At 39.6% G+C, this 72,089-nt stretch overlaps 1 protein-coding gene across 1 annotated transcript; it reads left to right on the forward strand.

Annotated features, from left to right (window-relative positions):
- Positions 1-3,581: 3,581 nt before the first annotated feature.
- Positions 3,582-27,070, forward strand: ICOS (inducible T cell costimulator). The gene is made up of 5 exons (XM_015074128.3): positions 3,582-3,755; positions 19,518-19,856; positions 20,922-21,028; positions 21,994-22,078; positions 24,292-27,070. Exons 1-5 carry the CDS (start codon positions 3,698-3,700, stop codon positions 24,330-24,332), a joined length of 630 nt encoding a protein of 209 aa, XP_014929614.2. The 5' UTR covers positions 3,582-3,697; the 3' UTR covers positions 24,333-27,070.
- Positions 27,071-72,089: the final 45,019 nt, after the last annotated feature.

Here is a 72,089-nt window from a genome sequence, read left to right on the forward strand (position 1 = left end):
CCCTATTGCAACGGGTCTTGTAAGGAGTTTGGGCCGGATCTCAGACTAACAGGAAGCCAGTGGAGAGTGCCAAGCAGAGGAGCAAGATGAATTAGATTTACATTTTACAAAGATTATTTAGCGCTTGTAATGTGGAGACAGATTGATGTGGGGCCAGTGTGGGGACAGGAAGGTGCAGAGAGAGATGCTGGAGGCCTGACCTAAGGCAGTGACCCTGGCAAGAAAAGAAGAAAAACAACACGGCAGACAGCCAGGAAGTAGAACGTGGGGCTCATTGGTGAATTCACAAGGAGCAGAGGGGGCTGACACACAGGCTTCTGGCTAATTAAGTGCCAGGATGGTGGTGCCACTCGGAGGAGAAACCATCTTGATTAGGGACAACACTTCTCTTTCACTGCTTTTCTACTTTAGATTGGCACACCCAGTTTAGGTGTAGCACAGATAACCTTGCAGGTGCTTTTTAACCCCGTTGTTTGAACTCAAAGGTTCTGGTGTGTGGGCTCCTGTGCACATGCAAATTTTGCCTTCAGTAAGTTTCAAGCAAAGTAAAAGAAAGACATTCACCTGTGGAACTTCAAAAAAGTAAGCACACAGACAGCATTACCAACCCTGGTGCCCACAAGTCGAGTAATAATAAACATTCCACTTTTAATGCAACAGAGTTTCCACTCCCCACCCTCACTGCTGGCATCTGCACACACAAATCAAAACCGTCTTAAGTCATGGAATAAAAAATGAAAAAAAAAAAAAGCAAACAAAAAGTGCTTCCTGTGGGGTGAAGGGAAATTTTTGCCCAGTTTATTTCCAGGCACATGAAAAGTAGTTCTGTATATTTAAAACCACAAGTAATTGTATTCTTAACTGAGATTTTTGAGAAGAGGCAGCACGGACAGGATCTCTCACAGCGGGTCTCTGACATAAGGCACATTTACATCGAGGCAAGGCCTGCTCACCTTTGACATCAGTTACCTCCAAGTGTCTTACAAACAGAGATTGTGTTGGTTGGGAAAAAGCAGATTTAGAATAAAAGTGTGCATATCCAGTTGAAATGAGCTGAGCCACACCATGACGTGTGTTAACTTTTCTCCCCTTGAGCTATAGAAACATTGCACCTGATTTTTTTTTTTTAGGAAATCTCTTTTGTGTTAAAATATTTTCAAACTTCATCTAGGACCTAAGCACCCTACTCCTGCCAAATATGAGGCCCCCAAATCATGTTATCAGTGATTTATGGGCAGATAAATGAAGACTGGCATGTGATTAGGGTGTGGTAATTAAGAGTGTGGGATTCAGTTTCGTTGGCTGGGTTTGATTGGACTCCATTACTTACTGGCTGTGTGAGCCTGCACTAATTACTTACTGTCTAACCCTCAGTTTCCTCATCTGAGAAATGGGAATAATAATGAGATCTACGTCACAAAGAGGCTGTGAGCACTGAATGAGATCACTCATGTGAAGTGCAATGTCTGGCACGTGGGTAGGTACTCAGTTAAGGTTCATTATTAGATTTCTGCCCTGCTTCCCTCTGCGTAACTGCAGCTGAGTGCTAGAATTTGTGATAGCTTTCATCAGATGAAGCAAGAGCTTTCCAAACTCAGTTCCAGAGCTAGGCCACAACAAGGTTAGAAAGAGTCAATTATTCTCCACTGCCTCCTCTTTGCTGGAAAAGGACTCCAGTACAATGACGGCGGGTCTGGAGGCATTTCCACTTGATGCGTCAGGGAGCACGTGGAAGGGAAAGGAAGGAAATCAGGGTAACAGGTTCCCAGTTGCCCAGTGTTTCCTGCTCAGGCTGGCTCAACACCTCAGATAGCTTCTTTCACACCCACTACTGAAGCTGAGGAGCCCTAGAAAAAAGTCTCTTGGGAAATCAGAGATTTAGGTGTGTCACTGTAGGATCAGCCTCGTACCTTACCCTTGGAATCCCTTGGGTCTGGCCGGGTATCCCTAGTTGCTCCTCTGTAGCACCAAACCTTGGTTCTGCTTCAAAGCCTGGACATTGGACTGAAATCTTGGTTGCCCTGACCTACTGATTTCAGCCTCTCACCTGGCTGTCACCTCTGCAGGCTGAGAGTGGATCCTGCCCTGTTACTCCCCAGAAACCCAGCCTGGATCCAGCATCTTGGAAGCTGGTTCAGACTTCTGGATGGTTCAGCAGGCTGTGGCCTGGATGGCTCTACTTGCACTGGTCAAGAGTGAGGACTCTGGAGCCAGACTCTCCGAATCCTAGCACTGCCACTTCCTATCTGACTTGTGCTGGTACTTTATAACTCTGTGCCTCAGTTTTTCTCATCTGTAAAATGGCAGATTAGTAGTCCCCATCTCACAGAAGGATTAGGAGGATTAAATGAACTAATACACGTATAAAACATAATATAGGGGCGCCTGGGTGGCTCAGTTAGTTAAGCACCTAACTCTTGATTTCAGCTCAGGTCTTGATCTCATGGTTCGTGAAATCAAGCCCTGCATCAGGCTCTGCGCTGTTGGGATACTCTCTTTCTCCCTCTGCCCCTTCCCCCTGCTTGTGCTTTCTCTCTCTCTCAAAATAAACAAACATTAAGAACACATAATATAAACACACATACATAAATAATCCAGATTAATGTAATGTTAGCTATATTCTATGTTTTATACATATTACATCTGTATTATTTTACATTTAGTTTTGTACATGTTTTGTGTTAAGAGGAGTATTCCATATAAACACTTACATACATAAAAATCTCCTTATTTATATAATAATTATTATTGTTGTTGTTATTATCTGTTCTATCTCCCCACAGGGATGGAGAGACTACAGGTAGGCTTTTCAACTTTCTTGCTTTCATTTGGGGCTATCGATACAGAATTTCTGGTTTCTACAGACTGCTGTAATATGCAGAGCAGGGTTTAAGTTGGATTAACATGTGATCCATCATTTGGGGAATTACAATCTACAGTGAATGTGATATAAGCATTTGTCAGACCCTTCTGTCGCTCCTCTTCCAGATATATCTTTTATTTCAATTTCTGTAATAATTTCCTTTATTGTTTGTCGTGTTTCAAAGGCTTTCTATCTCTGGAGCAAGTAACACAAGACAGAAAGGTGTCAAAAAATAGGCTATTTATCATGTGGCTATTTTCACATCCTGTTATCCCTAATAACTATTTAAAAAACATTTTTTTAAACGTTTATTTATTTTTGAGACAGAGAGAGACAGAGCATGAACAGGGGAGGGGCAGAGAGAGAGGGAGACACAGAATCCGAAACAGGCTCCAGGCTCTGAGCAGTCAGCACAGAGCCTGACGCGGGGCTCGAACTCACGGACCGCGAGATCACGACCTGAGCTGAAGTCGACGCTTAACCGACCGAGCCACCCAGGCGCCCCGCCTAATAACTATTGATCAGTGGAGTAGGGTGGTTCTGAGAATAAGCATGGTCTCTGTCTCTGGTTTTATTGGAGCCAGGATGAGGGGAAAGTCTGTTCTCAAAATTATCAGCAATCCATGGATTAAGCTGAACCCCATAAGCAGTAATGCCTCTCAAATAGCCATTGACATCAATCGAGAGAGACACCTTCTTGCCTCGATGGTAAGTGTGACACTACATAAACCCTCACAAAACCCACTTCCTTTCCAGCAAATAGAAAACAGTTGAGAACATGAATTCACTGTCAGCTTTGAACACCGGGGAGGATTGTATCTGTTTCTGGCAAACATGAAGTTAGACCTCTGCTATTTCCTTCTCTTCTGCTTTCAAGTTGAAGTCCTAACAGGTAAGTGGCCCATTTAATATTTCTAAGTTATGATTCAAATGAACATGAAGAGAAACCAAAGGTAGGAAAAGTCAGGCGCCAAATAGAAGGGGTTTCTGTTTGTTTTTTGTGTTTTTGTGTTGTGTTGTGTTGTTTTTGTTTTGAAAGCAGCAACAATTACAGAAGAGCCCCCAAGCACTTGGGCTCAGGGTGTCTGTGGCGGTGCAGCTGCTGAGAGCGTGGAGTTTGTACCGCTTCCTTTGATATTGTGTTTTAAGATGAGGAAAAAGGTTTCATCCGACCATTAAAATTTTAAATTACCTGCTTGGAGTTACCTGTGAGTGGATCAAGTCGAAGAGTGGCTTACTGTTCTCAGAGAAAGATGAAAGGCAAAATGACTTGTGTCAACTGAATGAAAATAAAATAGTCTTGGCATTTGGACTGGGAATTCTTTTTGAAGGAGAAAATAAAATGGAAGGGCTTTGAAAAAAAAAAAAAAGGATTTTGATTTTCATCTTATCTGGGTGATCTTGTGTCAGATATGCCACAGGCTGCCACAGAGGTTTTATTTGACGCTAAGCGTCAGGGTCCCTCGAAAAGGCCAAGGAGTAGTGGATGATGTAAAAAGACTCCCTAGCCTCTGGAGACATTAAGGAAAAACAAGCGACCATTCTAAAGTCCTCAATTCTCTCTCTTAGATGGCATATGTCAGACTGTTTGAACGATTTAAATAATGCTACCCACAACTAAATTAATAAACGGGTTTCTGCTGCTTTTAACTTGGTACATTTTTGTAATACTTTTATCCTTCACTCTGATCCATGTTCTTGAGGTTGGCAAAAGCAAAGTGAAATTACATTAGGTTGGAAAGTTCTATTAACACTGAAAGTGAAGGCAGAAATTTAGTAGGTATAATCTTATCTAGCTGGACATAAATTTTGCAGTTGTACAAAGAAATAGATTTTACTTTTCTCTCCAAAAAACTAAAAAGCAAAAGCGGATTGGTCAAATGTTTCATCCTGTGGTAGTTCAAGGTGGCCCAAATGCTCTTAAGTAACGAGGACTGAGGAGTGAACAATCAGAGTCTACTTACAAGTTCCGAAGCCAGCTTGGGACTACTTGCTTGTTCTTAAGGCCTTTTCCACAACCCAGTGAAATCTTTTATTGAACAACAAATGAATAGCTTTGGAATGGATATTTATCCATTCATTCATTTACTCATCTATTCATTCATGCAGCATCAAGCACTTGCCAGGCAGGAGGTACTGTGCAAGCTGCTGTGTGAACAATGATGAGCAAACCCTTATCAGCCCCTGCTCTCGTGACGCTAACTGAATGACTGAGACGTTAATCCAGTAATCCCATGAATTCACTATAGCCAGAATTCAGAGGATGTCACAAAGAATCCTCTCTAGACTGAGTAGATACGGAGGTGGGGTTTGGAAGCAATATTCAAGTCTTTTCTGTGGACGTGGCACTTGAATTAAGATTGGAAGGATAAGAATAAATGGGGAGGATCGTATGAGAGTGAGGAAGAAGATTCCATACCAGGAAAAGAAGAAGTGCAAAGGAGCTGTAGCAAGAGGAAATGAATTAAGGTCAGGAAACTGGAATAAGGTAGATGTGCCTGAAGGAGAGGGGTTTGGGAAGGTAGAAGATGATGCTGGAAAGGAGAGCAGAGAGCAGACCATTGAGACTATATGGGCCATTTAAAGAATTTTGGATTTTTTCCAAGAACATTGGCTCAGGTCGTTGAAAGGTTTGTACTGCCCAAATGAACCCCAGTATGTTAAACCCACTTGGGCCCTTAGAGTTGTTGATAATGTGCTTATTATCAGTCTGATACTTGAATTAATAATCATGTTATTTCTATGGAAGGATGAATCCAACCTAGGTAGAGTTATTTCGAGTTGTTAGACTAAGCTGGTAAAGAAATTGTGCTTCTAGAATGATGTTCATCTTAAGCTCTAGTGGAATAATACCAGAATTCACTCTTACCACACAGAACACTATGCCATGTGACAAGCCATTTTTTGGTTTGACAGGCAGCAAAACAGGCGTGAAAGACTAAATGGAGATTCTAAGTTGCTAACAGTCTCCATGTTCAAAATACCATCACGCTGCATATATCTAGCACCAAACGGTTCTTAAGAGCCTAAAAGAAGTATGCCAAGCACTCGCAGGTCTTTTCTTTTGGCATATTTTTAATCCTCCCAACTAAGTAGGCTCTCTCATCCCACAAAAAGGGGGAGTATTCTTATCTTCAGGTGATGTTTGAAGAATCTCAGACCAGGAAAGGCTGAGTGATTTGTTACATAGTAATTAGTGGCAGAACCAAGATTACAACACAAAATATACCTGACTCCAGATTTCACATTCTTTCCTCATTGTGTTGAAGTAGCAAGAGCTATAACAAATTTTAAAAGGAGAGAAATTCTCAGGTTTACATTTGGTTGATGAGTTAATAGGTTGGAAACCTTGGTGATTTCTAGTCTCTAAAAAAATATTTTTTTAATATTTATTTTTGAGAGAGAGAGAAAGAGACAGAGAGAGAGAGACAGAGTACGAGCCAGGGAGGGGCAGAAAGAGAAGACAACACAGAATTCCAAACAGACTCCAGGCTCCAAGTTGTCAGCACAGAGCCTGACGTGGGGCTCGAACCCATGAACTGCAAGATCATGACCTGGACCAGAGTTGGACGCTCCACCAACGGAACCACCCAGGTGCCCCAGTGATTTCTAGTCTTAACCATTGATCTCAGTGTAAAATTTAACAAAGTCATCATCTTGTGACTCTGGAGTAATAGGAAGCTCCTTGTTGTAAAAGGGTCTGGAAAAAACGTGAACCTCTACCTGGGTTTGGAAGACCCTCTTTCTACACCTTATGAGCAGTGAGAACCATGTGGGTGAGCTTATGAATTCTGATTTCAGAAAGACCACTGTGAAAGCAGCATGGATGCTGCACCTGAGTGGGAATGATGGATGTGAGATGGTGCCTAATAAATGTGCATGTCTCATGATGTGTTCTGGGAAGTGGCTGGGAGGATAACCCTCAGGTGCAAGTTGAGCCTTGCTGTTGATTCCAAGGCATCCAATCTGTGACCCCTGAATTCCATCACCTCAGGAAAAACAGCCCTTTGCTGCCTGCAGACGGGCTCCCCCCTGAGATTAGAGAGAAGCCTGCTGATCCGAGCTGACCTTCAGCCCCTCCCCCACAACCCCCTCAAGTAGTCATGTTGGAGTGTTAAAAACCCAGATTGTTGACTTTTTTCCCCATTGATGAATTCAGGCCATTCCCAGTCAGTGTGATGAGCCTGAAAATCTGATACACTTGATTTTATCCCTTCATTGTCGTGTTTATTTCTATTTCTTTTCCTTTGCTGTTGTATCCTTTTAACTAAGTTTCTTTTAACTTCCTTCTTTGCTTCTGTAATTTGGAAGGTTCACTACACTTCTTAACTGAGTAGTCATTATGTTTAGAGCATCTTGAGTGCCTATTATTGGATTAAAATAATGACAATGGCCTTGCCTGATGTGCTGACTCCACATTCCCCATTGATCTGAGAACTCCTGAAGGTTCTTCCCGTCCCACTCTCACGCTGTCCAGTTAGCACAACCCCACCCCAATCTTGGGCTTTGAAATAATAATTGCAGATCATTGCCAGGTTTCCTCTTACCGTTTTTCTTGTCTGTTTTAAGGATCTCTTCTTCACACTTCCTTCACCTATTTTCAGTGCCAGCACCCCTCTTGCCATCTGCTCCTGTCTTGTGATCTCTGTTTTGATGCAGTGATTAGAAGACTTCTATCATTTTCTGCAGATACCTCGAACTCTGTGAATTCCAGCACGGGTAAAGAAGTCTTTCTTTAACTCTGATGGGTGACCAATATCTTTCCTGGGAATAGGATTCCTGGACTGAAGTCTTTTCTCTGAATTCTCTGTGGATCCCCATCCACTGTCCGCTGGCTTCTAGGGTTACAGGTGAACAGTTCCATGCTACTCTGATTCTTGCTCATTTGTAAGTAACTTTAAAAAAATCTCTAGGATCTTGTATGCTATTTATTTTAATATTGGAATTCAGGAATTCTGCCAGGGCATGCCTAGCTCTGAGTATTTTCATTAATATCGCTTGGGACTGAGTGAGCCTTTTCAATCTGTAGACTTGAGGGTTTTGTTTTGGTTTCTTGTTTTTTGTTTTTTTTTTTAATTTTCAGGGCTATTTTTCTCCCCATAGTTTAATCATATCTTTTTCTTTGTCTTTTTCTCTTCTTTCTAGGAATATCTATTATTCTCATGTACGATCTTGAGTGCCGTGTTTTTTCAGCCATAGTGAACACAGTGGCTTTCGTAATTTCTCATTGTTATTGGCAACCCCCTCAGATGAAGTGGAATAGCATAGTTTTTAAATTGCTAACAGCATATTCCCATTTCTTGGTAGAAACAGAATGTAGGTGTGTAGACAGGGCCTGATTCTCATTTTGGTTTTGCTCACTGTAAGGTGTATAAACTTGTTTGACTTAAAAAAAAATGGCCTCAATATTCGCAGTTGTAAACTGAGCAAAACCCACAACTTATGCTACCTTCCTAGCTTAAGGATAGGAAATTTCTATGCAAACGGATTTATTAAACTTTGTAAATAAAAATCATCTGTAGTCTTTTAATACCCAAGGAAAGGGCCACATTTACTCATGAAAGGCTCATCTGTGCTATTGCTATTCTAATAAATTAAGTCCTTCAAATGGCACTTTTTGGTCATCCTAAGTAAAATAGGACCTTTGGCATTTGAAGACTTCTTATGAAAATTCAAAACTAGGGGCACCTGGGTGGCTCAGGCGGTTAAGCATCTGACTTTGGCTCAGGTCATGATCTTGCAGTTCGTGAGTTCAAGCCCCACATTGGGCTCTGTGTTGCCAGTTCAGAGCCCTCTCAGCCTGGAGCCTGCTTCTTTGTCTCCCTCTCTCTTTGCCCCTCCCCTGTTCTCTCTCTCAAAATCTGAACATTAAAAAATTAAAAAAAATTCAAAACTATATTTTGGAAAGTAGAACTTAAGTATTTAGAAAGTATACAACACAAATGAAAACTGTTAGTCAAAACATGATTTTTTTCATTGCTTTAGCCTGTAAGGTTGATCAAAACAGACCAAGATTTCCAAGTTTAAAGAGAGTCAGATGTTGGGGATATGTCCTCCTCTGGGTCACATATAACATATTGATGCCTGTTTCTACTTTGCATGAGGCAACACTAAGAAAAATCAAGTTGACTCTAGGGACAGTGACAGACTCACGAATTTTGGTTCTGTCAACCACTAGTTCTGATAGTAGCTTTTGTTTGTCGGAGCTGTGTTGACATAGGCATGGCACTTTCAACAAGCAATTAGAGATCATTTTACTATAGCTGTTTTGAATTTGAGAAATCAAACTTTTTACAGCCAACGTTTATATTTTCCTAGGACTCATCACCAAAATGTCCATTCATGGAAAACAACAACAAACAAACAAATCCTCTAGTTCACTCACAAGAAAAGTTGTGTTTATGTTGTACTATGTCTAAAACAAAAATATCACATTATTTCCTGTTTGTACCTGTTGAATGATAACGAAAGTTTGTATGTGTGAATCCATGTTTTTACATGTCTACAGGCAGAGAAGTTACAGAATAAAAGAAGTTTGTCAGAGCAAAGAGCCAGACTTTGTTGCAGATTCAAATACACAGGGTAGCTCATAGCTTAACACATGGTTGTTGAATGAGCATATCTAAAGAAATGCGTTCAGCACAAAGTAATTTTATATCTAAGAAATTATTTTAGGTATTTTTGGTATATGATAACTTTTTAAATCATAGAATACATATGTGGCATCAATGTAAATAGTACTTAAAGTACTTGGGATGATAATATACCCGATACATCTGGAAGGAAAAGAAATATCCAAACATAACTTCCCAATCAAGTTTAATGTTAAAAGCTTCTTTTTTTGTTTCTTTTTTTTTTCAGCAAGTCTCTTTAGCTTCTGGGCTTCAGGTTCTGTAACATTAGGGGGTTGGACTAGATTACTGGACAAAGAGGCTCCTTAAGAATGCAGGCTCTGGTTTAGATTGTCTAGGTTCATATTATGGTTCCACCACATATTGGCTCAATAACTTAGGGCCAGTGATTCAAGCCTCTGTTTCCTCAGAATACGAAAGTTTCCTTAAAATAGAAAATCCAACATAAAAGACTGTTATGAACATCAAATTATGTATTGCATGTAATGCATTTAACAGTATTCAAGAAACTCTCAATGCTTATAAATTGCTGTTGTATTATTATTTGGAAACTTTTGAAAGCTGAAATATTTATTTAACTTCCAGACCTATTAGGCTTCAGAGAATTGGCCAGGTAGCATTCAGTTTGAGTCTTTGTCTTTGGACTGGGAAACAAGTATTCTCCAGTAAACAGAATCTCTTGCTCTGCTTTTCTCATTCTTCTCCTCAGTCCATTGCAGGACATTTGCCAAACATGCTCAGCCTCCATGTTTTTCTATGCATTCATTTATTTTATTGAGCTTATAAAATGTTCTAGCTCCTTGGATGGTTTAGGTGACCATACTACAGTTCTTATCCTTGTGAAGCTCATGGTTAAATGAGGAAGACAGACAAAATAATTATGATCTAAGATGATATGCATTGTAAATACGTTGGTGTAAACAAAGTATTATTGAGAGCATAGAGATAGGTGTCTTTGTCTGGGGTCTCAGGGACCAATTTAAAATGGTTCTTAAAGAATGCATGGGGGTTTCTAAGAAGACAAAGAAGTACCGGGATATTCTAGTTTATGGGAATAGTTTAAGGATGTGAGAAGAATGGCCAAAAATTTAGTATAGGTGGACCATATATGGTCCACAGATTGTGAAAAGAGCTGGTGTCATGCTAAGAAAATTGATTTTTTACCTCATAAGTAACAATATAATAGAGACTTTAGGCTGGGGAGTGAAATGCTTTTTAGGAACACAATTTTGGAAGCAGCATTGAGGATGGATTTGGAAACGGAGAGACTGCTGCTGAGGCCAGTCAAGAAGCTTCCACAGAGGAGGGAAGACACAAAAATGCCTTGGATTGGCAACAGAAATAGAGAAAAGCAACTGAATTCAAGAGATATCCTTGAGCTAAAGTCAACGGGACTTAGTGGCCAATTGGATCAGGAGAACCAGAGAGAGGGAGGTATGAGGAAGGGGGTCAGACTAGTGACTCCCTTAAATGACAAGGTTTGGGTTTGGGAGTGAATATTGAGTTCAGGTTGGAAATGTTATTCTTGATCTATCAGAGGAAACCAGATAGAGATGTTGAAAGGAAACTGGTGGCAAAGGACTGGAGCCAAGGGAAGGGGTGGCTGAGATAAAGGTGAGTGTTACTAGAGTAGAGAGGAGAGCTGGAGCCTTCAGTGTAACAAGCTCACCCAGCCAATGCCTTGTCTATGTGCCCAAAGGAGGGATGGGAAGTAATGTGGATATTCTTGGGTGCCAATAAAATTCTTTCTCCCTCCCCTTCTGTGTAAGAGACTTGTAATTTAATCTCATGCAATTTCCCTGGTGGGGCAATTTTAAATCACTGACAGTGAATTAACTAGGAAAGTAACTTGTTTGCAACTTAACTGTTACTTCATGAATATTGCGACAAAGCTTTATAGCATATTTGATATTCTTCTGTTTTTATGAAGAAAGTTTTTACTAGAAGAAAATCATTTTTCCATATTTTTCTTATTCTATAATAGGATACACACTTTAGAGGACTGAGGGTTGTTTTATCCCCCCAACAAATTTCCTTGGAGAGTAAAAACAATACACATGTGTGTGTGTGTGTGTGGTATGTGTGTGCGCGCGCACATGCACACACACGCACCACACACACGCACGCACGCGCTCTTTTGGCTTTTTGATTTTCTCCTCACTTCTTCACATCTTTTGTCTTTGTTAGGAAGTTAGATCAGATTGGGTTTATTTTGTTTATCCTCCCTACTCACTTCAATCACTTCTTTGGAGTATGGATGCCTTTGAATAGTAATGTAAGTATAGAAATGATGCGTGTATAAAAATATGTAATCAGGATTCTGAAAGTTTTAGCCAGTAGACTCGTAAAAAATGACAATACTTTGATTAAAGGTGAAAAAAAGTGGTAAATGCACATTGTTTTAAATGCCAACATTTCTTAGTAAAAGATAAAATGTAACAAACCCTAAATAAACGTTGCAGTTTTTAGGACTTCACCTCTTATGTCACACTCATGTGCCGTGCTAAGCTAAAGTTTATTGTTTGATTACAGAAAACATGTTTAATAAGCACTATCAATAATTGCATACTCAGGAGATCTTATCTTTCTATCGCTCTGAGACCTTTGTGGAGGTTTGTGGTTAGAAGTCTGAGTTAAGGAGAATGAAATAAAATTACTGTTTTGTCTCACACCCCCTGCAGTTGTGTGGGTTTTCTAAAGTGTTTTTGCCAAAAGATTTCAACAGGGGATAATACAACTGCTTACAAGGAGTCCTGGCAGGATGGGTTCCAGTAAGGCCATCTTATACTATAGAAATGGAATGGTTTAGATATTTAAAAACAAAAAAAAAAACAAACAAAAAAAAACCGTACAAATAAACTCTTCTGAGCCACAGTACAATTCTCAGGAGAATGATCTTTTCTTCTGATTTTTTTTTTTTTTTAACAACCTCCACAGTTCCCACGCCCAGGGGATACCAATGTTCTTATCCCTTAAATAACTTGAAAACCTAAAGAAATCACCTAATGTAAGGACTGTGATTTTACTCTTGGAAACATTAGTCCACTGATGTCAAGAGTAAAGTTATAACAATCATAGTTAGCAGCAGGTAACAGGTTGTACCCTTTAGACATGGTAGTCTATGTGATTAAGAAGACACAATACCTGTTCTCCAGAGTACTTATAATCCAGGAGTACTAACAAGTAAACAGATATGGTAGCAAAACAAAAACTAATACTTAATATTTAGATTTTAAGACCCATTACTCGGAGTCAAGAGGACATATTTCTATTGTGTTTTAAATAATGTATTAAGTGCTGAAAGATATAGCATGGTGTTTTATCCTAAGTCACTAACATGCTGTAGTTATGAAACATCTGAGTGTATTAGAAGAATCATTGGTCCAGGGGCCCCTGTCTTGGCCATACATTGGGCAATTTTAAAGACTGTGCACTCTGGAGGATCTAAATAATCAACCAGGTTTAAACTTGTCCTCTCCTCTGTAGAGAATCATCAATCATCTAAACAAGTCTTTATGAACCTAGTAGATATTTAAAGAGAAAGAATCTGTTTCTTCAGAGCTCAGAGAGAATTTTCTTTAGAATCTGACATTCCATTTCAGGAGATACCCTTCATGCTTGATTATACATTTGCATGTACTTGCTTCTAGAAGAAGGACAACGTGGCATAGCTAATCATGAGATCATGTTCAGCAATGAGCTATGGAATCCTGAGCAAGATACTCACTTTTCTGCCCCAAGTCTAGCTTGATAAATGTAAATATAAAATGAAAGGCTTAACTGGATCATTTCTGAGAGCCTTTTGGTTCTTACATTGTATATTCTATTCATCGCCCCAGATTTATAACATCACCGAAATCTACATATTCATTAGTTCATCTCTGTGTCTAATAAATATTTATTATGACTTACTACATACTACAGATGTTATTGTAGATAGTTGGGATGGATTGGTGAAGGAGATCAACAAGGTACCTGATTTTAAATAGTGGGGTAAACCTGATGTAACAGTGGGGTAGCCAGACAATAAATAAGTAAATAAATAAACCAGATTATTTCAGGCAATGAAAAATATTTTCTCTCAGTAATAGGACAGAAATGACTTGGGGGGTGTACTTTGGATTGAGTGGTCAGTGGTCGCTAAAGAAGTAGTAGTTATGTGAAGACTGGAGAGAACATTCTAGATGAAAAACCAACAAATTCGAAGCCCAGGGGACCAGCTTCTTATATTTGAGGAATAGAAAGAAGAGCAGTATGACTGCAGCGTAGTGAGTGACTGCTATAAAATGGTGTTGGAGAGCTACGTAGGTCATGCAGGTCATGGAAACTAGGCTGAGGAGTTGAATTTAATTCTAAGTGAGATTTATATTTCATAAGCAGGGCAATGACACAATCTGTGAATGTTAGAAGATCATTCTGGCTTCCCTGAAGAGAATAGATGGTAAAAGGGCAGAAGTGAGAGCAGCAAGTTAGGAGACTCTTGCAGTCCTAAAGAGAGATGATATGGTTTGGCCCAGTTGAAGTTTAGATGCAGGAGCAGTGGATAGACTCAACCAGACATAAAACAGAAGTACAGGAAGTTAGGCCTTCTTCCCATAGACAGACTTTAACATGATCCTGTAAGCTCAGTCTGTAGTGATCACTGTCTCGCTTCATGTGGTTGCCTGCTTCCATTACCCACCCCTTGGTTGTTGCTAGTGGCACTTCAACCGTAGATTAAACCCAGAATCTTTTCTGCACCCAAGAAGTTATATTTCCTGTGGACAAATAATCTAACCTGTCTGCGTCTTCAGAAAGAATTGGACTTGTATAATTTCTAAGTTTACCAGGTCTAATTGTTTATGATGCTGAGTGGGGGTTGAACCATGTTACAAGAAACACAAATGTGAAGGAGAAGGTGTTTTGGGGAGTCTGAAACACAGACAGACAGTGTCTATGAGAACTTAGATGGAGATGATATGTTAGGGAGGAAGGTGAGGAACTTATCAAAGACTGTGGGAAGGGAGATTTTGGAAGATGATTTTATAAGAAGTGGTATGTAAAAAAAAAAAGTAAGCTGAGATAAAGGAAGAAAGAACAGAAGAAAGATTGGTGAGGGGAACTCTCACAATTTTTAACTTCTGGTACAGCAGAGGAACTGATCAAACAGATCTGACACTCAACCAAAATGAACACTGGCTATAAAAATTGGTGTTATGACACCAGCACTCCCAGTTGAATATTAGATCTGGAGATGAGAAGATCCAGGAAGGGTGAAGAAAAGATTCTAGTTGTTTCTGCAGTTATAAGAAACCAATACATTCTGATTTTCCTTAAATTATCTGCCTACCCGCTAAATGCTTTAGCCATGGTTATAGGAATGATCTCCTTTTGATAGTGTTTTTTCACATGTCTCCAAAGGCTAAGGAGCATTTTTAATCAGGTACTGAAGCATATCTGTTCTACAAGTGCCAAAGTAATTATGAAGCACTTGATTAAATGTCATACCTGCTTCTTTTAATTGAACACATTCAAATTGCAGACTTAGAGTTGTCAAATGGTTTTCCAGATGAAAAGCTTAAGCATTGGTTATGTAGAAACATAAGTCAGGCTTCTTATCACTATCTTTAATAATAAAAAGCCCACCTAGATTAAATATGATAAAGTGAACAAGTCAGAGTGCCCAGAAGAAATGACACTTTGGAATCCCCAGCTACTCCTCTGATGTCAATGGCACACATCCTTGGCATTATCACTCAAGAAAAACTTAGGTAGTCTTCTTAGCCCTACCTAAACACTTTCACAGGCAAGGAAGATAGTCTCATTCAATTTATTTCTCCTGACCCCCCTGGAATATCCCAGTAAGATTCTGGAACAGAGAAGACTATTGGGACAACAACAAAGTAATAGCTTATCTTGCAATCTTCTTTGGATAGGTTTTGATCCTGGATCCCTAGTGAGTAAGTGTTGGAAAGAACTTGAAGATGTTTTAGTACTTCCTTATTTCACAGATGAAGAGACCAAAGTCAGAGGGGTACCAGAGTCACAGACTTGCTATAGCAAGGCCAGAATTTTCCTCTCATTTCCTTGGGAATCACTGCGTTGCATCTTCCACTACTCTGCACTGCTGATCATTACCTTTCATCTTGTGTTGGGTTGTGGGTCATAGTGTGGGCATGGGGCAGAGAAGAGAAGCTTATGACAAAACATCTTCAGAAATACAAGATAGGGCATCTATGTCTATGTGTTTACATGGTGGCCACAGACACTTTGGCCCCAAGATCTCTGTGGTTTACTTGCTGCCATTCTAAAGTCCTGGGAAAATTTGCTCTGGACATTTTAAAAAAAATTTTTAAATATTTAGTTTTGAGAGAGAGAGGGAGAAGGGAGGGGGAGGGACGGAGGGAGGGAGGGAGGGAGAGAGAGAGAGAGAGAGAGAGAGAGAATGAATGAGCAGGCGAGGGGCAGAGAGAGGGAGACACAGAATCCAAAGTAGGTCCCAGGCTCCGAGCTGTCAGCACAGAGCCCGACATGGGGCTCAAACTTGCAAACTGTGAGATCATGATCTGAGCCAAAGTTGGATGCTTAAATAACTGAGCCACCCCCCTCCCCCTTCCCCCGCCGGTGCCCTGGACATTTCTAAAGAAACTGAGAACCAGCCCACTGATTTTATTCTCTGCAGGAGAATACAGAGTCCTAAACATCAGAGCAATAGTCATGCAGCATAATTTATTTTCACATAAATAAGTCCCCAAGAAAATCTTTCATTTTAATCTAATGTAGACTGCATATATATCCATGCTATCAGTTATTTCCTTTTGCCTTTTGCTTACATTGTTTCCTCTATTTTTAAAATGAAGACAAGCATTATTTTCCTTCTGTATAGTTACAAATTTTTGTTCTAGAACAAGACATCTATACAGAAGACTGAACATCAGTGCACAATAAATAATTATAAAGCATACTACCTTGCCTGCATAATCACCACATCTCAAGAAATAAAACACTGTCAACACACAGAAGCCTTTCTACCCCCTGGGTTTTGCTTCCTGATCCAACATTTCCTTCCCTTTATGTAAAACCATTAGACTGAACTTTGTGATATCCATTTAGGTTATATTTTCTATTTAAAATTTTCTTAGTGTTTGTTTATTTTTGAGAGAGAGAGACAGAGACGGAAACAGAGCATGAGCAGGGGAGGGGCAGAGAGAGAGGGAGACACAGAATCCGAAGCAGGCTCCAGGCTCTGAGTTGTCAGCACAGAGCCCTACACGGGGCTCGAACTCACGAACCAGGGGATTATGACGTGAGCAGAAGTTAGACACTTAACTGACTGAGCCACCCTGGCCCCCTGTTTCTATTTTCTTAGTCATTAGGCAAGAAATCACAACAAGCATACTTCACTTACCAAAGTTTCTCATTATACATACCTTTACTATTTCACTTTGTTTTTTATTGTTGATGTTGAGACATCACCTGCCAGTCTAATAGTTCCTTCTCTGAAGGTAAAATGTCTCTTTTCTATGGCTGCTTTTAGGATTTCCATTACGATGTATCTAGATGTGCACATTTAAAAAAAAATCTGCTAGGGATTTGTTGGGATTCTTGAATCTGGATGATGACTGCACTTCAAATAATTTTTCTAACCTAATTTTTTAGTTCATCAATTCTCTCTTTAGCTCTAATATGCTTTGAAAATACCCATGGAATTTTTAATCATAGTATGGATTTTGCCAGTTGTATTTGATTCTTTTTCAAATTAGGTTTTTTGTTTGTTTCTTTTAGTTTCCTTTGCTTTGCAGAGGCTATTAGAAGTTTGTCTTTTACTGCCTTAAATGCCGTAAGCCCCGTTGTTTGTTTTGGGATCTGACAATTCAAATATAGGACTTTAAGGGGGCTTTGTTTCTGTAGTCCATTGTTTGTTTTGTTTCCTTGCATGTCTGATTAATTTTTTTGGTGTGCTGGTCATTGTTTTTAAATATTATTTGTGGATAGGATTTGAGGCCTACGATGGAAATCTTTCTTCCTAGAATAGTTGCATTTTTACTCTCAGTAGCCTAAGGGTAAGAATGATCCAAAATGACCCCGAACAAAATTCAAGGATTTAGGTTTTCTGGACCATTGAAGTGATTTGAGCTGGTTTCCTTCTGGTTTAACTGGAGTCCAAGAAGGGAACCGTTTGAGATCCCAACTTACGGAGGAGAGGATGGCCTTCTAGGTGTCTCACTTTGAAGACTCTGGGAGTTGAGGCATGAAAACAAAAATTTGAAGCTGGGAGAACAGCAAACACTCAGAGTAAAAGCAGCTTCTAAACTCTGCTCATCTCTCTGAGTTCTGGTTCTTCAGATTTAACCCACCAATTTCTTCTCTTTGCTAAACCTTCTTGAGCCTTTTAATAATATTTTTTAGACCTCTTGTTCAGCAGTTTTGGTTGTTTGGGTGTGGGAATTTGTTGGAATCTGGGTGGTCATAACCAAAACACTAGAACACTTAGGCATATTTTCACAGTCAAATCTCCAAGTTGAAAATCTGTCCCCTTGTAATATGGAATCTAAATTAAAGAGATCTAAATTAAAGCCTGTGGATATTAAGAAAAAGAAGTGACTGTGCTAAATCTTAAATAAAATTAGGACAATTAGTGCAAGCAGAGTTGTGGCAGGTGAACCAACCTGCATCATGTTTAGTCATATCATAAATTAAAGTTCTTTCAGAAAGCAACATGGCAATACGTAGCGCCATAACATGTTTAAACAGTTTGACTAGGTCATAAAAGCAAAGTGCTAAAAATCACCCTAATATTCAACACTGGAATGCTTTAACAAATTACATATTAACATTATGTCCTAATATACATACAGTCATTAAAAAGGATGACTGTGACAACTATGTAAGAAATGGAACTTTTATGATATATCATTAAGTGACAATAGCAGAACACAAAGAAATAGGTCTATAAAACAAGGGTATATCTGGAAGATAGAGGGGAAATATACACAGATAGTATGTCTATTTCACAATAGGGCTGGACAGCTTTTTTTCCTTCAACATTCTTTTTTTACTTGCTATATTCTCTTTAAGAATAAAGACAGATTTCAAAACTTAAGCAAAAAACTTTCATGCTAATAATTTTCCTAATTTCAGTGAGAAACTTTCATATAAAAAAAAAGGAAAAAGGAACAGAAGAGAACAGTTACTTATAACCCAGTAACTCAGAATCTGCAACCAGACTAAAACCATTTTGGCTCCTTCCTTGTGTGACCTCGGTGTAGCTTTCAAAAATACCCTTGGCTTCCTAGAAAGCTTAAGATGTATTGGAAAAAAAAAAGAAAAAGAAATTGACAAAAATCTGGTGCCTTACCATTGTCATCAGACCTTGATTCAATTCTCAATGGATCAGATTCAGAGAAGATACATTTCTATCATTTGAAAATGATTCATCTGTTGTTTTACTCTCTGACAGGAGGGTATAGTGTAAATATATATTTATATATAATTGTTCATTTTTTAGTTTAAGCTATTTTTCACTTTTTAAAGTTTTTTTGTAAGTTACATCTTTCCTCAAATTTCGTCCCAAATCTTCCTTTGTTTGACAAAGTGCTAATCCTCCTTCAATTTCAATTTTAAAAATCAAAAGGGCATTATTTGATTCTATAAACAAAATTAGAACCCAACCCCCCACCTTTATTTGAACAGTACTCCCTTCCTAGCATTAGTTCAGATGTTTTACTACATATTTGTTTATCATCTGTCTCCAATATAAAAGCATAATCAGATAATATGGTGCCTGCCCTGTGTAAATATATTATTTAATATATTACATATTATATACTCATATGTAACAAGCAAATTTCTGGTCAGGTTATTTTCGAGGGCAGAGTTTTATTTGTTGTCCTGTTCTTCTTTTGGTTGTGAAATTCTTTCATTTTGGTGCAATAGAGGTGACTTTATGAAGAGAAGAGATAAATTTTGTGCTCAAATACAACTAATAGAGTAACATCTTCATAAAATGTCACTTTTGCTTTGTTTTCTTCCTTTTTATCCAGGAGAAATCAATGATTCTGCCAAGTCCGAGATGTTTACCTTTCACGATGGAGGCATACAAATTTCATGCAAATTCAGTGAGATTGCCTTGCAATTTAAAATGAAGTTGCTAAAAGGGACGGAAGTACTCTGTGATCTCACTAAGACAAAAGAAAGTGGTAACACGGTGTCCATTAAGAATCTGAAATTCTGTCAAACTCAGTTATTCAATGACAGTGTCTCCTTTTTCCTGTATAATTTGGACAATTCTCATGCCAGCTATTACACCTGCGAACTGTCAATTTTTGATCCTCCTCCTTTTCAGAAGAAGAATATTAGCAGAGAATATTTGAATATTTATGGTAAGACACTGTTTTCATCTTTCAGACTTAAGAGTACGTTCCCATTTAGCAGCTTTTCTCACTAATGAAAACAACTAAGCAAATGACTATTGTTTAAAGTTTATTTATTTATTTTATTTTGAGAGAGAGAGAAAGAGAGAATCCTAAGGAGGCTCCACACTGTCAGTGCAGAGCCTGACATGGGGCTTGAACTCACGAACTGTGAGATCATGACCTGAGTGAGCCAAAACCAAGAGTTGGATGTTTAACCCACTGAGCCACTCAGGTGCCCCTAAGCAAATAAGTATCGTTTGTGGAGTTCATTTTGGTGCAGTTGATGGCAATAATTTATCATAAAAATATGCAAGAGATAATTTATTATTATTAATAATTAGTATTAATCAGTAATATGCAATTTGATCACGTAACCTGTTGAGTTAGAAATAGGTTACGTTGGGGCGCCTGGATGGCTCAGTCGGTTAAGTGTTTGACTTTTGATTTCGGCTCTGGTCATGATCTCATAGTCCACCTTCTAGAGATTCTCTCTCTCCCTCTTCTGCCCCTCCTCCTCGCACTCTCTTTCTCCCTCTCCAAAAAACAAAAAAGAAAAGAAAAAATAGGTCATGTTGTCTTTAAAACGCATAGGCCATTAAAAATCAGGAAAAAATGTAAGACAATTACCCAAATCTGTGGCCTAATGGCCATTGGCTCTAGTCATGTAAAACTTAAGGTTTTGGTTAGTGTTGGTTTTGTGGAATCAAGTGAGGGGATTGAAAGCCATAGTTTTATACCATTACTTTTCCTACTTAGTCTTCTACAAAAATATAGACAGAAAAAGTCCTTCCTAGTAACCACATTTGTAATCATTTATGTGCATAGAATCTTTCAGGTTTTAGTTTTTAAATGCTTGCTATAATACTGAGATGGTGTTATATACTGTGCATTGGATTCCATGATTGTAATGAAGGCAAACTGCATTTGATTAAATCACTTTTTTGAATTTGGTAAAAGAACTTGTGATTCGGCACCCAAAAGGGAGATTTGTTTCTCACAGTTTTTCCTTAACATGTCTCCTTTCCAATCCAGAATCACAGATTTGCTGCCAGCTGAAGTTCTGGTTACCCATAGGGTGTTCAGCTTTTGTTGTAGTCTACATTTTTGGATGCGTATTTCTTTGTTGGCTTACAAAAAAGGTGAGCAATGTCTCTATTTTTCTCGCCTCTGCTTTCCTGAAGAATATCAGTAGTTACTTACTCAAAGCACCTACTGTTCTTGCCAGAGTGATTTGATTAACAGACATTTTCTTTTCCATAAGATAGGTCTACTAACTACTAACTTGGAACAGAAGCTTATTCTATAGCTGCTTCATTCTAAAAAAGGATTTGAGGGCTTATGGAAAGAGCTGTTATTATTATTATTCAAAAAAGATAAGGGAATTGGGGCCAAGAAAACATAAAAAGTCAGGACGAAGATTGAAACATAAAAATAGATGCTTCTGACTTCTGAGAATCATTAAATATGGGCTGCAAATTTGATTCTAAGTTTCCAGAGTCAGGACAAAGATGAAACAGTTTCGTTTCACTCAACTTGTCAGTTAAACAATCAGTGAGAAAGTCTTATAAGGTGTCAGTCTTAGCTGAGAAGTAAATGGCCAACTTCTTTCCATGGCTAAGTTGTTAGGACTGTTTTTGAAGAAGACCATAGAAAAACTAGGAAGAGAATTCAACAATGACAAAACAATCTCTCTGTGCTGGGGGGTGTTATTTCCAGTCTTTCATAATATAGGTTCTCAATGAGAGAACTTACACCATTCTGCATTTTACACAGGTATCAGTGGCCAGACCATGGGTGTATCTGTGCCAGAATGGAATTCAAAAAGAGAGATAAAGAATAGAGTGAGATAGGGCTCGCTATCTAAATCTACAAAAGAAGGGAACAATAAAAACAAAAATGAGGGAGGAAATTCAGCAGAAGGGTCTTTTTATTTAAAGCCCTTTTCATATTGGTCTCCTACTTAGCTGGAAGTCAGGAGCCTACACCACATGCTAATGCTTTTGTCGCATATCACTTCAACCAAGAATAGAAAACAGTGAAAAAAGACTAGGGATGGAGATGAGGAAGAGCAGCTGACAAACCATGTTTCTGACTTCTCTTTCAGAAGTATCGATCCAGTGGGCATGACCCTAACAGTGAATACATGTTTATGGCAGCAGTGAACACAGCCAAGAAACCTGGCCTCACAGGTATGGCTCCATCTGGGGGTTTGGGTAGAGCAGAGTGTTCTTCACAGTATGCTTGGAATTTTAACTTTTTATTTTATTTATTTTTAAAGTTTATTTATTTTGACAGAGACAGAGAGAGAGAGCAAGTGAGCACGTGTATGAGCACAAATAGGGGAGGGGCAGAGAGAATCCCAAGCAGGCTCTGCACTGTCAGCTCAGAGCCTGATGCGGGGCTCCATCCCATAGAACTATGAGATCATGACCTGAGCTGAAATCCAAGAGTCAGATGCTCAACTGACTGAGCCACCCATGTGCCCTTAATTTCTTATTTTAAAGGAAGGCCAAATGTCTCTCTGGCCTCATTTTAGTCTTTTCTGTGGAAATTTGAATTTTTCACTTCAAGTTTATCCTTTTCTGCAGTACACTGCAGACAAACAATGTATTTGTAAACCACTATTAAAAAATAAACGAGCAAAGGATCCATAAAACCACTATTGTATCACCGCAGTTTTCTAATTGGTATTTCAAAAGCTAGCATGATTCTAAGTCTTCCTTGGTAAAAAGTTCTCTAATTCACCTGATAAGCAGTTATTGGAGATCAGTGAGGTACAAATTGCTGAGTAAGGAGCTGTGGGAAATGCAGGGGTATATGAAGGATTTTGGACAGAGATTTGGAAGAGAGATCTGGGCTGGTGCTACCAGGGGAAGGAGGAGGAGGAGCTGGTGAGGCTCTTGCTATTCTGGTGAAAAGAAGGTGGAGGGAGAGAGGGCCCGGATGGCTGCACAAGGCCAGTTAGGTGCGACCTTTGACTTTTCCCATTCAGAGCGAACACTGTCAGTTTGAGGTTCATCAAGCTGAGGAGCATCTAGAAAGTCTAAAGCATCCCTTGTGGAAAATTTGTAAGTCTTATGCCTTTGAGGTTGCGACGAGAGGAGATATGTGATGAGACAGAAGGCCCCGAAGTTCTGCCACCATTCAGTGGTAAAGGACTTGTATAAAAAGGATGCAAACAGCACCTGTAATCATGGAATTAAAGCATGGGAAGGGATCTAAATGCTCCTTCAGTCTATCTCCTCATTTTTTGGATGAGAGAAGTTGATGCCCAGGATGTTCAGTGACTCTTTTGGTTCCCTAGAGATTTCCCACCATAGCTTTGTCACTAACAAAGAGCATGCATTTCTTTACTTGCCTATTAAAAAAAATCTTTTCTTTTAATCCCTGTGCGTGTTATAATGTGTCTGTTTTAGTTTGGATCCCTGAAAAAGCAGACCCCGAGACAGAGACTTGGGTAGAAGTAGTTTATTTAGAAGGTGACCCCAGGGAAAACGGGTAAGGGAGCAGGGAGAGTAAGACAGGCAAGAAGGAAAAGCAAATGGAGATTGCATTACTGAGATCTCAGCTGGAGGCCACAGAACCTCTGAGGAGTGTACAGGTGTCTCCAAGAATTGTTCTTCTGAAGGATGGCAAGTGGGGTATTTATCCAGTGGATCCCATCCCCACTGGGTTGGAGTTGCCTGTAGGGTCCACGAACTTTCCCTCATCCATCCTGGAGCCATGCTCTATGCTTGGCTCCCAAGTCTACAGAGAAATCCCTGAGACAGAAAGCAGAGTAATGCATGGTGGGACTCTTGTGCTAGAATGGACAGCATGTACAGAAGTGTCTACCCCAGCTGTGGCTGGGATCAGAGTCGGGCTATTTCACATCCCACCTACGAACTGTAATCACTAAAAACGGCCATAGTGTAAGCTTCTTGAAGGTAGGTGGGTCTCTCCTCTGTATTCTGAAAGCAATATGCATACACAAGTTCAAGCAGAGCATGTCTCAGCACCTCTGTCAAGTATTTATTGCATGATTATGTAAGTAGTACCAGGCCACGTGATCTGTGTTGGGTAGAGAGAGGGGAGACTCAAGCAAGTCCTGGTCTTCAGTCTGTAATGTCATTGGGAGAGCTAATGTGTTTACATAGAGGGCAGAATCATACGATAGTGTCAAAAGTCCTCAGTTGTGAAGTCGAGAGTTCAGGTCATGTTTATTACGGGAGTTAAGAGGAGGCTGGGTAAAACTTCACGGCAAATATGGAGCTGGTGCTGAGTCTTGAAGCATAGAGTTTGGATGGTGTGTGTGTCTGTGTGCGTGCATGTGTGTGTACAAGAGTCAGATGAAAGGGACAAACTTGTTGAAGGGAATTGGAACAGAGTGCCTTTAAAAATGTTGTGCTACATTTTGTTATAGGTGTGACTCATAATTTGGAACTTTGTGGCACCCAGGCATGAACCACGTGGGCCAGGTCCCCTCTGACTTGAAGCGCAAGAGTCCCACGTCCCCTGGACCACAGAGAGTCAGACTTGATTTGAGTACATGCATCTTCTGCTGGTGTTCTGTTCAATCTGGACTAGTGACTATCGGTCAACAGGGGTTTTAAAAGGCTGCTTCGGTACTGTTGAGTTATCAAAAACACCCTCTTGCAACTAGTTTTACAGAAAGCCCAGCTCGTGTGTGCTCAACAAATAGACCTCACTGGGATGGAATTCCTATCTTCATATCTGCTTCTAGCAATGCACCAGCCAGGAGAACAAACACATCTCCAGATATTTTAAAAAGATGCCATGGGTACCGAATCTGCAAAGCAAATGGGCCGCCAACGGCCAGTATCTCTCTGCACTTCACTTATAGACTACCTCTTCTTCCTCTAGGGCTGAGCATTCCTTTTTAGCCACACAGTAGGGGAAGGTGCTTCAAAATTATAGCTATTTTATTTCTGAGGTATCAACATGTAATTGTACTATTACAATAGGTTAGTGCACAGTACTCTTTTCCAACATCTGAACCCCAGTCCTCTATTCCCAAGAGTTTAGATGCCTTCTTCTGCCTTCAGTTTTCCTTTTTAAAATACTCTACATGACTACTTGACAAGCATTCTGTTAAAAAACAGTTTTTTGTAATGTTTATTCACTCTTGAGAGAAAAAGAGCATGAGCATGGAGGAGCAGAGAGAGAGGGAGACACAGAATCTGAAGCAGGCGCTAAGCTCTGTGTTGTCAGCACAGAGCCCTACACAGGGCTGGAACTCACAGACCGTGAGATCATGACCTGAGCCAAAGTCGGCGCTTAACTGACTGAGCCACCCAGGTGCTCCGACAGACATTCTTGAGTAGGGAGCTTTATCTACATTTTCCCCCTCTGCTGCTCAATAAAACACATATTATATGCATTTAATTGTAGCCCAATGAATATAATTTGCCTATATTTTCCCTACAAGAATATTTTTGTTCCAGAAAGACCTCTTATTTTCCCAAAATTCAGTTAAAATGATTTACTTTGTTGACTTGTTTCTACCACATTAGTGGTAGAAAACATTGCCTAGAATCAGAAGTGACTTTATTGTATGAGTCTGTTTTCTATCATTATCTATGTTTTCATGGTGCTATTAATTCCAAGCGAGGCTGTTTCTATAGGTCATCTTAAAATTGCAAACAAACAAACAAACCCACAAAACCGTCTTTCACTGCCCAACATTGTCCCGGGGGGTAGAGCCAATGATCCATTTAGTGGAAAGCTGTAGTTCCTGGAGGTCACTGACTGACTACAACCCAGATGACCTCCTGGCTTGACAGGTTGAAATGGCCCCATCAGCCTGGAGCAGCCATCCAGACCTGGGTGAAATTGCAAGGCTCGAGAGACTCCTGTGAGCCAAGGACAACCAGCTGCTCTTGCCCCCAGAAGCTGACGTCACCCTGGGGACCATGGTGAATCTGCCTGCATTTGTACCTCCAGGGTCTTGGAGGAGGCACAGATGTGCCAGGGAACATCAGCAGGATTCCTTCTCCTAGAAACTGGCCCTGGCCCTTCTAGATAGTCTTCCTTTGAATGCAATTTGGCTGGAAAGATTCTTAAATACATATAATATGTGATTGGTCTTAGCTGGAATATTTTCTCTGCTTCCTGTTTGCATGCCCAATGCTTCTGAAGCAGCCAATGTATGTGCAACAACATTTTTAACCTTAGGTAAAGTTGGGCTATTCAGTAGTTTTAAAATTGGTAGGTGCCTGTGTCTAGTTTACTTTAAAAGTGAGACCAGATATGTCATTACGCATACTTATATTCTTGTAAGCGTGCGTAATGATGGATACGTACAGTACAGTACTGCATTTGTAATTTGAATCAAGTTTGGTGGTGTTTTTCCAGCTGACTTGGACAACCTTGTTGGCTCTGCAGAGCTGTTCCCTGAGTTGTTTGCAGATTCGGGGGTGGGGGGTTGGAGTGGGGAGTACAGCCTTCATTGGGGTCCACCTGGCCTGGTTTCCATACTGTGCTCTAAAGCATCCTCATCCTCAGCACTGGACATTTCGAAGTGGATTATTAAATGATACAATTTCTATGAAATAAAGACTTGTTTTAAGAGGAGCTACTCATGAAATAGATTTTAGCAGTAGTAGGAAATTAAGGAATAAACATTTGATATTCAGCAACTGAAAATACTCAGAGTGTTTTCTTGGGGGAAGGAAACGGTTCCCTTAGGTGTAGCTAGCACTTGCAAATTTGACCCTATCCTTGAAGGTGGTTACACGGCTCGGAACAGTCGCTCATCATTTTTTTTTTTTTTTTTAAATATTGGAACAACCACAAACTTACATAAAAAAGTTGGAAGTACAGCAGAAGAACTCTTCTTTTCCTCATTAAGTTTCTAGCCTGATGCCCTATCACCTCTGGACATAAGTATTTTCTACACACAAGAACACTCATTTATCCAGAACCACAATGCAACCATCAACATCGGAAAATTAACACTGATACATGGCGGCCATCTCACCCTCAAGCTGTATTCGGGTTTGTCCAGGGGTCCTCCTAATGTATTTTATAGCAAAAGATTATGTTCACAATCCCTTTTTGTATTTGGTTGTCACGTCTTTGCAGTGTCTTTCAAGTCTAGGCAGTTTCTCAGTCTAGACTTACATGGCCCTGGCTCTTTTGAATATTACAAGCAGTTATTTTATAGAATGCCCCTTGCTTTGGGTCAGTCTGATGTTTCTTTCTTTTTAATTAAAAATTTTTTTAATGTTTATTTAGTTTTGAGAGATAGAGAGGGAGGGAGAGAGAGGGAGGGCGGGCGCATGACGGGGGAGGGGCAGAGAGAAAAAGGGAGACACAGAATCCAAAGCAGGCTCCAGGCTCTGTGCTGTCAGCATAGAGTCCTAGGCGGGGCTCAAACCCACGAGGTGGGAGATCATGACCTGAGCCAAAGTTAGATACCCAACCGACTGAGCCTCCCAGGTGCCCCCGATGTTTCTTGATAATTAAAATCGGATTATCGACCTTTGGCAAAAAATAACCCCAAAGAGTTACTGTGTTTCTTTTAACTGCATCTGGTCAGGTGGCTTACAATCTTGATTTGTTACATTACTGATAATGTTCATTTTGATCCCTTAATTAAGGTGGTGCCTGTCAAGCGTCTCGACTGTATGATACTCTTTTCCTCTTTGTAAGTTAATAAGTAGTTTATGGGGAGGTGCTTTGAAAGCTTATAAATCTTCCTTTTCTTGTCAAATTTTCCATTTATTCATTCATTTTTTTTTTTATCTGTATGGTTTCTTGTTGTATTCAATGGGTAAACATTTGTTACCATCATTTTATTTTGATGCTTAAACCGTCCCATTCTTGGCCAGAAAAAGCCTATTTAAATGCCTCTTGTGTCTTTCTACCACATCCTCCTCATTCTTAGCACTTTTGTGCTTTGGGGCAGGACAAGATACTGCGGGCCCAGCTAGTGTTTTCCCATCCCAGGGCTAGCATCAGCTGTGTCTCCAAAGAGCCCTGGTTTCTTTGAGTAGGCAATGGTTATTCGAAGCCAAGATCGAGGCATTAGTAAATGCTCATGACTATTGGGATTTCACTGCTCCCAGGCCCTTCAGTGGACAGAACCATGATACAGACGCAAATATAAATGTAAATGTGTATGTGTATAATTTACATTTATTATTTGAGTATAGTTGACAATGTTACGTTAGTTTCAGGTGTACAACATAGTGATTCAACAAGTTTATACATTATGCTATGCTCACTACAAGTGTAGCTACAATCTGTATCCAAACATCGCAATTACAAGATCATTGACTGTACTCCTTATGCTGTGCCTTTTATTCCTATGACTTATTCATTCCATTGCTGGAAGCCTATATTTCCTATTCTCCTTCACCCATTTTGCCTCCCCCCTCCCCCCACTCCCCTCTGGCGACCATCAGTTGTTCTCTGTATTTTATAATATATATTTTAAACATAGATGTAACTGTACATACAATACATATAATATATAGAAAGAAGTGTATGTATATATACATCTGCACATACATATACTCATTTACATCTATATTTATTTCTTTAACAATCTATATATGTTGAAACACATGGGTTCATGCCTGTGCCTTTAATTCCAATATAACAGTATGGCATTTATTCCAGATTTATTCTTTTCTATTTTTTGGCCCTCTTAGTACAGTGAGAAGCCTGACTCTTAATCATCTTTTAGTATTTTACTTATTTGTTCAGTCTCACAGCATGAAACTAATCTCCCATTTCGGCTGTGCCCCCTGTCCAACATAGTAGCTTCCTCCCTCTCCCTGGACTCTGACTCCTCGTTCCAGGTTGCACAAGCCTAGAATCAGCCAGTTTGGGTTCTGACTCCTTGAACTGGGTTCTCCCACTTCATGGATGCCCTTCTTACCTTTTGGGGTTCTACCATTCCAAAGTGGGTCATCCCTCCAACCTCAGCCTGGGGCCATGGTGGCTCCCTTGCACTGGGGTGACTCCCCTAATGGCCTGTGTTTTACCCTGGCTGGCAGAATTTACCCATTGTGTTAAGTTTCAATTAACCACAGTGATTGCTGGTTGATCTTTATTGGCATCAATTCCTTCCCTGTCTTACATCCTTACATCCCTATTTGTGTTTCCTTTACTTCTCACATAAACTGCTTCCTCTGGAATTCTTATCTCAGCCTCTGCTTCTGGGAGAATTCTAACTCAGACACTTCTTTGCCCCTCCACGCCTAGGGGAAACAGTGGTTTCCCACTGACACTAGTCCCAGGTGCTTCATCCTTCCTTATTTGTTCATTGATTCCATCTAACCTTTTGGAAACAATCCACTCATTGCTCTCTTCCTTTAACCTTTAAGTTATCACCTATTCTGTGGAGACTGACTGAACCACACCCAAATAGGGGATACAGCAGGAGGTGCAAGCCCTATCTGTGGCCAGTGCCCAAGGACACACAGTTTTCCCAGGATCTGGCCTCCTTGTTTAGGAATATCAGTTTGAATTCTGAGGAACAAAATTCTCCACCTTGTCACATGTTTTTCTTTATTAAATTCACAAGAGGGGACCACTTTTTCTGGGTGTGATCCAAGTCCTCTTCCTACTTTCAACACATTCCATTTTGCTTTTCTTCTGTACTGGGTGAGTAAGATTTCCTAAGGTGCCATGGGGGATAGGTTGTGCTCAGGCTAGTTGTTAGTCGACTTGGTTTTATGGCAGTGAGGAACTGGGGAATTTGAAAGTTTCCAGGAGAATGAATGCATCAGTCTCAACATTTAACTTCGTCCAGGGTCTGTGTTCCAGTAAAATGAAAATGGTGAATTCACCAACTCCCTCCTACATGAAGGCAAGCTACCCCTTGAATGTCTTTCACTCTATACCACTTTATTTTCTATCTTGTTGATTAGTGTTTATGAATTCAAAATATGAATCTTAGCTATTTTCCACCTTGCCATATAACCCATCTAAGGCAGTGAGACAGCCTGTCATCAAATATAGAATTAATCCCTAATACCAACCCTTGTAAATTCTTATTTTCTTGGTCTTCCAAGTCTACCCATTCTTGTGTCATTTCAGTGACATGCTCTGACCATCACTAAAAAATCATAACTTCTCCCTTAGTTTTCATAGCATAGTGCTTATGAATTTTTCCATTTTCAACAAGCTAATAGAGATGGTTAGGCAGGTTCACCAGGAATCTGATCTCTGCAGGTAGAGTCAGACAAAAGCCTCCAACTAAACTATGGGCATCCACCACTGACCCCTCTCCTTAAGAAAAGGCATCCACTGAATATATACAATGGAGTATTACTCAGCAATCAAAAAGAATGAAATCTTGCCATTTGCAGCAACATGACTGGAACTAGAAGGTATTACACTAAGCAAAATAAGTCAGTCAGAGAAAGACAAGTATCATGTGACTTCACTCATGTATGGAATTTAAGATACAAAACAAATGAACATAAGGGAAGGGAAGCAAAAGTAATATAAAAACGGAGGGGATCAAAACCTAAGAGCCTCTTAAATATAGAGAACAAACAGGGTTGCTGGAGGGGTTGTGGGGGGGGGGGACAGGCTAAATGGATAAGAGGCATTAAGGAAGACACTTGTTGGGATGTGTACTGGGTTTTTTTTTTTTAATTTATTTTTTGAGAGACAGAGCAAGCTGGGGAGGGGCAGACACACACACACACACACACGCGCGCGCGCGCACACACACACACACACACACACACAGAATCTGAAGCAGGCTCCAGGCTCTGAGCTGTCAGCACAGAGCCAGACGTGTGGCTTGAACCCACGAACTGTGAGATCATGACCTGAGCAAAGTTGGACGCTTAACCAACTGAGCCACCCAGGCACCCCTGAGTACATAGGATTTTGTACATAGGGGATGAATCACTGGAATCTACTCCTGAAATCATTATTTCATTAGTGCTAACTTGGATGTAAATTACAAAATAAAAAAATTAAAAAAAGAGAAAAAAAAGAAAGGGCGTCCATTGAGGCGGGATTAAAAATGAAATCTCTGGTTTCACAGAGTTTTTAGTCTTCATGTTAATGAACAGTATAATGGCATCTCAGTATGGTTCTTTGACAAAAATACTGAATTCTACATGTGACTTCTCCTTGGTATGGTCTCTCTCTACTCTTTTCTTCTGGCTTAATGGTGATAGTTCAAAATGCCTGCAGCTTGTCTCATGGACATGGCACTCTTCCATCAGTATTCCAATAATTTGGAAGTCATGATGAAATGTTCTCCTTGAATTCAAGCTGAATTCAACTTGAATTCAAAATGCCACCAAATACTCTTTTTCTTGTATCTAAAACATCAGGCAAGCTCCCCTGAAACCCCTGGTATAAAAGCAACATACCTCTGGGCCAACTCACGGTTACTCTGAAAGAAATGACACTTCACCACAAATAAATTTTAACTGAAAATATAGCTCTTCCCAGTCTTTTGAGAATATACCAAAATTCTCTCAAATTTGAGAGTGTCATTCTCAAAGCACAGCAAAACTTCATTAACAAAAACGCTTTTCCCCATTCTCAGTGCCCCTTACATGTACCCCTCCTTTTCTTCTCCTGAATGAAGTCCTCCACCAGCCACCAATACAACTCTTCCATCCCCTCCCCACACTGTCCCTTTCAAAGCACCTGATAAAATAGCTCTAATTCACGTTGTCCTTGTATAGGTTTCCTAGGGCTGCTGTAACTAAGTACCACACAAACTCAGCGGCTTAAAACAACACAAGTTTATTCTCTTATGGTTCTGAAGGCCAGACGTCGAAAATCAGTTTCACCAGCCTAAAGTCAACCTGTTGGCAGGACTAGTTCTTTTGGAGACTCAAGGGGATAATTTTTTTTTTCCTTTTCTTTTCCAAAACTTCTCGTGGCTGCCAGCATTTTTTGGCTTGTCATCACTCCAATCTCTGCGTCTGTAGTCACACCGACCTTGCCATTTCTGTTGTGTATCTCCCTCTGCCTATCTCTTATAAGAACACTTGTGATTGCATTTAGGTCCCACGTAGATAATATGGGATAATTCTCCATCTCAAGATCCTTAACTAATCCCATCTACAAAGTCCTTTTTGCCATATCAGGTAATTCACTGGTTCCAGGGATTAGGACTAGGATATCTTTCATAGACTTATTTAGCTGACTCAAGTCCCCTAACCACCAGGGTTTTTTGGGGTGGGAATCCCCTATGAACCTTTCTTTCCACTCCCAACGCGGGTCTCTATACTTAGGACTCCCCATTCTTCCTCTACATTCTCTTTTGGAAACTCCATACCCTTCCTTGTCAAAGCACCAGAGATCACTTCCTTTAGACTCTCTTTATACAGCGGGCCATGTTCCAACTCTGAGTCCTGTGGTTGTAACTAGTTTTAGACTTCAACCCAATGGATGGCTGATGCTCACTACTCTTAAGAGAGTAAGTGCTGGGATGGAGAGGGGCCAGGCCAGAATGGACTTTAGTCCTTTAGCCAATGGTAAACTCAACTTTGTCAATTCTAGTTTCCTTTCCATTACACCCACCAAAAGGAGCTGAGAACCATTGGTTTTTTTTTTTTTGTTTTTGTTTTTTTTTTTGCTAGTTGGTCCATTATAGTAAGCACATCCCTGAAGAACAAACTACAGTCTGAATCCATGTTAAGAAAGGACTCAATTGTCCCACGTGAGCAAGAGCCCACCCTATCCTTTATGTCATTGGGTCCAAATCACTGTAAAATAAAAATTTCTTTTCTTGCTTTATTGGGCAGGGCCTTCCAGAGTCCTAAAAGAAATTGAAATTAGCTTTTAATGGCTGTTCACTTTATTATTGTGGGAAATGGGCTAGACTTAATGAAATTATTTTGGGTCAGAGTTTCCCCTCTAATGGAAACCAGGATTGGGATCCTCTATTTGCCTCCATTCCATAGTATCTACTAAATGCTGTGGGGTTTGAATTTATTTCCTAGCAACAGTCAAGAAAGATGGCTACTTCTGGGAAACACTCCTCTTGTAATATAAAGAAGCCCAAGTGAGTGAACATGAGAAATTTGGGAACCATTGTCAGCCTTCCAGTTGAAGCTTGGATCCGGTCTAACATTTCTCAAACAGTGCTTTGAGAATAAATCCTATCGGTATGTGAGGACCCAAGGAGTGACTTAAAATAATCAAAGTGCTTCTCTATCCCTCTCTTCCCTGCCTAATCCCACTCTCTTACCTTAAAGAAACAATTACTTTATGTTAAATTCTGGATTTCATGCAAATGTTACAGAAATCAACTGCCTACATTTCCAAATGTCTAGAAAAACCAGTTTTATATGAATGAAAGCAAGGTCTGAGATTTCAAATCTGATCACAAAGGAAAAGCATTTATAAAACTCAGCGGAACAACCACAGAATCTCCATAGGCAGTCTAATGATAGAATTTCCAAGGATCCACAGTCCAACTTCATAGATGGTCCAAAGAAGTAAAATGATTTCTCATGGTCACATTCTCAGTGGGTATCAGAAGCAGACTAGAAACTGTACATTTTATTTCTGACACATTGCTTATCTCATTTTCCACTTGCTTTATCTCACCTAACTCAACTTTCCATACCCATTTTCCTTTCCCTAAACATTCATTCTCCCCTCTTAGCTCCTGTTTGCTGTCACCCACCAAGACAAGACTGAAGAGGTTAAAGAAGGAAGATGGGTGGGCAGCAAACGGAGGAAAGCCTCTATGAACAAAGATGGGTTAATTCCAGTTTCCTTTTCAGTCCTCTTCCTCTTCAAGACTAGTCGCCATCTCCAAGCCCCCTGTCTGCCCTGCAGGGCCAGTGTTCTCCCAACACCCCACTGTGTCCCTGACACAAGAGACACTGGTGTAACCTCCTTCCTCATCCAAGTTCTAACCACACACGAGAAGCTCTGGCCAAAAATTGGTTTTGAATGAAAGGATCAGTGAAGATGAGGGCTAGATCCCCAATTTCTGGGACTCAGACCCTATCCCTTTCATCCCCCGGTAAATCCTTTCAGTTTATTGGCATCTCTGCTGCTCACCATCTTTGCTAAAACTTGAGAGTTATGCAATTACTTCATCTTCACTTCAGCAAGAAGTAACTTGCCAGCACTAACCTTGGTCTCTGAGCATTCTGAGTAAGGGAAGTGGTTCCTGTCAGTCATTAAACTTTCGGAGCCCTAACCTTATCAGAATCTATAGTTTACTCTGGTACCCCAACTCCCACCTGTGTAATCCACTTACCTAACTACTAACCTTCAGGCTCTGGGCTGGCCACTGGTTTGGATACATGGAATACATATAATAAGAATGATTGAAAAGATGTTCAGCAACACATTTACCAGGCTAATGCAAATTAAAAATATAATACTACCCACACCTTGATATGGCTAAAATTGAAGTATGGAGATAGATATGGAACAACTGGAACTCTTATTCATGGCTAGTGGGAGTGCAAACTGGTAAAACCACTTTAAAAAAGTTTGTCAACTTTGTATAAAGTTAAGCATACCCTTACTGTATGATCCACCTTCCAGTAGTAGGAATCTTCCCCAAAGAAATGAAAATACATGTCTTCACAAAAACCGGCATGAAAGTGTTCATAGCAGCTTTTATTCATAATAGGTGAAAGTTGAAAACAACCAAAATATCTGTTAACTGGTGGTATTCAGGTCCAAAAATCATGGCAGCTTTACACTTGTGATAAATAAGGAAATGATCCATTTAGGCATTAGATTTAATTGTTAGGATCTCAACTGAGACTTTCAGAAAGAATGTACAGAAAAGAAAAATGAACTCCTCTAGACATACCTCAGGATTGAATTAAAAAAAAATGGAGAATGAAATTCTACTCAAAGCCTGGAACATCCAAAAGCTGAGCGAAGACAGTGGTCTTTGAGGATATAAGGCAGAGAAATAAGCTTTCACTAGATTCATAGGAAGAAAATATTCTGAAACATTCATAGGAGCTTCAGTTTAGAGGCCTACTGAGGCTAAGACTCTGGTAGTCAAAACAAAATATAGAGAGTAGGGTAATATCTTTTCTAGGAAATGGGTTTCATAGGCTCAAGCAATTCTACTTCAAGAGATAGGGGTAGCAGCCATTATATCATAGGACTGAACATTCTTGCTCGGAAATGGGTGTGGAAATGATGGTCTAAATAGATACCATGCTAGGTATGGCACCACAGCCCCAGAAACAAAAGACTTGAAGGGGAAAAGGAAGTAAGATCTTGTGACAGGTACAGTAACCACTGTAAATTTCTACACTTTCTAAGAAGGCTACGATGTCTTCAACACCTCTCTCCGAGAAAAGCTCTTGGATGCTCTTAGATTTTCCCCTCAGACAGGAGATTAACCTCTTGGGAGAAATTAACCTCTTATGAGAAATATCTCCCAATTGGGTTTAAATTTATAGTTACGAATTTTAGATAACTGACGTCAGCTGACTGGCATCATGGAAAATCTAGAACTGAGAATTTCTCCAGTACCACTGATTTGCTGCCATGATCTTTGGACACATTAATGTGGATCTAGACTAAAGTTGTATTCAGAAGACAGTTTCACCTGAGATGAGCTTTCTAGGGGCCGGGTTTTGTCTTATTTTAAATTTCATGAGTGTAGTGCTGCTGCTGTGATAATCTATGTGTGTCTTTGGCTCTTTAAATGTTAGGGAACACAAGAAGTATGCTAATTTTAGTGATTAGAAACTGAGGCAGCAGTGGTTCAAAAAACCCAGACTCTACCAGATATCTGAGCCTAAGTCCTTTTGCTGAGCCTAAGTAAAATAAGGACTTGAGGAGAAAGAATTAAGGATGTTAATCTTTTCACACGTTAAATTATTTGGACTCTAATTTGCAAGAGAATTTAATCTTTGGACTTCAATTTCTTCTGGGAATTTCACAATGGGAGAGAGTTTATATGCAAATTTCAGGCACCTTTAGGTTGCTGTAAATTTATTAGTGGAATATGTTAGTGTTGCCATTTTAATCATATTGTCTAACCTCTGGTGAGCTATATTGGGCAGTGTAGTTGGGTATAATTTGGGATGGGAAATAGAAGAGGGAGCAAATTCTCAGCCTTGGATTCAGTGTAGATTTGGAGTTAATCTAATGAATGTACTGTCTGTTGGGAGCATTTTTATGCTTCTCACTAATAGTCACAGGAGGATAACATAGGAACAGTAGGTGGTATTGAGGAAGAACCTTTCCCATGAAGGTGGAAACAAGATTGCCTTGATGAATGGATGATCTCCTCTCTTTCAGAGGATTGTCACTCCCTTGGTTGTTATAATTCATGGTGAATCTCAAAGACTAAGAGAAAAAAAAATAAAGAAAATGATGCGGGGAACTCCCCCTTCCTCAATCTTTTTTTTTTTTAATGAGGGTCTTTAACTAACATCCATGTCTTTTACCCATCTTATTTCTTATTCCACCCCTTCTGATGGTAAGAGACATCTGTTAGTCCACGTTGCTCCATTTGACAGAACTGATTTATTACAAAATTCCAAAAACTGGTTGCTAAGTTATATTATTTTCTCCCCAACCTGGCTCAGTATGAGGCAGAGATCCTAGACAGTGTTTTCTTTAGCAGATCCAAGTTTTTCCCTTGGGTGAGCTTTCTTAAGGTCTAACTGGGGTATGATTTGGAGGTAGTGTAGTAGAGAGTATCAGTACAACTTTTCTATTATGTAAATTAACCACACACTCCACTCCAGCTTTCATAATAATGTTTAACATTTTGATCTCCAGTTTTTCTGACTGCAACTGAGAGTCTATTTCTCAACTGGTTTTCAAGGCAGGTGGGGAGTAGAGGTGTTATTTTTTGGGGTTCTCTCAAACTAGAAGCATCAGTGCAAAATCGCAAAGATGGTAAAGAGTAGGGTTTGCTAGAGACAAGTCAGTGATCTGAGTTTGCATGACAGTAGTGGGAAATAGTTAGGAAATATATCTGCCCAAACATGGGTAATGGGTTTAATTTTTTCTTTTTCTTTTTTTTTTTAAACAAATGTGGGAAGAATTGAAGGTATTCCAGCAGAGCAGAAATATTCCCGCAATGTGTTTTCCAAAGATTAATTTGGTAGCAGTATGTAAGTAGACTGAAGACAGGTGAAAGGAGATAACCAAGAGGAGAGGTTATGGCTGAGGAAACAGGCAAGAAGGAATGGTAGTTTTATAGAGGTGTAACTTGGCAGGTAACTCTCTGTTGAGGGTGAAGGGAGTGCAGTTGTCAAAATAGTGGAGTTGTTCAGCTTTGGAAGTTCAGAGCAGGGGTTGGCAAACTTTTTCTGTAAAGGGCTAGAAACATGTTGTAGGCTTTGTGAACCACACAGTCTTCATGGCAACCATTCAACTCTGCCACTGCAGCATGAAAGCATAGCCAATACATAAATGAATGAGCAAGGCCGTGTTCCAATAAAACTTTATTACTAAAACCTCTAAGCCCACAAGCCCTGGTTTACTGATCCCTGATTTACAAGGATATAACATCAGTGCTGGTTGTTAAACTATCACCTTTGAGCTCTAAACTCACCCTCTGTTCCCTGCCCTGGGATGCTGGGGCTGGGGACTCTGCAGAGCACATTTCTATTTTTCCAGCTGCTCCCTATGAAGTCTGCAGCAGGGAGAAGGGATACACTCTTCCTGTTTGGCTTGCTGTTTCCTGTCAGGTCATCGTCACAATGGTTCTTCACCTTGGTAGCTGCAGTTGGTTCTAATTTCCAGTTTGTTCCCATACTCCTAGAACCAGACTATAATAGAGCTGCCTCTGCACCAGCCTCCCAGCAGCCCCTCCACAGGAGTTTGAGTCTGGCATTATGAGGCACCTCTTCTGAGCTCCTAAGGCATCAATACCAGCCTTGCAGAGCTCTCTCCCCAGATCCAAGATTCTAGGTCCTAACAACCCTAACCTCTTCCCTCTGTCCCACCAGCACTATGAGTGGTAGATGCTTCCTACAGTTACTATTTTTGTGTTACCTGAGAATTGCATTTTGCCTTCTCTTTGAAATTTCCCAATGCCTGTTTAACTTATTTCTTGCATTAAATCCTTTCTATTGGAATAACTGGTATGGTTATATAACTCTGATGGCATGCTGATCAATACAGAAATACATTCTGTATAACATAGGAATATACATAGGGACATAGATAGGAAATAGGAGAGATGTAGCCTTGAAGGGGTATATGTTGAGCCTACTTGTAGAAACAATGAGCTTGAAGTATTGACAAGTAAATCACTTCTAAATTTCTAGCTGGTAATTGGATATTGAAAAAAGACATGGATGTATTATTCATATGAAGGTGCTGTTTCTATGAGTGACATCAACAACTAGGAAAGTATAGGTAGAGTGGAAAAGATAGAAAAGGAAACCTCTTCATTTTTGAGAGAAATGGAGAGGAAGGAAAGACAATGAACATGACAAATAAATAATTTCTCTGGAGGCAGAAGAGAAACCTCCAGAAGACAAGACAAGAAGAGTGAGTTTTAAGAGAAAGGTTGCAAATAGAGGTAAATCATATAAATATCAAGGGAGATTACTGGAGACTTTCCAAGGGTAGTTTCAATAGAACAGCCAAGTTAGAATAGAAAGAACTTTAAGTGAAGACATTTGATGATGAAAGGAAGATGGGCTATTATATAGAGATCTACAAGCCTAAATATATCAAAATTAATTGATTAATCAATCGAGTAATTAAACTAGGAAAACTTGAAGTTTTTATGTAGAGACGTTATTGGTGATGAGAGGTAGTGGGATATGCATAGGATAAGGGAATAATAAATATGTGGGATACATATATGGAGAAAGGTGGGAGAGGATAGGTGGCATAGAGAACCCGACTGATAGGAAGTGTATCTGGCCCAAACATAAGTAATCTCCTTCTCGGACATTAAGATACAGTTCCTATCAGGAGGAAAGAAGCTGAACTTGTTTTTGAAAATGGACAGTGTCCTAATTCCTTGTTCCTGTGCTAAATAATGGGACCAGACACATTTTCCTATTCCTATGCTAAACAGTGTCCAGACCAAGCAATAACCGAGGCTGCTTGTTTAGGGAATACGTGTTCATGGATGAGGAGACTGTGGACCACCCTGTCCAGATCCCTCTGCTCTGGCTGCCGAGAAATGCTGTTGGCAGAAAGCCTTTATCTGTCATTCCCTTCAGAGTTTGCCTCAGCTGCAGAAAGCTGCCTTGCCCATTACTTCCTTCCAGAGGTAGCCCATGACCAGTGATGTGGCCCAATGGGGGACATTTCTGATGCATCATTTTAAACACATAGAGCTTCCTGTGAGGATTGACGGAGACTAGAGATCACAAACTTGACTTCTCCCCCTAGCCAATCTGGCTTCTTCTCCCTTTACTGCACAGGTGTTGATTTTAAGGATACTCCCTAGTAACCATCCTGAATATTAAACTATGCCCCAAAGTCTGCTTCACAGAAAACCCAACCCATAATGCCAGCCAAACAGCTTACTTCAGGACTTGCTTTAACTTCTATGCCCTACTGTACCCATCAAATCAAGTTATTTTGTCATAAATCCTGCCCAGCCTCAACCGGTTTCCTGCCTTGGGACCCTTACCTTAAAGTCATCCAGCCTGAGCCCTAAAACTCCATAGATAACTTCTTTCAGTTTTCTATTTTGAGATAGTCAAGGTAATATCTTCCCTTATTTCAGTAAGTTTAACAAGCTTAGCTTTGTTTGATTAACAGGTTTTTCCAGGTCTTCTGGAGAATTGATAGCTGAAAATTTTCACCAGATGTCATTATTATTCCCAAGTTTTAGAAAGCCTGGTTGCTTCAGGGAAAAAGGAAAAGTTTGGAAAATATGTTTTGCCTAATATAATAAAGAATCAATCAAAAAGTCCCACATTTTCTGTCTTGACTTGGGATTTTGCAAGGAAGAATGCAAATCTCTCTTGGGGTGGAGAGATGGTGGGAGTTCTATAAACTTAGGCTCAGATATCATGGAATAGGACAGTTAGAGTCAATAGTTACCATCTTTCTTTTAGAATTGGTGTTCCTAGAAGTTCTTATCCCTCTAATGGATCAATTTGGGCTCTAGTGGAAGTGGAGTCCATGATATCTGCTTTGACTCGGTAGGCATGTTTTCCCTTGGGTTTGGGATGGCCCCGATTCTGAGCATTTTCATCTCTCAAGGGCTTCTCATCCCACCTCCACCATCCTACGCTGCTTGCGGGCTCAGCAAAAGACGCTTATAGCCAGAACAAGTTTCTCTGTCTTCCTTCTATAAAATATATTAGGAATTTGGGAACACAGAGGCAAATACAATAATTTTTCTTTCAAATAATCCCAGAGATATCACAAAAGTGATTTTATGTGAGATTAACTTTGATGTGTTCAGATAGGACATGCCATAGAAAAACATTATTCTCTTGCCTTCCACTCTAAAAGTATTCAGAGAAGGATCTTCCTATATAGGTGTTTTTCAGTAACTATCACGAGACTGTGCTTATTTTTTGAAATTTAAGCCAATTTCTTCCTGCCACTAATGAAGATAATGCACACTATTACTGAATTCCTGCTAGGTCAAGTCTACCACCCCTCATGATACCATGGACACCTGTTATATCCTTGTTATATGATACCGTGATATATCCTTGAAGATGGTGTGTAAAACTCTTCTCCAGTTCCCTTCTTTAGGCCAAATGGACCTAGTTTTTTCCTTTACTTGATATCCAAAAGATCGTTTCTATTTCTCTTTTTTTGAATACATTACTGATAAAGACAGGGGTGGGGCATTAAGTCAAGTTCAGCCCACAAAAGATCCTTAACTCAAATTACCAGCCTCTGAGTTTTGAAACTTTTGAAGTTTAGGCTTATTTGAAGTCATTTGGGTTTTCCCCTCCTTTTATTATCTTCTTTATCAACAGCAAACTCTGGTACCTAGAGGCACTAAGTATTACCAGTGCAAGCACTCTGCCTAGCTCAAACTCAAGCCTGCTGTGCTCATGAAAAGCACCTTGAATCACAACTGGGTATGGGGCCACTTGGTAGCCATTTTGACAGAGAGGTATTTTGACATAGAGGAGACTGGGTTCTGGTGCCTATAATCTAGAAACTCTGCCGCCCCACAAGGAATAAAACAGAAGTTTTTGCTATGTATTCTTTTCCATTGTATAATGTGCTTTTCTAAAGAAGTGTTCCTTAGTGTTGCTGTAGATTAACATATGAATCTTTAAAAATGACAAACTTGAATTAAAAAATGACAAAAATAGATTAAGATACATTTTAAATTACATACTTGAAAGAAAGTTTATAAAGTGGTTATACAATTTTCACTAATAATTTTTCTAAAATTAGTCAATTTTCTATTCTCATAATTATCATGAGCTTTTTGGCTTTTGTACCTTACATCTCTTCATTTCCCCCAAGTTATCACTAGCTGTGAATTTTCAAGTTTCTTCGTATTACCACCTTCACTGTCATCTACTTTTCTGTACTTAGGGAGAAGAAGCCAGGAGTGTACCATGGGGAAGCCTGGACTGAAGCTTGAGGTGTTTGTGGATGAGACCATTGCCTCCCATAGAAATAGGATTATACACAATCCCCTTTAGTGCTAACCTTTGCACATCATTTTCCTATTATTTGAAGCATGTTGCCTTTTGCTTGTACACACTCAGCAAATCAGATACACTTGAGGGCTCATTTTCCTCATTTACCAAATAGTTTCTCAAATCTCTTCTATCTCTACAATTTTACTATTCTAGCATTTAAAAATCTTTAACTCCATCCCCAGGACTTGAATTTCAATGTTTATATCTTTATTTATTTGTTTATTTGAGAGAGAGAGAGAGAGAGACAGACAGAGACAGAGAGAGACAGAGAGAGAGAGAGACAGAGAGAGACAGAGAGAGACAGAGAGAGACAGAGAGAGACAGAGAGAGAGGGAATCCCAAGCAGGCTCTACACTGTTAGCACAGAGTCTGACATGGGACTCAATCTCATGAACTGTGAGATCATGACGTGAGCTGAAATCAAGAGTTGGATGCTTAACGAAGTGAGCCACCAAGGCACCCTGAATTTCAGGATTTCTTAAAATCTTTCCTGGTGACCATTTTGGGGGCTATCAATCTGTGTTGTTTTAGGTCAGGGCCACAAAATTGTCCTCCCAAGGAGCTCTTTGTATGCAAAAGAGCCACAGATTACATTGGCAAGATGAATTCCAATTAAAAAATATTCTTTATAAGGTTTTATACTTCTTGAAGTTGCACAGTCAGGCTTTTTACAATTTACTTCTTTAGTTTCTGGAAAGTCCTAAGGCTCCCAAAAAGTCACTGAGGAAATCATCCAGATCATAAGATATTTTCTACTTCCATCTTCTACCCTTTGTTGACTTGCTTAGGAAAAAGGCAGTCTGTTCAGATTTTACTTCATTCCGGAAGTTCCCATTTTCCCATTTTTAGTATTTTTATATTGTGACTTTTATGGGTCCCTCCCCCCCACCCTCCCCGCCTTGAAAGTTAGATGGCTAGAAGGGGGTTATCCCAAAGAGAATACATAGAAGGGAAGGACTTTGCAAATTAAATAAGCAATATTATTTGTGGCCAACCTACATGGGAAATGTTTGAATTAGCAACCTCCTAATTCTTAGGTTTATAGAGTAAGAATATATGTGATACCAGCTTTGAAAAAGTGATTTCAAAGGAGAAAGAATCTTTTAAAATGTTACAGATGATAGTTAAAATGCTTCCTGGACTTAAATAGCAATTACAAGTGAGCAGTTTCAAAATCAGAAACATTTGGATGAAATTTCTCACAAAACATAGTAGAGATTTTATAAAGAGTATTTCAATGTAATCACTGTCTTTTGTCACCAGCTGTCAGTCTTTTGAGAATTTTTAGTGATTTTAAGTTAAGCCTCACTGGGGAAAAAAAAAAGAAAAAAGAAAAACCAAAGCAACATAGGCTTCCTTTTGAGAAAATTCAAAAACTTAGTTTAAGAAACAAAGAGCATTTTAATCTCTGACTCTGTCAGAGCCAAAGAGATCAGGGCTGGAAATGGGGAAAGAGGGGTGAGTTTCTGAGCCATGTAACTGTCCAGGGAATTAGAAGAGCACATTAGAAGAGCAAGGTGAGGCTACCTAGGACTGTATAGACAGATTCACAGGTGACATCCTGGGATATGAGTAAGTCAGGAAGGTCTAGGCAGATGCAGAAATCGAATGGGATCTGGAAGGAATGTGTATTCTCCAAAGAGTGAACAATCAGGGTGGGTAAATGTAGATTTAAAAAAAGTTGTTTCTGAGAGCTCTTGAGTCTGGAGGAACAGGTGGCCAGAAATGAATTAAAGCCGACAGAAACATAAATATATCAAATAGTATGAAGAGGTGTTTTCCTGGAGGCCAAACTAAATCTGAAGACAAGAAAGTTCTTTACCCTGCTGTGCTCCTGACTTGGAGCTTTAAAGTTTTTCTGCCCAACTTCTGACATGAATATTTTTATTTAGCATTTATTATATGAAGGGCATAGGGAATAGAAAACAGATCATATCAAGAACTTGTGTCTCTTGAATGTTCATAACATTGACTCACTACTCTCCCTGTTTTGCCTATTTCCTCCTTACTATTCCTTTCCATCCAACACTCTCTTTATTCTCTTTCACTGGCTCCTTTGTCCATTTGTTTTATTTCCAAGTTTTCTTTCTTGATATTTAATGTATTCCCAAAGATTAATCTGTTTTCCCCAAAGAATATGAATACATTTCCAAGTATTTGGATATTTCTCTCTGAATTTCTGTCCATCACTTCATACATTACATGTAAGTTATACAGTACTGAGAGAGGGGTATAAAGAGGACGATGATATCCATTGAAACATTCATTTACTCATTTATCCAGTAACCGTTTATTAAGTCTTTAGCAAATGCTAACCATTATTTGAGACACTAGTGGCAGAGAAATGATTAAGATGAGTTTCTTGTCATTAACAACTCTGTCTAGAGGAGGAGTAAGACATGTAAACACTTAGGGAGCCTCAGAGACTTACATGAATACTATGAAGCTCTAGAAAATGTGTACAATTGTTTGAGAAGCACTTCATGGCCTAATATCACTCCTATCTTTATCTTACTTTTCTATCATTTGCTAAGTTTTAGAATCTATTTCAACTTGCTATATAGTGTGTTTCTTTGTATGTGACATTATATCTTATTTTATGTCATGGTGTATGCTATAAATAAATAACATTCATAGAGGTCTGTATTCAAGGAAGGTGATTTTTGAGGTGGGCACTGAAATATGGAGTTCAGGTGGCAGGAAGGAGAAGAAGAGGCAGAATATACAGTAGATGCCAAAGCACGGGGAGATGAAAATCTTGAGGTGTTCAGAAGAGGTGTTCAGATAATGGTGGGTGGTTTTTTTTGTGGGATCATAGAATACCTGGAAAGAAATGGCAAGGAATTTCTGGAAGAAAAAAGAACTGGTTACACTGTTATAAGGAGTGGTTACTATAACCACTGGTTACTGGTTATAAGGAGATTGGCTCTTATCTTACAGACAATGAAGAAACAAATGGTTTCAAAGGAGAGGAGGGACATGCTTGGCTCTGTGGTGGCAGAGTAAAAAAGGTGGGTTGGAATGAGGGAGGCAAAAACTTAAGAGATAACTGAAGTGAAGGCCTGGACTAAAGCAATAGCAGGGGCAGTATGAATGAAATGACCAATTTGAGCAATATTGAAGGAACAGAGTGATAAGACTTCAGGGATATTTGGGTATAGCCAGTGAGGGAGAGGAGAGGCAGGTTTTCATGGATGGCAGATGAGGTCCTTATTCTCACAGACAATGATTACATGGTTCTTTGAAGTAACTTAGAATCTTTTGGGGACAAGAAGGCATCCACACATGAGAAGTGAGTTAGCAGTAGTTTGCCTTTTCTCACAGTTTGCAGTTTGTGATAGCCTTCCATTCCCTTGTTTGACAACCTGTGAACAAGGTCTCAAGGCAATGCATGACTGAGTGCCAAAAATATGGTTTCAACAGTGAGGGAGATGTGTGGAGAAATGGTGGCATGATAGGACAAAGAAATCGGAGCTATCCAATATGAGGACAAATATTTACAAATATTTATTCACCCAACATGCAAGCACTGAAATACGTAAAGCAAATATTAACAGACCTAAATGTAAAAATAGATAGTAATACGATAATAGTAGGTAAGGGACTTCAATACTTCACTTTCATCATCGTATAGATCATCCAGACAGAAAATCAGTAAGGAAACCCTAGACTTAAAAGGACGTGTTAGACCAGATGGACTTAGACATTTGCAGAACATTCCATCCAAAAGCAGAATACACATTCTTCTCAAATGCGTATGAAACATTCTCCAGTAGAGATCATGTGTTATGCCACAAAACAAGTTTTGACAACCTTAAGAAGATTGACATAATATCAAACATCATTTCTGATCACCAATGGTATGAAACTAAAACAATCAACTACAAAAAAAAAAAACTGGGAAAATTCAAATACGTGTTTGAAGAATATACCACTGAACAACCAATGGGTCAAAGAAGAAATCAAAAGAAATAAATATATTCAGACAAATGAAAGTGGAAATAACATACCAAAACTTACAGGATATAGCAAAAGTAGTTCAAGAGGAAACTTCATAATGATAGATGCTGACATAAGGAAACAAGAAAGGTCTCAAACAAATAACCTACCTATACACCTCAAAAAAACTAGAAAAAAACCTAAGCTCAAAGTTAATGAAAGGAAGGAAATAACAAAGATCAGAGTGAAATAAATGAAATAGAAACTAAAAAGACAATAGGAAAGATCAAGGAAGCTAAGAGCTGAACTTTGAAAAACAAAATAGACAAAACTTTAGCTAGACTCACCAAGAAAAAAAAGGACTCAAAGAAAATCAGAAATGATGTTACAACTGATATTTCTATAGAAAGAGGATCATGAGACTACTATAAACAAATGTAGAAAGAAAAAAAATTGGACAACCTAGAAAAATGGATGAATTTGTAGAAACAATCTTCCAAGAGTGAACCATGAAGAAATAGAAAATCTGAACAGACTGATTACTAGTAAGATTAAATTAGTAATGGAAAACTTCAGAACATAAAACAGCCCAGGACCAAATGGTTTCATTGGTAATTCTACTCAACATATAAAGAATAAATAATAGTCTTTCTCAACTCTTCCAGAAAAGAGGAGAGAACACTACTGAACTCATTTTATGAGGCCAGCATTAGTCTGATACCAAAACCAGACAAGGACACTACAAGAAAATTATAGGCCAATGTCCCTGATGAGCACAGAAGCAAAAGTCCTCAACAAAATATTAGCAAACCAAATTCAACAACACATTAAAAAGATTGTACATCATGATCAAGTGGGATTTAATCCAGGGATGCAAGGATGGTTCAACATCCACCAGTAAATCAACGTGATATACTGCATTAACAAAATGAAAAATAAAAATCATATGATCTCAATAGATGTAGAAAAAGAATTTGACAAGATTCAACATCCATTCATGATAAAAACTCTTTTTGCGAGTATAGGGGGAATATACCTCAACATAACAAGGCCATATGTGACACATTTGCTCATAGCAAACATCAATGGTTAAAAGCTGAAAACTTTTCCTGTAAATCAGGAACATGATAAGAATGCCTACTTTCACCACTTTTATTCGACACAGTACTAGAAGTCCTAGCCAGTAATTAAGCAAGAAATAAAAGGCATACACATCAGAAAGGAAGAAAAGAAAATGTCTTTATTTGCAGATGACATGATATTACATATAGAAAACCTTAAAGACTCCACCAAAAATCTGGTAGAATAAGTTAATTCAGTAAAGTTGGAGGATACAGCATCAATATATAGAAGTGGGATGCATTTCTATACACTAATAATCAAAGAGAAATTAAGAAATAATCCCATTAAAAATCCCATTTAAAATTGCATCAAAAAGAATAAAATTCTAAGGAATGTATTTAACCAAGGAGATGAAAGACCTGTGCACTGAAAACTGTAAAACACTGATGAAAGAAATTGAAGAAGACACAAATAAATGGAAAGATGTTCCATGCTCATGGACTGGAAGAATTAATATTGTTAAAATGTCCATCCTACCCAGAGCAATCTACAATTTAATGCCTGTAAAACTTTCAAAGACATTTTTTCAGGGGCGCCTGGGTGGCTCAGTCAGTTGAGCGTCCAACTTCACCTCAGGTCACGATCTCATGGTCCGTGAGTTCGAGCCCCGCGTCGGGCTCTGGGCTGATGGCTCAGAGCCTGGAGCCTGCTTCCGATTCTGTGTCTCCCTCTCTCTCTGTCCCTCCCCCGTTCATGCTCTGTCTCTCTCTGTCTCAAAAATAAATAAAAACGTTAAAAAATTTTTTTAAAAATAAAAAAATAAAATAAAAAAAAGACATTTTTTCATAGAAATGGGACAGTCAGTCAAAGACAAATACCATGATTGCACTCATGTGTGGAATTTAAGGAAAAAAATATTCATAGGTGAGAAAGAGAGAGAGAGAGAGAGAGAGAAAGAAAAATCAAGAAACAGACTCTTAGCTATAAAGAACAAGATGATGGTTATGAAAGGGTAGGTGAGTGGGGGAATGGGTTAAATAGGTGTTGATGATTAAGGAGGCCACTTGTGATGAGCACCAGGTGTTGTATGTAAATGTTGAATCACTAAATTGTGCACCTGAAATTAATACTACACTGTATGTTAACTAACTGGAATTTAGGTAAAAACAAAAAACAAAACAAAAAAATAGAAGACTCCTAAAATTTATATGGAATTGCTAAAGACCTTGGATAACCAAAGCTATCTTGAGAAAGAAGAACAAAGAGGACCACTCTTTCTGATTTCAAACTCTATTACAAGAAGTTTAATGATGATAATAATAATAATACAGTATGGTATTGGCATAAAAACAGCCCACATGAGTGTAACAGAATAGGTAGCCCAGAAATAAACTCACAGTATAAGGTCAATTCATTTATGACAAAGTAGCCAAGAACATAGAATGGGGAAAGATCTTTTCAGTAAAGGGTATTGGAAACATTGGACAGCCATATACAAAAGGATGGACCACTATCTTGCACCATACACAAAAATCATCTCAAAATGGGTTAAAGACTCTAATGTAAGACTGGGAATCATAAAATTCCTTGAAGGAAGCATAGAGGATAAGCTCCTTGACATTGGTCTTGACAATGAGTTTTGGTATTTGACACCAAAAACAAAGCCAACAAAAAAGCAAAAGTAAACAAGTGGGACCACTTCAAACTGTAAACATTCTGTACAACAAAGAAAACCATCAATAAAATGAAATTGCAGCCTATGGGATGGGAGAAATTATTTGCAAATCATGTATCTGGTAAGAGGTTAATATCCAAAATAAGTAAGAACTCATACAACTCAGTAGCAGAAAGAAAGGGGGAGAGAGAGAGAGAGAAAGAAGAAAATCTGATTCAGAGGGGCAGAGAGTCTGAACAGATATTTTTTTCCAAGAAGACATACAGATGGCCAACAGGTGCATGAAAAGCTACTCAACATTAGGGAAATAACAGGAGAATCAAAACCGTAATGAAATCACCTCACATTTGTTAAAATGGCGATTATCAAAAGATAAGAAATAATAAGTGTTGGAGAGGATGTAGAGAAAACAGAACCCTTGTGTACTACTGGTAGGAATATAAATTGGGGCAGCTACTATGAAAAACAGCATGGAGGTTCCACAAAAAATTAAAATTACAACTACCTGATGATCCAGCAATTCCACTTCTGGGTATTTATCTGGAGGAAACAATATCTTTATTTTGAAAAGATTTCTGCACCCCTATGTTTGTTGCAGCATTATTTTCAATAGCCAAGATGTGGAAACATCTTAAATGTCCACTGATAAATGACACATACATGTAAATACATACACTAGCATATGATGCATCTAGAAAAAGGAAAGAAATCCTACCATTCCTTCCTGCTTCTGTAGGCCTGAATGCCAGCACACTAACTATAAGGATCAAATCAAATGACTTGTAGACCTCCCTCTGGTTCCAAAGTCTTTCAAAAAATTACTGGAAGGGGCCAACATTGGAGTTGCCATTTTATAGAAGGTAAGCTGAAGCCCAGCTGATAAAGTCAGTGGTCCCCACGCACTCTGCTGGTGAGTGGGAGAGCCAAGGCCAAACTCTACATTTCCTGGCTTCACATTTGAAGCATACTTTTAGCAGCCTCAAAGCTGCCTGCAGAGGCCTGTGCTCTTACTGGCGGGGAGGTTTCTAACTCTGGGCTGAGGGTTAAAGATTCCTAGTCCTGGCTCATCTGAGTGATAGGGGCAAATCTGCTAAGATCTCTCATTCCTCTGGGCTCAGCCATCTATTTGCATTACTCTTTTCCAGATAAACTCTGCATCTACTGGTGCATCTAAACTGGCTCTTTATTCCTCAGATGGTCTGTAACCCTCCCCTAGCTCTCACAGCTGCTTAGGGTGAGAAAGTTAGAGGAAGTCACTAGGGAAGCCTCACAACAAGTCTGCAAACACCTTTCTCCAGAGCCTGACTTATTATGAGGAAGTTTCTGGGAGAGTGGAGCTGGTGAAAAGGATCCCATGTACCACCCCTTTGACCCCCAAATATTCCATTCAAAGTTTGACACTTCCACAGGTCCATCTCAAGTCTAAGCTGAAGCCCAGCTGTCCTTCAGAATCACATGTGCATGAAGGTCACCTGCTAGATTATTCCTCCACCTTCCCACTTCCTTTCACCAATTACCACCCCTTCAAAAACAAAAACAAAAACAAAAACAAAAAAAAACACCAAAAGAATTCTGGCCTCACATTCTGGGCTAGGTCTGACAGTAACTAGAGGTGTGAATTTTACTCTCTTTGGACTTCAGTTTTCTTTATAGTTTGTTTCAGGTGAGGAGTACTCTAGATGACATTTAAGTCTTTTCAGATCTATCAGCTTGCGAGTAAATATTCATCTTTCTTCCCCAGGCTAGGTTCCGTTTCTGACAAGACTGTGACTTCCTGGAAGGCAGGGACTGCTGTGTTCATCTTTGGATCCCAATGACCTGGCCCAGGGTCTGCTGTAGACTGTGAGGGATTCGTATTTTTGAACACATGACTGAATCAATGACCTTCATCTTTTATTAATGATACTATGCCCCAGTCTTACTGCCTCCTGCGATTAAAACCTTAGAGTGCTCCATGTGTCCCACCCCCCACTCTACTCTTCCCTTGCACATTAAGTCAGAAAACAGCTCTTTCCTCTAAATGTCTTTCAGATCTAGCTTCCCTTCCCACCTCCAGACAGTCACACACATCTCTGCACTTCACTTTAAACTTAGGTGATTTTAGCAACGTGTACACTTCTGTTGCTGTATGTCCTTCCCAAACTCACCCTATATACCACCACCGTATTAAGCTTCCACAGCTTTGTGCCTTAAACCTCAAATGCCCATAGTGTACGGTTATACTCAGTGCTTAACTTAATCTGGCTCCAACCTACATTGGCATGATTCTCCACTTAAGTTGTCGTTCATGGTCTTCTAACCATCTGCACGTTCCTAATTTTGAATATTGCTTAGTAGGGCTTCTACTTAGAATGCTATTCCGCCCTCACTACCCACCTAAATGCACTTCATCCATCAAGGTCCAGATCATTATTCCTCCATCAGCCTGAAGTCTTTCAAGTTTTTATTCTAGCCCACACTACTCTGCCCTTCACTCATCTAACAAATAGTAGCATTGCATACTTTATTAGGATATCTCTAATGCTGTTGTCACACCGTTACGTCTTGTTATCCCAAGTTGCTTGTAAACTCCTTGAGGGTGGGGAGTAGGTCTTACGTATCTTTATGTTCCCTATTGTCTAATGATAACAACACTAGCCAACATTAGGTGGTTAGTTGTATACGCCAGACACTACACTAAGCCCTTTATATTCGTTATCGCTTATTACCAAAATCACCCTGTGTGAAGAATTCTATTACTGTCTCCCTTCTTCAGATGGGGAAACCAAAGCTTTGATTGTTGAGTGGTTTGCATTAGGTCACTTATAAAGTGACAGAATTATGTTTCGTTTTTACACATAGTAGGCTCTCCCAAAGTTGAGTAATTGTCAGGGAATATGTCCTGTTTTTTTCCCAAGTGGCCAAAGCAAAAGTGTTGAGAAGGTGCATTGTTTTGGGGTGGGCTCCAGAAAAGGTTTGAAGAGATTTAGGGGGAGTTACGAATAGAATAGTAGGCCTGCCAGTGAGAAGTAGAAAGTTACAAGATGAGAAAAATATGTTTCAGAATCAGATCCATATCTGGGAAAGTAGCAAAGTGTAAAAATACACTGGGTCAATAATCCATGAAAAAGGAGGAAGTTTTGGACAAGCATTACTGCAAGACAGAACTTATAGGTTTGTTTAGTTAGAACATTTGGGTAGCATGGGAAGTTTTCAGATTTTGAGGAGTGAGGATTCTCCTTAAAACTAAGACACTATTTTGTAGGGGGAAAACTACGACTAAGTAACAAAAGTCAGTTATAACTAATGGTTTGTATTTGACGGTATAATGTTTTTAGGGCCTAACAGGGAGTTCAGACTACATTCTGGGTTCACGCTCACCCTTGAAAACTGTAAAGTTGGAACAATAAATTTTTCTTTCTATCCAGAATACTTCCTAGCAATCTACCAGATCTTCTTAGGGTAGGAGAGCCAAAACAGAGATGGGGATGATGAATGGCTGCAGGACTTGACTAAAGCATCTTCTGGACTTGAAGGAAGCCCTCTACCTGTCAAAGGTATAGTTCCCTACTCTGCTCTGGCATTGTGTTCACTGACACTCACCAAAGGGCACTGCCCTAGGTAGCCAGATGACCAAACAGTCTCCTTGCCCTGAAAGTGGAAGAGACCATTGAAAACTATGAATTTTGCTTACCTACCTGGGAAGGACCTCTCAAAGTCTAAAACCAAAGAGCCCTGACCTGGAAAGGATGGCAATTGACATTTATTAATAATAGACTACATACAAAGTTTGGTACTTGACATGTTATCTCATTTAGTGTTTACACATCTGTGAGGAAATGGCTTGGGGAGGATAAGTAACTTCTGTCAAGTCCTTCAGCTAAGAGGGGGCAGAGTGGAGATTCACAGCTAGATCTTTTGAAGTACCTCCATGTTATATTTTGTTCTCCTTGGGCTCTAACCTCAGCTCTGCCAATAACGGGCTGTATGATTTTGGTAAGCCTCTTATACAGAAGATGATGACCAAGGTTGTTTCCAGTACTGTGATTCTCTCATTATATTATCTAATGGAGGAATGGGAAAATTCAAATACTAGGTAGAAAAGGTGTGTCCAATCCTATTCTGGTCACTGAACCTATATCTTTGTACTATTAAGATCAGATAATAGGCACAAAAGAATCAGAAGAGGGAATTCATGGGAAGCCCAAATCCTGGAGCAGTAAAACAGATAATTAGCTTGGTAATAAACATACAAGGGCTAGCAGACTTTAAACAATCTAATTTGTCTTCATCTGCTCTATATTCCCATATGAGCTGGGATAAGCCTGGGATCTTTGGATCGTTTTGCCTTTGATTTATAAGTGGGTGGTATATTCCTAAGTCAACTGGCCTGAGAACTCAAAAAAAACAAAAAAAAGTCAACGGGGGATGCGCAATTCTATGTGTCTCTTCAAAAATACAATATTGGTTGCCTTCACTTGGGGGCTGCTGAGATTGTGTGGAAATCATTATCTACAGAGGAGCTAATAAGACTACAATAGGAGAGGATGTTCAATGGACGCAAAAGTTACCTTTCACAAGTTTGAGTAGTTTTATCTTAAGATAATACAAAAAGGGATAGTGTGCTAACATAAGCTACAACATGGTGAACTTGAAAACCTTGAGAATGAGGAGATCTGTGTAAAATACTTAGCATTCATGGACACAGGGAAGTTCTCAGTCAGTGGTGGCTATGCCAATAGAATTCTATCATTATCGTTATTATTTCTAAAAGTGAGAAGGCATATAAAAGAACCTCTCTGTGTCTAGCCCATGACGCACTCAATAAAATTGAGTGTCTAGCACTCTTTCCACTAGCGAGAATTGTGTTCTTTTCCTTAGAAAAATATAGTAAGTGGAAACCATTTATACTAGCAAAGCAGGCAATTCAAAACTCACTCCCCTCACCTCCATTCACCTATCTGAAATGGAGACATTATTAAAATATATCAGAGGGCTCAGTTTCAGTAGAGAATTTTTCTGATTCCAAGAAATCACTTGCCCCCTTTTCCTGGTGTGGCTGCAATTCGGGGACTTTACCCAGAACAGAAGACAAATGGAGTGCTTGCCCTGGTTATGAAGTTACAGAAATCATCTGTTTGCTTCATCTGGAAATTTATGTTGTTTTTCTTTAGAAGGTGTTCTGTTATAGACCACATGGTTTCTGACTTAGTCAAGTTCTAGTTTCTTAATCATTCAGAAACTCTCAACTCAATCAGACAGAGATAATCATGTGCAGGGCTTTTCCTTTTTCCTCAGTAAAATCCCAAAAAAGCCACCAATTTTTGTTGATTGTATTATAGATTACTCATTCTGCCACTTAGTGGAAGAAAGCTACAAAAGACCTCATCTGGGAAACATGGTAGTTAAGACTTTTGCTTCTCAAGTTTAGATTTCAGAATTATTTTACATTTACATTTCTAACTCAGAAACCATGAATTAAATACCTTTAAGTGCAAGAGACCTGCTTTCATAAATTTTTACATGGGAGTTCAGACAAGTTAGATAAAAACATATGACATTTAAACACTCAATTATAGAACATAAAATAAATATATATACATGGGAGGGTATGGGGACTGATATGTGAACACTTATTTGTTATTGTTGCCAAAACTCTTGGAGGGAATTTGAAAGAGGCCGAGCAAAGACTGGTATAACTTGCAGAATCTTTGGAGATTTTGATTCATGGATATTTGGCTAGTCAGCATGGTCACAAGAGTCACAAACAGCTCTATCCTAGCTCTAAAATGAACAGAGACAAATGTTTTCCCCCATCTTACCACACCAGCCTTCATCTTTCACTAGGCTCTGGATTCTGTGAAATCCCCCAGATTTTTTTTTACCTGTGATTTCTTGGCTCTCCTGTCATCCAGCTTGGTTTTTCTTCTGTGTCTAGCTTTAAAAGATTAAAGACATCAGGCAGAGGAAAAATAAACTTTCAGGGCGGGTTTACCTATCTACGTTCTTCCCCTTTTGCTTCCCTACTAACAGAGTAGTGGTTAGCAGCACTCAACGATAAAGGTCTCCAGAATTCAGCAGCCAAAGGAAAAACACAACCCACAAAATTATGTAAACAGAGCCATAGAGCCATTTCACTTTCAGGAAAGCATCTTGCACAAAGAAGTATCAAGGAAGGAGGTTATACCTGGGTGGCTCAGTCTGTTGAGTTTGACTCTCGATTTTGGCTTAGGTCATGATCCCGGGGTCATGGGATCGAGCCCATTGGGCTGTGTTAAATGTAGAGCCTGTTTAAGATTCTCTCCATGTCTCTCTCTCTCTCTCCCCCTGCTCCTCTCCCCCCCCCCCCCACTCTCTCTCTCTCAAAAAAAATTATCAGGGAAGGAAAAATTCTGAAACATCTCCTAGTTTTAAAACTGGTTAGTGTATCCTATTTGAGACAATTTTAATCTCCTCAACACTACTGCTTCTTCTCTGTGACTTGGAACTTTCTTTGTATTCCCAATGACAGCCTTGGTCAGAAACTTATTTTAGGACTACACATAGCTAAGTGTCATAGAGGGGTGCACAGGGAATGATTGAGTGTTCCAGAGACGGAGAAATTGGTGAGAAAAAGCTTTATAGAGGAGATAATGATTGAACTGAGTCTTGGACTATGAGTAAGTGTTTGTCAGAGGGTGATGAGAAGGGCAGTCTATCTAGAGCGGATGTGGGGACTGATGGGGATTTATAAAAGATGAAGGTGTTGCAGCAAGTAGTGACCAGATCTCACCGGCCATCCTACATGTTACACTAAGAAGTTTGAATTTTATCTTGGGAACAGGAAACATTGATGGACTGATCTAGTAACTTCCATATTTCTGGCTTAGGCACTTATATGAATAATACTGTTATGCACAGAGAGGAAAACCAAAATATGGAACACATTTGGGAGGAATAATAGCTCTGTTTTGGATATGATGAATTTGGATAACTTGTGGAAATTCAGAAGGTGTCCTGTAGGAAATTAGGAGCTTGGGTCAAATATCTGGGCCAGGGATGTAAATCTGAGTGTAAATAACCCAGAGATAATCAAGAAAGTGATAGGATTTCCCATGAAGAACTATAGAACGAGAAGAGAAGGTGATAACAAACTCCAACATGAGGTACTAGGAAGGAAGGTTCAGCATGGTAGGGGTGAATCAGGAGGGAGCAACTATAATAGAAACTAAAGGAAGAAAGAGTTTCAAGAAAGGAGGCATTGACCATTCCAAATGCTACCAAAGAATGGTCAAGTCACAGAGTCTTGAGCTCTGTTATTAATGACCTTGACAATAGCCATTTTGGAGGATGGGATTCCAGGGGGCTAGAGAGGGATTGGAAGATTAGTAAAGCAAGACACAGAAGTTGATCTTCCTCTCAGCCTTCCATAGTGGAAATGACTGGGAAGGTATGTGACTCGCAAAAAGGATAGCAAAGACCAGAGTAGAACAAAGGCTATGTTTGTGTAACCTTAGTTATGACATGTTTTGTTCTCCCTTTGCAAGCAAGAAACAGCTGGTTATGCTGGACCTTGGCTTTAGGCCAATGCCTCAGGAGTCAGAGCTGGACTGGGACTGGGTGTAGAGGTCTGGCCCTTGTACTGTAAGCATGGAGCTAAGAATGATCCAAGAAACTGTTTGCAAAAGGGAAGTTGCACTGGATTTTCTCTGAAGCCTCTTCCAGCTCTAAAATGTTATGATTCTGTGATTAATTTGCTAAATAAATTAATAGTGCAAACAGTATTTCAAGAGGAATGTTTAAATTACTTATGAGAACAAACTTTTTAAGTACCCTCAAGCATCATAAAAACATCCACTCCCATAGAAATAATTGATACACCAATTATAAATCTTTCTTAGCTATTCATTCAAGCAGATTTCCTAAGAACTGTGCTTGGCTACATTCTATTTACCTAGTTCGAGTTCTTGTTTGTATTTCAAAGCCATCAAACTGCATTTCTTTAGACAACATGTTTCAGATTGGCCAGCCCCTCAGTAGGGCCGAATTATTAAAGTTTTATGTTATGTGCAAGATGGGTTCTTTATGAATTAGTTCATCTCTGGAGAAATGCCCATCTTCTTCTTAATTTAGGACACAGCTGTTAAAATTGCAGACTTCATCAAAAAATGGCTACATATAACTCACAGAAACTCACAGAAACATTTCCTCTCAGTTGGCATGGTCTTTGAGGACAAACCACACTCTAAAATGTTTGTGTAACAGGAAAATGTGGTGTCAAGATGATCAAAACAAGATAGAAAATCATTTTCACAAAATTTACATATATTAAAAAATACCCAATGGTGCACCAACAAAATGAGAACACAATAGTTAAAGGAGATAGCCTGATAAAAATGCAGACAGATTAAATGTTCATGTGATCAACAGACCCACTGTTAACAATGATTTTGTTTCATTTTAAGCTTGGGAGGACATCAGCAATGCTCCCTACCACAGCAAAAGCAGACGAACCCTCTGCTAGTCATCTGATGTTTTGGTTGTGTTATATTTGGATGAAATGTATAAACTACCTTACCACTCTGAACCTCAGTTTCTTTAGCTGTAAAATGGAGAATATTGGGCAGGGTCCTGGAAGAAATCAGGACATGTGAACTGAGTGATTTAAGGAATGTTTAGTCAAAGGTTATCCACAGAAGTATGGGCAGGATTCAGGAAATGCAACAAGTAATGGGAAAATTCCTAGAAGTAGTAAGAGCAAGACCCTGCAAGCAAGCTGTATGCAGAAGTTATCTGACCTGATCGGTGATCTTAGGAGAGTGATGCAGTTAACTATAATAACCTTGGAGAAAGAGAGTCGGAGACCTCACTGCCCACCCACCCTCCATATCTCCTGCTTTTGCCTCCAACTGGCCAAACTTAACTAGAAGCAAGAGATCTAGGAAGCCAGTTGAGGCAGTCAGTGTGGACCCGCCTCCTAGGGCAGAGAAGGAAAGAGATGGGTCTGGAGTACCATAGGATGGTATTGACCCTGATGAATAGATAGTAGAGGTACTAACCTTTTAAGGTTGTTGTAAAAATTAGGTAAGAATGGAGAATAAGTGGCTAGCACAGAACCTGACTCACAGTAAGCACTGGGCTTAATAAATACTAGCAGATACTATTATTTTTATTAACAGGTGTTCAACTGTATCATGGTCAAAGAGGTAGACTGTTTGTTATAGTAATAAGAGGAAAATACCAGAAAGTTAGTGGCTTAATATAAATTTATTCTCTCAGGTTTATGGCAGTCAGAAGTCTGAAGCCAGTTTTACTCAGCTAAAATCACACTTCCTTCTGTAGACTATAGGGGAGAATCCATTTCCTTGCTTTTTCCAATTTCTGGTGGCTACTTGTATTCCTTGGCTTGTGGTGCCTTTCTCCATCTTCAAAGTGCCTTACTCTAATCTCTGTTTCCAACAGCACAGGACCTCTCCGACTCGGACTCTCCTGCCTCTTTTAGAAGGACTTGTGATTACATTTAGTAGCCACCTGGATAGTCCAAGATAATTTCCCTAGTTCAAGATCCTTATTTTAGTCACATCTGCAAAGTTCCTTTGGTAGTGTTAAGGTAACATATTCACAGGTTCTGGAGACTAGGATAGATTTGAGGGACCATTATTTAGTTTCTATCACAGATGGATCCAGAATTTCTGGAGCAAAGTGGATTCATTTTCTGTGTGATTAAATAGCTTCCCCCACATGACTCCCTCAAAATACAATGTAATTGTCTTAGACTGAGCTCCCCACAGGATGAGAGCACAAGACAAGGGTTTACGTACACGTAGTTTATTTTGGAAGTGGTCCCAGAGAGCATTAGTGATGGATTAAGAGGATAAAAGGGAAAACCTATTCAGGGATACACTATTGGCTTGACCATCACCGTAAACAGCTAAAGTTTGATCCAGCCAGGACCTTCTAAAGATGACTTAGAATGTATTTCCAGAATAGTCTGCTTAAGACAGTGGGACTGGTAGAACACTAGCAATATCAACCATTAACCAAGAATTGCCCTACAGAGTGCTAAATCCTTTGTACCTTAAAGCTGCACATATATGAGTCCAGGCAGGTTTCCCCAGGTGTACCATGATACAATGGTCCCAGGGCTAAAAACTAGAGTTATAGGAATAACTACGGTAAGGTTACACCAACTGGTTGCTGCCACAATGGCTAAAGTGGTCCAGAAGAACACAAGATTTCATGGGTTATGAAAGTTGTCTAGTACAGTTAGCCAGGCTAATATTAGAGGCAGAAGGACTTTGTACTGGAATGTATAAATGTGGCTTATTGTGTGATGCTACAGTTAAGATGCCAGGATTGTTTGCAAATTTTGCCCAAGTCCACTGTTTTCTTAGAGAGAGCATTAGCTCCATGACAAGTGGTTACAAAAAAAAAAAAAAAAAAAGATCAAAAGTCTTTGGAACAGGCTAAAATGCAAGGTTCTTTTTGAACACCCACTCATGGTTTGCTTTATAGTCTGGTGGAGGCCAACATTAACATTAAGCAAAGGTAAAAAATAATTAAATATTCTCAAGTGTTCTGATGCTGCGTACCTAGTCTTGGAGTCAGGGAATGTTTCTTTGAGAAATTATGATTAAGGTGCGACTTGAAAATAAGTAGGCGATAGGTAAGGAAATAAAGGGAACAGCATTCCAGACAGAGGGAAGGGTCTGTGAAACAGACTGGAGCACAGCATACTCAAGACTAAGAATCCAGCATGGCAGAGTGAAGAGTAGGAGTGCCACAAGATGCCATTTAAAAAATTGAAAATTTCTCTTGGGAAGTCATTGAAGGTTTATATATATATATTGTATAAACAGGAGATTGACAAGATTAAGCTGCATGTTTAAAAGGCTAGTTGGTGGAGGAGAAGGGACAGAATGCAGGGAGATGAGCGAGTCCTAGTGAGAGATGATGTCACTGTATGAGTCAATCATTTAGACTTCAAGATATACCAGGGTGGAAGTGACCTGCGTCCATGAGATATTTCAAGTCTTCTGCAAAAACTGAAGAATCTCATTTCAGATTTTAGAAACTAGGTGAGTCAGCAAAGACAAAGGAGGAGGAGGAAGAAGAGGAAGAAGGGGGAGAAGGAGAGGAAGGAAAGAAGAAAGGTGGGGGGGAGAAAGAAAGTAAAGAAACAAAGTCAAAAAAGTAAAAAGAAAATAAATACCACCACCACCACCACCACCACAGAAAAGAAAGAAGGACTTCATAGCATCACCTGGAACAGAGCTGAAGGAAATTTGTGGGTTAACATTGTTCCAGACCAGGGTTTCTACACCCCATTAATACTATTAACATTGTGGTTTGGATAATTCTTGGCTGGGGGTAAGTCTGTTGTGTGTATGGTAGGATGTTAACAGCATCCCTGGCCCCTCCACACTAGATACCAGTAGCAACCTCCCCCCCTTCCTATCTGTGACAACCAAAAATGACTTCAGACATTGTCAAATTTCCCCTAGGGGGCAAATCTTCCTGGATGAGAACTATTTTAAACCTTGTAAGTTCTTGGTACCATTAGATGGAAGATGGGTAATCTAAGGAGCCTAAAAAGTTATTGTTATTATTTTTAATTATTATTTTTAAGCTCAATTTACCGAACCAACAGCTAGATTATCAGTTTTTAATCTTTGAAAACACTTAATTTACTTCCAACACGTTTGACTAATGATATTATATCTTGTTCAGACAAGATGTTTTATTACCACCTGTCTGTTATCTGAGCTAAAATGTTTCATGTGTGGAAAATATCTCAAGCTGAAAAACAAGTTGAGTCAGTAGGTCACCAGAACTGTGTTTGAGTAAACTTTTATGCAAATTCATCTGCATTTTGCTGCTGAAAGAGAAACATTAAGATAAAAAGTATTTGATGAAATACACACACTCATTTTTTTCTTCTTCATTTTCCACAGACCAGAAAGAGTTCAAATGACTTTTCCATGATGCAAAAAAGCAATTCTTACTTGCAAATCATCAAACCACCCATGCTCCCTCTTTCAAAAGAATAACCTAGCCCTAACTGGAAATTTCTCACATTACAGTGTTGTATGTCTCCCTCCACTCCATTCTCCATATCTTAGCTGAAGGGATATTTCTTTTCAGTATGCAAATTCAATCACACTTTAGAGCTGGTCGTGGGCTTGCCCTTGCTTTCAGACTAAAGACCATAATCCTCATCAAAGCTCCCTAGTCATGTCTTACACCATGTATTTCTATGTCACATGTACTTTGGCTATCCCAGTCTTATCTCGATCCTTTGGATATTCTAGGTTTCCTCCCATCAGAGGGCTTTGCACTCATTGGGTCTTCTGCCTGGTAAACCTTCCCAAACTTCCTCAGCCTGTTAGCTTATTCTCATATTTCAGATCTCAGCTCAAGCAGCATTTTCTCACAGAAAGTTTTCTAACTAATCCCCACCAATATAGGAACAAACAACAAAGGTCTCTTTGTCAAATAGTCTAAGAACACCATACCTTTACTTCAAAGCTCTAATCCATTTGTAACTTTTATTTATATGTGTGCTAATTTGATTAATGCCCATCTCCTCCACTTACCTCTGTGGAGCAGAAACCGTATTTCTTTGTCTTACCACTGTATGCCCAGCATCCAGCTTAGTAGATTGTCAGTGACCATTTGTAATTAATAAATTCATTAATTCCTTAGTCTATTGTATCACGGACAACCATGTACATCAGAGGTCAAACTGTGGTTCACTGTCCTGTCACCTGCTTTTGTTTATCATGTTTTATTGGAACACAGCCACACCCATTTGTTTACTATTTCCTATGGCTGATTTCACTCTACAAAGGCAACATTGAGTAGTTGTGACAGAAAGCATGTTGTCTGCACAGCCTAAGATACCATCTGGCCCTTGAAAAAAAAAGTTTGCTGACTTGTGATCTCAGTCTTCTATGCCTTGTTCAGTGTACTAGCCAGTTGCTGTGCAATCTAATTCCAGGAAAATATGAAGTAAAAGTTATGTGAGTATATATCTTTACTGCCAAAATATTTAGTAGTAGCAATCTTTCAATGAGAATTGGCTGTATGTTAGTCATTGAACTAAGCACGTTACTTACTTTACTTCAGTAAACCCTAACAGGGCCCCATTTTAGTTTAAAAAGAAAGTATTCAACTTAACTCAGTTTCTGAGAATCATGAAGCTGATGCAGAGAAATATACGCCAGCATCACCTTTCTGTTTGATTTAGTCATTAACTGGGTGCTGGGGAGACTGCTGTATGGTGGCAATTCATTTTCGAAATATTTCAGGTGCTACATTCCCTTGGATTGTTCAAAGTGCAGAGTTGAATGGGGTAGCAGTGGAATTTCTGGAAAGTCATAAGAATCTAAGGTGGCTTTTATTTTAAGTGGGTTCTAGCATGGCAACAGATGGCAGGGTCCTTGTGGCAAAAGAGAAAATTGACTAGAATGAACCAAGTTGGGAAATTGGCAGGGGAAGTAGTGGAGAGGGCATTGAAAGGATCCATAAGTACTCACAGGCCCCAACGGTCTAAAGAAGTCAGATTTGGCAGTGAGAAAATGATAGGCAAGGAGCTTGGGAAGTCAAGCCAGAGGAAGTTAAAAAAAAAAAAAAAAACAAAACAGAATGGGAAACTTAAAAATGAAAGTAAAAAGGCAGAGACCATATGACATGGGATCAAGAAAACCCTAGGTAAGGAATATGCCCAGCCAAATATTGGGATCAAGGCAAAGGGTCTGAAAAACGGCTGTGGGGTACAGAAAGGAGAATGTAACTTGCTGGGAAGTTGGCATTCTGAGGACCCCTTGGCCCAGAGCCACAGCCTAATTCTGATAGTACTGGCAATTGTGTCTACCTGGCTTCTTAGAGAGGGGAGAGAAGACAATTCTTAGCAGGAATAAAGAAAACAATAGGACTCCAGTTCAATGCTTCTTTGGGCCAGCTGGCTCTGTCTTTCCCGTCATTATGCATTCCCCCTTCTCTCTTCCACATTTTTGATATATGCCTCAACTTTACAAGTTTGGTTTATTGACATCATTTCTAACTCTTCCTTCAGCAACCCCCAAGCCTCCCGAACCACTTGCTGACTCAACCAGATTATCACCTGTCCTGCTCCATGTTTCCTAATTGTACCATTGGCATCATCTGGGGTGGCTTTACCCAGTTTACAACCTAGAAAAATATCTACTCATCTGACAAGGCCCAGCCCCAATGTCTTTCGTTTTCAGACTTTCCCACTTCTCAGGAAGAATTAATTACTTCCTCTTTCTACCCATAACACTTCTTACATAGAACTTTTATAAAGGATTTATATTTAATTACTCTTTTTTTAATTTTAAATTAAAATTTTAAATTTTAATTTTAAATTAAAATTTTAAATTTTAATTTAAATATAAATTATTATATTTAATTACTCTTAAAACCCCACTGTGTGGCTTACAAGTTCCTGCCTAGATTCCAACCCACCTCACCAATTTTGCACCCAGCTCCCTTCCATAGCTCCCCGAACTAGAGTGGGGATCCTGGAAGACTCTTCACTTGGCCTAGTCAATCTCTGGTCTTCTTTCAGATCTCAGTTGGAGTGAGACTTCCCTGAGTTCTCTTACTAGATCACATGTGCCATTTCAGGCTCTTGAGCTCCCTGGGCCTCACCTTCATAGCCCTGTAAAAGACACAATTCTACAACTGCTTCTGTGATTATTTGATTGTCCGCCTCCCCTGCATACCACACATGCCCAGAGTTGAACAAATGTTTCTATTGCTGTTGGCCTGAATTTTCAGTTGCCCAGCCCAGCGCCTGGCTCAGAGTAAGCACGGAGTACACACTGATCAATGAATGAATCAACGTTCTATTTACTTGCTTATGCGTCTTTCTCCCTCTCTGGATAGAGTGCTCCTGGGGTAGAACTCTTAGTCCTTTAGGCCCTGAGAGCGTGTCATGGTATCTGCCACATGGTATGTGCTCAGACACCGTGTTTTGAATTACATCATATTCCATTTCAATGTCATGGATTCTTCAAGTTTGACCAGTGATTGTGGTTCTTTGATCACAAAGGCAACAAAGACAAGAGACTGTCCATGAAGAAAATGGGCTCCTATGAAAATGTCTTTATGATACAACTTACCCTCATTTATAGCATTCTTCCTAGAGGACAGTCCAGTTATCCATGTAGAATCCTCAGTGAGTGGCCTTTTCTTCTTTTGACCTTCCACTTAGAGGCTTTCTTTCCTGGTAATTTTATCATAATCACATTTCTGCACCTCCTACTCTTCCACACCAAGCCTTCTGCTTTTCCACTGGGACCATTATTTGCTTTAATTCTGTCAACTCAACTCTACTCTCACCCTCCTACATAAGATATCCTTTAAAAAGCAAAATGACAGTATAAAGTGAGTACCAAATAAGAAAAAAAAGTCGTGCTCCTCCACTCAAAAGAACTCTGAAGGCAGATGTAAGAGGAAATGTTTTGTTTTTGTTTTTAAAGGGGAAGGTAGGCAACTGGTGATGTTCCTTCTGATCTAAAGTAAGACAAAAGTAACAGATGAAATTAAACTTTTTGATACTTAAGTTATAAGATGCTAGTATTTAAGATATAAAATGTAAAATGAATGGTTTACCCTCTGACCTCCGTGTCCTCATTCTGAGTGAGGGAGTGAGCCTAGCTAGGGATCTGTGAATTATGTCCAGACCCTCAGGGGTACCCCAAGGCTGTGACAGAAGGTGACAGCCTCAGAAGAGATATTGGGAGGGGCTCCTAAGACCCTCCAGGCTCCACTGGGAGCAGAGTTTGATTCCTGCCCCTTTTTCAGCATTTAGCCCAGTGTCAGGAACATAAATATTTGTTGAACAAATGACACCATCTTACAGATTGGAATTTCTTGTGAGACTTTATTTGGAGGACAAAAAAGTGATTAAAAAACCCCAACAAATTCGTGTAAAAACTACTGAATTAATTGCTTTATAAAGCTCCCTGTGTTCTAAAAACAATTACAGCTGTGAAATTTAGAAAGTCAATAATATAAAAATAAGAAATATAATAGCCTTGAAGCAAAAATATCCTAGACCATTATGCAAGATACATTTTCTTCATTTGAAGGTCACAATCTAAAAAATATGGATAAAATAAACCTTATAGTGTAAAACAACTGGGCACTTAGAAAATGGCTTTAATGCATAATCCATTGTCCTACTTTTACCTCCAGATCCTTTTAGCTTCAAGCCTAACCTCCCCAGGAGTTTTCAACAATCTCATGAAAGCAAGTCTCAAGACTGTAGTGTCATTCACATCCTTAGTCCTGAACCACTTGTCCTGATCCACCTCTTGTCACCTCCCAGCTCCCTTCTGGATCTGGTAGTCAGTGCCATGTTCCCTGCTACAACCTTTGAGTGTCTTCTGCTGTAATAAAATCTATCCCTCTGGCCTCTACTGTGATATTCTGCTCAATGCAGTCTTTCCCACAGAAACTAACCTGGCCAAGTCTCCTGAACTTTGGCCCCTCAAACATAACCAGAACATCAGACCCTAGACATCATAGTTCCGAGCGTACTCCAAAAGCAAGCTGGGGTGCAAGGCTCAACATGTAGTCCCTGTGTTTAGCCAACATGGCATGAAGAGAGAAGGCCACCTCTGAAAAGCACAAGAGGCACGGTGGAAGTATGTCCAGACACTCTCAGGTCCTGCTCTGGTGTCCTGAGTTGTCACTCTCACTGCAGGCTGCAAGTGTAAATATCTGCATTAGATATCTTTGTGAATAACATAGCCATTTTTTATTTTGGTGGTTTTTAAACAAATTAACTGGTATACTTTGTGGATCCTCCAGGTTCTCCATCAAGGCAGTTTATGTGTGAGTTTAGGATTCTCAGACCCGGGGAGGCAGGGAAGTCAGTGTAGTGGAGTCCGTGTCATTCTTGTCTTCCCTATATTCCCTCCCTACTTATTCTAGTGATGGGAGAGGTGGAGGACTGTTCCACCCCATTCCGTGCAGTGGTAGGAGGCTTCCAGTCACAAACTCCTGTCCTTTCACCCAACAGCAAGCCATAGGGAGGGTTTATAACTCAGGCTTTCCATCTTATTGGAAACTCATCTGGAAACAGTCATGAGTTTATGAGTTGGGTAGATGACTAGTCAGGGTCAACCAGAGACCTTTCATGGGACAGATAACTGGATACTATGAGAAAGGTGATTCTCATTCTGCTGAGATACCTGCTCCTGAACACTGTAGGTTTGGGTTTCCAAGGTTTGGTGTCCCCATCACACAGGGGGAGGCCTCTTCCAGGAAGGAATGAGACCAACTCTCAAAGGGAAGCAGAGCTGAGAGGTGGAGATGTGAGAACTTCACTGTTCCCAGATCTGATTCCTTGACCCATGTTATCTGAGCTAACAAATTGCCTCCCCCCACCACCACACCTGCTTTTTAAAAGGTAGCTTGCATTAGATTTCTGTCATTTGCAAGCAAAAGGGGTTTGGCCAACACGGAAGCTGGCACCTAGAAGGAGGGCATTGCCAATGACAGACCCCACAATGTGGAACTACAGGAGTTGAGGTGAAATAGGGGACTATGGTAAGTCTTTCATCTCCAAATGGGAAGATCAAATCTTTGCTATGCACTAGCTGAACAGCTGGCTCCTTATCATCTTTGAGATTTTAGGACTCAGACCATGAACCTCAAGCCTGGAACCTCAGGGGATCCGCTAGAGAAATATCAGAATTATTGAGGGTGTTGGTTACTTTTGCCATCTTCACTATTGCCCTGAAAGAAAGGGACAGGTTGAGGAGTTGAAGGCAGAGAGAACCTAAGATGTATCTGTTGATAGTCAGAATACCAAGAACACTGAAGGTCAGATAATCATGTCTTTGTGAACTTGCAAGTACTAAAACATCTGTCTTATTCTCAGTTTAGTGTAAGGAAGGAAGAAGATCGTATTGAAACCAGGGAAAGGCCAGAGAATATGGGAACCTCTCCTAAATACTATTGGCTCTGTGTTACTCTTGCTAAATAAAGGTAATAATTACTCCTATACTGGGGCTTCATCCAATGGGATACGGCCTGCTGGCTAGGGATAGATTAACTTTGCCTCATCACCCCAATTTATTGTCTCATATAGTTCTACAACAGAGACCAAGATGGACACCTAACAAAGAGCTGGGAGCATGAGCAGAGTACCAAGGTTTGTTGCTAAGATACAGAAACTGAAAGTCAGGATTATGATTTACAAATTATTACTAGCCAAGATTTCTGGCATTGGTTCTGAGCTAATGGAGTTTTCCAGAATTGATTCCATTAACAGCTTACTAGAGTTTTAAGGAGTTATTCTCTGAGAAACTCCAGATCTAAAAAGGGACCTGGTTGGCTCTACTCCTAAGGCAATTCCCAGGCCCCTCTATAACCATGCTTTGGGAATTGATTTGCTTATGAGACCCCAGAATATTCCTCTCCTCTCAGAGAGAGCCTTGGAATTCAATGTCCAAGGGAAAGCCTCCTTGTAAACCAGACTAGGGATGGGATTGCCTTCCCACAGAACCTCTCTAGCCTTAGGGAGATATGTTCTTATGATTTCTATCAAGCAGGATATGGCACCCAGCATTTATATCCTTTCCTCTTCTCTACTTATCAAATGGGAATTTCTATTGCTATTCTGTCTCTACTATTTTATATTGGGTATGTTGAAGATGGTTGACTTTATCAGTTAGCCCTAGGCTCCACTGTTGTGAGAAGTTATATCTGGACCTAGTCAGGGTAATGTATGTGATTCCAAGATGCTGGACTAGGGTGTGGTTTTGGGTTGCCTATCTTTAGGGTGAAGGTGATCAGATTCTCAGGTGGGTATACCTTTGGAATAATATGTATTATATTGAGATTAAATGTGTATGATAGGAAATCAAGGGGTAGAATATAGTAAACATCTGTTGTTTGTGTCATCAAGGTTGTCTTCACTCTTTTTTTTTAAGAAATTTAAAATGTTTTTATTTATGTTTGAGAGAGAGAGAGAGAGAGGGAGGGAGAAAGAGAGAAAGAGCATGAGTGCACAAGTGGGGAGGGCAGAGAGAGAGGGAGACAGAATCTGAATCAGGCTCCAGGCTGTGAGCTGTCAGCACAGAGGCCAATGCAGGGCTCGAGCTCATGAGAGGAGAGATCATGACCTGAGCCAAAGTTGGACACTTAACCAACTGAGCCATGCAGGCGCCCTGTCTTCACTCTTTATATAAACAACTCCTCTTCTTTTCTTGGGGAAAGCAATAGTTCCCCTTCCTTGGGGGTGATAATGGAGTTATTGGTCACAGTACGCTCTGGCCACATGGATGGACAGTCATTGTACTCCTTCTAGAAGTAGTGATTGGTCCAAGGAGTAGGTACATGACCAAGCAAGTCAGTCAGAGTCCTTGTCTAAGATTGTTATTTGGATTCTGGGAAAAATTAACTTGATCTTTCTGTTGGGATTCTGTACCAGAATGTTCTAGGACTGGGGTTATGGTGACTACTTTTAATCACCAAATTAAGGGAGAATATCTATAAAAAGAGAATTAGACTAACTTAGAGGAACAAGGGCAAGAGAGAGGGAGAAAGAGAAATAAGAGATAGGCTAGACTAATGGCTCCATTTAAGTCCTAGTTATTCCTGAAAAAATTTCTATCCCCAACTTCCATAAGTTATTACATAAGCCAATAATAAATCCCCCTTTGTCTTTAAGCTATTTTGAATTGAGTTTCTATTGCTTGAAACTGAGAGAAGCTTGACAAGTAGAATTGGCTATTGTGCATATGCAGCCTAAAAGCATCTTCTAAAAGATTGTATGAAGGATCTTAATAGTATCTTCTTCAAGCTGAGACAACCAAGGTTACCACTTATTGCCAGACTTGATACATCAAGTCAGGTAACTGCTCTACCTATTATACATTTGCAAATTGATAGCATTTGCAAATTCAGCATTTTGTGCTAAACCTATAGCATCTCGCTCATGCAAATCTAGAAAGAGGTCTTTAGAACCTACCATTATGAAGAAGTTTGGGCTGCTGAGGTCAGCAATCTAGATCAATTGAATCACATGTATGGCATAAGATCGGTTAGCTTTAAGCTGGCATCTCCTGAGACTAATGTTGAGCTCTAACAAGTAGGGGAAGAAGATTCTTCAGTGACTCATCTAGCAAGTCCACTAACATCATGGAGTGTTCTGTCAGTGATATAAGACGGCAAACAAATTTGTGCCCCCAAAACCCCTGTGCCCAGGAAACCCCAGGCTTACCGGAGACTAGACATGGGCTAGATGGTCAGGCATGGCTCTGCTTTCCCTCTCTATAATGACTTACTGCAGTGGTACATTCTAGGTGTCAAGCCCTCCTATGGAACCACATGATGGTAGATGCCATGGCATCTGCTGCTGCGATAGGAATCAGGGTCTATGAGACTATAAGCCTTCTCCAGGACTAGGTACTTTGGGATTCCTTAAGTATTCTTCAGGAAGAATCTGTGTCTTAAAACTCCTTCAGCTACTATCCACCATTGAAATACTGGTGCAGTGTCAAGATGCGGGAGATGCGGGAGATGGGGAGTGTTCTACAACCTTCTAATTACAAAGCTGTAGTAACCAAAACAGTATGGTACTGGCACAAAAACAGACTCATAGATCAATGAAACAGAATAGAAAATCCAGAAATGGACCCACAACTATATGGTCAACTAAAACTTCAAAGCAGGAAAGAATATTCAGTGGAAAAAAGAGTCTCTTCAATAAATGGTGTCAGGAAAACTGGAGAGCAACACGTAAAAGAATGAAACTGTACCACTTTCTTACATCATACACAGTAAGAAATTCAAAATGGATCAAAGATTTAAATGGGAGACAGGAATCCATCAAAATCCTAGAGGAGAACACAGGCAGTAACCTCTTTGACATTGGTAAACTTATTAGATATATGTCCTGAGGCAAGGGAAACAAAAGCAAAAATGAAGTATTAGGACTTCATTAAAATAAAAAGCTTTGGCAGAGCAAAGGAAATAATCAACAAAACTAAAAGGCAAACTATGGAATGGGAGAAAATATTTGCAAACAATATATCTGATAAAGGGTTAGTATCCAAGATATATGAAAACCTTATAAAACTTAATAGCCAAAAACCAAATAATCCAGTTAAAAAATGGGCAAAAGACATGAATGGACTTTTTTCCAAAGAAGACATACAGAAGGCTAACAGACACATGGAAACATGCTCAGCATCATTTATCAAAAGGGAAATACAAATCAAGACTACAATGAGATGTGATGTCAGGTAATATCTGACACCAGTCAGAATGGCTAAAATTAACAACACAGGAAACAAGCGTTGGCGAGGATGTCGAGAAAGGGGAACACTCTTGCACTGTTGGTGGGAATACAAGCTGGGGCAGCCACTCTGGAAAATTGTGTGGAGGGCCCTCAGAAAGTCAAAAATAGAACTACCCTACAATTCAGCAAATTTCTCTACTAAGTATTTCCCAAAGGATACTCATTTGAAGGGATACATGCACCCCAAAGTTTATGGCATCATTATCAACAATAACCACATTATGGAAAGAGCCCAAATGGCCATCAGCTGCTAAATGGATAAAGAAGACGTGGTGTGTGTGTGTGTGTGTATGTATACATATATAATGGAATATTACTTAACCATAAAAAAGTGAAACCTTGCTATTTACAATGATATGGATAGATCTAGAGAGTATTATGCTAAGCAAAGTAAGTCAGAAAGATAAATACTATATGATTTCACTCATTTGTGGAATTTAAGAAACAAAACAAAAAAGCAGAGGGGGAAAAGAGGCAAACCAAGAAACAGACTCATAACTATAGAGAACTGATGGTTACCAGAGGGGTGGTACGTGGAGCAAGGGTTAAATGGGTGATGGGGATTAAGGAGGGCACTTGTAATGAGCACCTGGTGTTGTATGTAAGTGATAAATCTAAATTCTACATCTAAAGCTAATAGTATACTGTATGTTAACTAACTAGGATTTAAATAAAAACTTTAAAAAAAGTAAAAAAACCTTTTTATTAAATCTCAGGCTTTTAGTGGGCACTGTTGTGGAACTGTGACCCTCACAAGTGTTTCATCGTAAGTATAGCTTTTATTTCCCTGCATCTTGCTCTTTTTTTAAAAAAATTTTTTTTTAACGTTTATTTATTTTGGGGACAGAGAGAGAGCATGAACGGGGGAGGAGCAGAGAGAGAGGGAGACACAGAATCGGAAACAGGCTCCAGGCTGAGCCATCAGCCCAGAGCCTGACGCGGGGCTCAAACTCACGGACCGCGAGATCGTGACCTGGCTGAAGTGGGACGCTTAACCGACTGGGCCACCCAGGCGCCCCATGCATCTTACTCCTTTCTAATCCATTTGAATCTTGAAGCTCTGACCCCTGTTGACTTTGTATTTTTCCTCCTTTAAATGAGACAAAAAGGCTGGAGAGGGCTGGAATGGAAGGAATGCCCTTCCCCCAGCTGGGATAAGGCTCTGGCAAAGTTTTGTTTCGCTTTTTTTCCTCTTAGAGAGTAGGTCTTTGTTACAAAGAAGATTCTGATGCATTCACAATAATGACCATTCCCCTCCCCAAAGCCTAGAGGGTATCTTTCTTAGATCTTCATTATCAGACTCTGGTAGGGTAGGTTTCCTGGAAGGAAAGCCCATCAAGGGGTGGGAGCCCCCTCTAAGACTCTGACCCCTGGAATTTCCCACTCTCACATTACTCCACAGTCTGCTTCTAGCAATCCACCAAAATTACCATTTAAGTGTTCCTACCAGTTTGTGGCTCCAGCAGCTTCTGTTCTTGGCTGATTGACCTGATCGTGGCTACGTCTCTGGATGCCCCCATCTGTCCAGATTTTAGGGTGGCAGTGTGCCCTGCAACCTAAATTCCCTGATAAGTCTGAGAAAAGTCATCAATTTTCAATGTTCACAGTATTTTCTTCTCATAAGAACAGTAGTGATGACTTCCAAAGTCTGTACATATTGTAGCTAAGGCTGGAAGTCACAAATAAATTCCTGTTTGCCAGTCCTTTCTTGGTCCTCCAAGAAGGAGGAAGAACCAAGGAACTAAGTTGGTCTAAGTTATCATGGAGCAGGAAGGAAAGGCACGTGGTCACATCTTTCACAGCCTATACTAAGGACTGATTGGATCTCTGGAGTCAGACATTTTGGTGGAGAAAGTGTTGCTTCTCAGTTCAACATTCTGTCCTCATCGAGCAGAAACCAAGTCATCATCAATCGCTTAAATTCCCTTCAGCACTTGTCAGGTTGCGTCACTTTTTATTAAAGAATCAAAACACCCTTTACTGTATCACCAATTCTGTCTGATAGTAATTTACTCACAAGTCACTCCTATCTCTCCCCCTTCACCTCAGTTTTTAGTTTGGTAAATTTCTCTGCCACTCTTATTACTGCGTAGCTCTAGGCTTATAAAAGAATAAGCCTTTATTAGCAGCACAGATGATAAAGGAGCCAGAAAATCTGAGTATTTCCCCTACATGATTGCTCAGCAAAGTATATACGACCTGAGAGCATTTGGAGGAAATATGATGTCTTTGATGCCTTAAAATGATATACATTGCCAATCACACTCAAAGGTATAATTTAGCCCTTAGAATATGCAGGTGCCCCCACTCATGCTTCATTCAAACACCTTATAAGATGTGCAGTTTTTGGAGGAGGAATCTGTTGTTGACATATTGATGAAAAGGAAAGGTGAGATCAAATTGCAATTTTCTGCAGATGAAATGCAGTCTTAATTGTTGTAGTCTTGTTACTTAACTACAACGGTTGAAGTGAAACTGTGTGTGATTTGAGCATAATCCTATTGATAGGTCAAAAGGTAATGTGCTCTGAAGCAGGGTCTAAGAAAGCATGGACTTAATTTTTTTTTTAATCTTTAAAGTCATGTGGGTTGATGACTAACACATTTTCCAACTGCTCTGAATGGTGGAAGAATGTGAAAAACAAAATATTTTAAAGCCCCAGTTCTTTATGCTCCCCTCTTTTA

The sequence above is a fragment of the Acinonyx jubatus genome, chromosome C1, assembly GCF_027475565.1.
Source record: "Acinonyx jubatus isolate Ajub_Pintada_27869175 chromosome C1, VMU_Ajub_asm_v1.0, whole genome shotgun sequence".
Taxonomy (NCBI): Eukaryota; Metazoa; Chordata; class Mammalia; order Carnivora; family Felidae; genus Acinonyx; species Acinonyx jubatus.

Excerpts from the sequence above, each read along its gene's own strand:
- ICOS (XM_015074128.3), top strand. The coding sequence starts at position 3,698 with ATGAAGTTAGACCTCTGCTATTTCCTTCTCTTCTGCTTTCAAGTTGAA. Across the intron at positions 19,857-20,921 it reads AGAATATTTGAATATTTATG|AATCACAGATTTGCTGCCAG; the intron begins GTAAGACACTGT and ends TTTCCAATCCAG. Across the intron at positions 22,079-24,291 it reads CAAGAAACCTGGCCTCACAG|GTGTGACTCATAATTTGGAA; the intron begins GTATGGCTCCAT and ends ATTTTGTTATAG.